This window comes from Microtus oregoni, unplaced genomic scaffold (assembly GCF_018167655.1).
Source record: "Microtus oregoni isolate MIOR12 unplaced genomic scaffold, Mior012 000003F_ref0000135, whole genome shotgun sequence".
NCBI lineage: Eukaryota > Metazoa > Chordata > Mammalia > Rodentia > Cricetidae > Microtus > Microtus oregoni.
The window spans coordinates 38,409,076-38,481,164 of record NW_024543062.1 but is presented as its reverse complement, the minus strand read 5'-3'; positions in this window follow the sequence as shown (position 1 = coordinate 38,481,164).

Sequence of the window (72,089 nt, the reverse complement as noted above, 5' to 3'; positions counted from 1 at the left end):
GCACTGGGCAGTCAAATGGTGTTCTTTTTGATAAGGAAGGTTGTCTCTCTATTCCTAAGTTTCCTCAGCTACTTAAAGATTTTTTTTATAGAGTTGAGGACACATATAATTTTCCCCATCCAGTTTGTCTTGTCAGCAGATGTCTGTCATTCATGTGAAGCTCTGTTGATGTGGAATTAAATGCTGAGAACTGTTGATCTACAGCACTCCCAGTGAGTATGGACTTGGCTCTTGTTCCTGAAAAGAAATTGGAGTACTGTTACTTAACTCTCTTCAGTCTTTACCAGTCCGTTTGTATAGATTGTGGGAGCAATTCCTCCATAATTAGTGACTTGTTCCTTTCATGAAAAATACAACGTAAATAAACAGTATCACTTCCAGCAACTAATATCTATCACCTAACGCATTCTGGTGGAAATTTTAACTTTTCTTCAATTATAGCCATGAATCCGGTTAGATTTTGCTAGTCTCAGTTTATTTTTATAAGGAGATATGACATAGAATTTCATACTTGATGTTCTGAGTATCTGGATGTTTTCCATGTTTCGAAGCTACATACGCATTAATAAAGAAATCAACACCCAAATTGTGACTGTAAGTGCATTACTTTAGGAAAGTTTTATTCATTCCAGTCCCCAATGTTTATATGTGTACCTGTACTTTTCTTCTGAAGATCAGAGTTCATTATTCTTGATAGTGTGGTAACCCCCTTTCCTTTTGTCCCTTGACAATAAGTTCCTGAAAAGCTCAGGCATTTATAGTTTTTATTTCAATAGAAGTTATACCATATTCCCTAGTGGACACATTTTCCTTTGCAAATGAGCATCTTTGCTGAAAGAGCACAGAATTGAAGCAAGAAAAAAAATCAAAACCACAAAATCCCTACGCACATTATTGGAAAGGATAATTCAGAGGCTTCTCCAGCTTCATTCCTTGAACAGACCCTTGTGGTTTATGTTTCACAAATGTGACAGAATATAAAGATATATCATTTAATGTACATAATGTAGCATTGAAGATGATACTTTCTTTACCCAAAGAAATGCTTCTACACCACAGCTAGTACACTGACAATTCAAATGTTATGAGTGTGACAATTTTGTTAATTTAACTTTGCAATATTGGTTTAGTTTTTTCCTGCCACTTCCTTAGTTGGGTCAGCTGATTCACATTTACTTATTGTGATTATCATGTTTAGTTAGATTCTAAGTATGGTTTACCTGGTTTCATTGCCAAATATGGAATTTATTCACATCCTCTTTAGAGTACTTGAACATATTCATCACTGCTATTTTAAGTCAATTTATTAGGCTTCAGCTACATTGAATTTCTCAGTGCCTACAGTAGAAGGGGTTTCTCAGCTCTGTTGGAGGATTATTGTCTTGGCTATTAATGTTTGTGGATTGTACTGGCATCTGGAATTAGGATGATTGGGGTGACTAGAAGGGTTGGCATCTGCTCTTGTCTTTGTTGGGTGGGTGTTCTGTTCCTTGGATTTGGTTCCCCAATCTGGATCTTTGGAATGTACAGTAGATGTAGTGGCGTGATATAATACTTCTTTAGATTGATGGGTAGTGAAGAACAAAAAAAGGAGGGTTAGGGGAAATACTGAGAGAGGCTTCCAGAAAGAGCTAAACGATCCTTTTCATATCAACAGATAGGTTCCCCTAGGGATTTGAAGGTATGGTGAGAAGAGGGACTCCTACACGTTGCTTGCAGTAAGAAAACCAAAATCTGTAGAAAAAGAGATGAAAGGGCTAAGAAATTCTCAGTCTGTACCAGAAGTTGGGATCTCCAGCAAATGAAGTTGGGGTGTGTGTGGGGGGGGATGCATCTAAGCTTGTTGTTAGAGGGCTAAAGGTAATGGAGAAGAGGAAGAACAGTGTGATTTACCTTTCTGAGTTCCTGTCAGCTGTAGACACTGGGATCCTAGGTAGAATGTGTTCTTAGATATTTGGGGATAATGCAAAGCATAGGGATCACACAGAAGGGAGAACTGAAAGGATCCACACCAAGGTTCGGCAGGAAGGAAGAAAAGTGGGTTTACATCAAGACTCTGCAGTCTCCTGGTAGTGGACATAGTGTGTACCTGGAGACATTGGAGTCTGAGGTAATTCTGTGTGTTATTTTTGAATAACTCAAATGAAAAGTTCAAAGACTCAAGTACATGAAAAACGCAAAAGACTAGTATACTAAGTATTTTTTAAAAATACGTTGTTTAAGTTAACATTTATAACAATATGGAAATGGAATTGTGACATTTCATGTGGTTTTACCTTTTTGAAGTACAATGATAATTTAATCTAAAAAGAAATTAAATTTAAATTAAAGTAATTATGATTTAACAAAAGTTTTGTTAATATTTTCATATCATACATGTGTCCATTGTATATATGAAAGTTCTCCATACATTTTACATACACTAAACTCACTTGGCTAAGCATAAAAAATTATTATTTGAAAATATAAAAATGAGAAAATCATACTAAGTATTTGTTATTAATACCTTTTACATTTTAAAGGCTAAATTTTCATAAAATCTTAGAAAAATCACTATGTATTTGTTCTGTATGTTGTAATGTGAAATTATGACTTGAAAAAATAATTCTAACTTAAAACAATATAATGAAGATTCCTGTTTTGGAAAGAATATAGAAGACATTTCATTGCTAATTCAGAATATCAATCACAATTTGTATCTTATTTGAAATACAGATGGATTTTCTACATGTGAAAATTATTTTTTAAACTTGAATAAAACACATTTATTTATTGAAATCAGTTACCTTCACCATGAAAATAAAAAGTGATGCTTCTATATGTTTGTCCTCAAAAACAGTCCATAAAATTTCTGTAGTATTTTTTAAGTACTTCTATTTTTATGTCACTAAACTTATTTTATTTTGCTAAACATGGAAAGTAAATATATTGATAACTCATAAGAGGAAATGGGGGGGCAACTAATGCTTCCTGTTGAAAATTCATATGGAAACTTACTACTGTAGAAGCATCTTACATATGCAAAATAAATTTAAATAAAGTTTTCACATAATGGGGTGCATAGTTACCCAATGAGGCAACAAATTCTACCAATTAATTTCTCCAGTATCAGGAATGGTTACATATTTTTTATTTTTATTTTTTTTCAGATGAAAAAAGGGCATTTTATTTATTCTTTGAGAATTTCATACGATATATTTTGATCATCTTCACCCTCCTCCCTAACTCCTCCTATATCTACCCTCTCACCATCCCTACACCTTTTCTTCTTCTTATCCCTTTATCATGTCCAGTTTGTGTTGTCCAACTAGTCTTTGAGGGTGGGGGCTGCTCTGGCATATGGTCCAACTCACATCAATTGATTCTGCCTCTCCCCAAAGCTACCAAATGCAGTAGCTCCTCAGCCAGTGGTGGAGTGTATGTTCACCTTTCTACCTCTGTGCTGGGGGTTTTTGCCTGCCTGGAACTTACATAGGGCTTGTTCATTCAATGCATTTTTTTATAGTAAAATGCTGAAGAAACTAGTGCTAATGGGAACATACCTCGACACAGTGAAGGCTGTGTCCATTACCCAGAGATGATTGTGGCGTCACAATGCTACACAAGAAAATACAAACTGAAGACCAGCTGGATATGGAAAATCTAAGCATATTTTTTACTTGTGAACAAAGTATATCCTTTAGATCTTTCAAACAATAGAGCCTATTGGCAGTGCTATTGACTATCCTCCACAGCTTGACACTAAGACTCTATTGTTGGTGATACCACATATTAATGCAATAGCACATGATGAAATCTATCTAGTACTCAGCTAGATACTTCATACCTCATATATATTGTTCATCATCCTGGATTATATGATATTATCCAAGAGACAAGTAATTATCTTACCTTACTACAAATCCTAGGAGCTACAACAATTCCCTACATTCAAAAATTTCTGTTGATCTAAGATAGCTGGAAATAGAAGGGAGTAACAAACAACTTTGTAACTGGATATAAATTCTTCTCCATGATATGGAACATGTACCTAACACTGCCAATGAGGGCCAGAAGCAAAGACTCAGTAGGTCATTGGCCCTAGAACAAAATTGATTACTGTTTCTCTGTTAAATGAACATGGCATAAATGCTCCTGATTACATCCTACTACACACATAGATTACTGCATCACTCTACCCTCCTCAGGGAAATTTCTTTTTCCAGTATATTATGATTAACATGAGGTTCATAACTAGACACAAACTTCAGAGTGTGGTATTAAATGAGATATCTATATTATATACTTCTCAAGGTTTAAGGGTCTAGCCAGAAGAGTGACCAGAAAGATTATACTGTACATAGATGGTGGGGAATCACAATTAAACAGTTTTTCCTGGATACAAATCAGATACACATAGAAACTCATATCAATTGTTTCAGTATGCTCAAACTCAAGCCATGTAAAATTCCAGCATAGAGGAAGCTATATGGGCACAAGTTCTGTATCTAGTCAAGTGGCTATTGAGGCCTGCTGTGAAAGGGAAAGTCAGTTTTCTTAAATGGATTATCACTGGGTATAACAATCCTCAAGGGGAGTTCTCATGTTAATGACACAAATTGGACTCCTTTTCTGCTAGTTTACCTATTATTTACTTATTTGTTTATTATTTGCTTATTTTTTTATGAAGAAATAAATGTTGTGTGATAGGGAGATAAAGAAGAATCTTGGAGGATTTAGGGAAGGAGAAATAGTATAAACAAAATATACTGTATGAAATTTTGAAAGAATAAATAAAAACAAAACAGTAATTATATAATGGAGAAACGTTAAGATCAAAGCAATATTGAGTAAAAAATGAGTTGTCATATAATTTCTGTCCCTCTTACTCTACCTAAATAGTATCAAATACTATAAGCATATGTTGACCCACCACAGCCAACAAGATTAATTTTCTGTGAATCAAAGGAAATGCCAAAGATCTGAATAAAGGAAATAGAAGACTCAAGGTTTTTGATCTTAAGAACAGTTCAAAAATCACTTCTAGGCCGGGCGGTGGTGGCGCACGCCTTTAATCCCAGCACTCGGGAGGCAGAGGCAGGCGGATCTCTGTGAGTTCAAGACCAGCCTGGTCTACAAGAGCTAGTTCCAGGACAGGCTCCAAAACCACAGAGAAACCCTGTCTCGAAAAACCAAAAAAAAAAAAAAAAGAAAGAAAGAAAAGACTCCTAGCAAAGCAATAGTGAATTGGATGTCTAAAGGGCCTTCTTCCTCAATCAGATTAACGACTACGCTGTCATCATAAACCTACATCCAATAACTGATAAAAGCAGATGCAGTGACCCACAACCGAGCACTCAGTTGAGCTCCTGCAGTTCACTTAAAGTGAGTGAGGAGGAATCATGTGTACAAGGGGGGTCAAGAACCCTATTGGGAAAAAAAAAAAACACAGAAACAGCTGACCTAAGGTAATAAGAGTTCAGACCATGGACTGATAGCCGGAAAATTTTTTGGGTTTGTACTAGATCCTATGAATGTGGGTGACGGGTATGTGGCTTCATCTGTTGGGACCTAGTAGTGACACCAAGACCGTAAGTTGGTATGCCTGATTTGTTCATTCCCTAAAGAATAAACCCCCGGGGCTGGAGAGATGGCTCAGACGTTAAGAGCACTGACTGCTCTTCCAGAGGTCCTGAGTTCACTTCCCAGCAACCACATGATGGCTCACAACCATCTGTAAGGAGATCTGGTGCCCTCTTCTGACCTGCAAGTATACATGCAAGCAGAACACTGTATGTGTAATAAATAAATAGATAAATAAATATTTATTTATTTATTAAAAAAGAATAAACCCTAAGAGGAGTGGGTGAGGGGTAGAGAGGAGGAAGACAGGGGGCAAGGAATAGGAAGGGAGGACCAACTAGGGTTGGTATATAAAATGAAAAGCAATTTTTCTAATAAAAAAGAATATAGATTGTTTTTAATCACACAAGAAATTAAAGGTCTTTGAGGAAAAAATTCTCTGAGGATTTCACATTTAGTTCAAAAAATTAATATGTTGAGAAAACTCAAAAGGAATGAAATTAAGCTGAGATTATGTAAGAGTCTAATATTTTCACCAGGGCCTAGCAATTAGTAAATAACTAAAGATGCGGGAAACTGACCACTAAAAATGCTAAAAAGACTGATGGCTCCTGAGACACATGTGCCTTGCATGCATCCATGTGTGTTTTCTTTCATCATTGAGTTGTTATTTTTTTATTCTAGAACTCAATGTAATTCTAAAGATTTTGAGCAAGTGTGTGATCTTATCAATTTAATACTTCTTTATAAGATATTTAAACTAATACATTTCATCAAATTTGAAATATGTAGGCAATGCACATTTTCCACTCTTTTTCTTTGAAAAATCCATCTTTTATTATAAAAGAAACAAGACAGAATTTTGATAAGATACATTCCATTCTGGGCATCAAATTCATGTAGGAAGCAAATGTCAGTTCATGTTTCTGCATTACAATACTGAAATATTTGAAATAAACTGATATATTTTGTGTTAGAAAATGTCACTGTCACCCAAGGTATGCATTTATGATGCATTTATAACTTTAAATTCATCACACATAAAGAATTGTTTGGGTTATCTCTGGGATTTTAATTCCATCTACTTTAAATATTCACTAATATCCTTACTCATTTAACATACACATATCACTTTTCATTTTTTTTTTCATTTTTTTATTGAGAAAAGGAAAATAAGCAAGTTTCCACCTCCTCCGAGCCTCCCATTTCCCTCCCCCTCCTCCCACCCTTCTCCCCCTCCTCCCACCATTCTCCCCCTCCCCCCACTCCTCTCTCCCTCCCTCTCCAGTCCAAAGAGCAGTCAGGGCTCCCTGCCCTGTGGTAAGTCCAATATCTAGGAAGGTGAACATCCAAACTGGCTAGGCTCCCACAAAGCCAGCGCATTACGTAGGATCAAAACCCCGTGCCATTGTCCTTGGTTTCCCATCAGCCCTCATTGTTCGCCATGTTCAGAGAGTCCGCTTTTATCCCATGCTTTTTCAGTCACAGTCCAGCTGGCCTTGGTGAGCTCCCAATAGACCAGCTCTACTGTCTCAGTGGGTGAGTACACCCCTTGTGGTCCCGACTTCTTTGCTCATGTTCTCCCTCCTTCTGCTCCTCATTGGGACCTTGGGAGCTCAGTCCAGTGCTCCAGTGTGGCTCTCTGTCTCTATCTCCATCCATCACCAGATGAAGGTTCTATGGTGATATGCAAGATATTCCTCAGTATTGCTATAGGATAGGGTCATTTCAGGTTCCCTCTTCTCAGCTGCCCAAGGAATTAACTGGGGACATCACCTTGGGCTCCTGGGAGCCACTCTAGGTTCAAGTCTCTTGCCAACCAACTAAGTGGTATTTTCTTTAGATTATTGTGAAATGTCCTTTGTGAATTATAGTATATATATATATATATATATATATATATATGTATACATATATACAGTAACAATATAAAATTCAAAATATTTTCTCAGCAGACTGTTTTACCACAATTTCTTAAACTATATATTTACTTAATTCTGAATTGCAATTGCTGATTGAATTTGCAATTTTAAAAGACTGTAGTATATATGTTTTACCTCTTGTTTGATATAAAAATAAATACATAAATTGTACTTAATAGTGAAAAATATAATAAACACCTAGGGAATAAAATCAAGTCAGAGCTATCTTTCTGAACAATACAAGATTTTTGAAATCCAGTATGTTTAAGTTGTTCTACTCAACTGCTTTTCAGAGGAGAGCCAACCCTTATGTAGTAATTTCCTTATACAAATGATGTGGATTAAACATTTTGTCCACTGTGAAGATTTTTCACTTTGATTTTTTAATAAAAAGCTGATTGTCCAGTAGCAAGGCAGAAAGTATAGGCAGAGTAATCAAACTAAAAACATTGGGGAAAAGAACTGGGAGTCAGAGGTGATACCATCAGAATCCTAGAAAGCAGGAGGTGTAGAAAATGAGGTGACAAGCCATGAGCTGTGTGGGAAAGGGCAGATAAGAAATATAGATTAATTTAAAATGTAAGAGTAAGCTAACAACAAGCCTGAACTATCAGCTGAGCCTTTACAATCAATGAACATGAAAAACTCTGCCTATGAATGGGTTTTCAATGTGGGGCTACAATTTCCATATAGACCTTGACAAAGTTTGAAGGATGGTTCTAAAAATGTGGAGGAATGGAAAAGAGTACAGTCTCTAGTCTATTCTCTGATGCTGGACACAGAGATGTCCACAGCTGACTGAGGGCTGGAGCTACCAGCATGACCCATGCAATCAGGCCCCGAGCTAAGTAGTATGGTGGGTTCCCATAGTCTCTCACATGGCAAAATGATTTGAGACACAGTTAATTCTGGAATCTCATGAACATGAAGATCCATGGATAGGAGAGATAATTTCCAGATGTTTGAGGAAAAACCAAAATGAAAACTGTTATAATTGTAATAAATAAGGACACTTAAAAAATTGTAGGAAGGAATCTCCTAGAAGAAATGTATATATATATATATATATATATATATATATATATATATATATATGAATAATCCATTCAAAATATCTATCAGTTCTGGATTTTGTGGAAAGTATGTCAAAGGCAGGCACTGGATGAATGAATGTAGGTCAACAACGAATATTCATGGTATTACTTTTCTGTCAGGAAGCTCCACAAGGAGACTCTCACAGAGACAATTTCAGTCCCTTTGATATGCCTGAGTCAGTTGTTCTCTGCCATCCTAGAGGAAACTTTTTACCAGAACCATTAAATAATTTAATGCCAATTGTAAGAAACCATACTTCTCTGGATAGTAGAACAACAATAGAAAGTGCAACAAAAATCATAAGAAATAATAAAGCAAGCTTTTGGCAAACTTCCATAAAAGCACTAAGACTGAAATTAAAATTACAAGTAAATGACATCATTAAAGGCCTGATAGACACACGTGTGGATGTAACAATAATTTCATCAGAATCCTGGCATCCATTTTGGCCTTTTCACTAAATACATGTTCAGGTTTTAGGGATTGGAACTTTCACTCAGATAAAAGAGAACACAAGATGGGTTGAATGTATAGGGACAAAAGTACAAAGAGAAATATCAAAACCATATTTTATTAACATAGCAATTAATTTATTGGGATATAATATGTTACAACAATGGAATACTCAGATTAACCTTGTCCCAATCTTAGTTACAAATCTTAGACTAATGTATGTTTCTGGAAAAAATATATTAGAAAGTAACAGTCACCCACCATTCAGATTGTACATGAACAGGGTACAACAGGTGCTAATATTTCAAAGGCAACAAGAGCCCTACTTATAAAATGGTTGACAGACAAACTTGTATGGATTAAGCAATGACCTTTAACAATAGAGAAACTGCAGGCTGCAGAACATCTGGTATAGAAGCAAATAGATGGTCTTCATATTGAAGAATCAAATATCCCTTGGAATTTTTCTTTATTTGTTTAAAAAGGGAATCTGTAAAATAAAGAATGGTAGCAAATCTAAGAGTTGTTAATAAGGTTAACCAGCCAATGGACTCTCTAAAGTTTGGCATTCCTTTGCCTTCTCTATTGCCTAAAGCATGACCTCTTGTAATTATTGATTTAAAAGATTATTTCTTCACTATACTTTACAAGAAAAAGAGAGAAAAAATGCCTTTACAGTGCCTACATATTATAATTCTCAACCCACTAAAAGATATCACTAGAAGGTTATCACACAAGGAATGAGAAATAGCTATGTCCTGTACCAATATTTTACAATCAGTCATTGGATATAATACACAAGTAATTTTCTGTATTTATGATGGAAGAGTTAATTTCATTGGTTAATAAAGAAACTGCCTTTGCCCATTTGATAGGCCAGACCTTAGGTGGGTGGAGTACACAGAACATAATGCTGGGAGGAATTGAAGCAGACACCATGCCTCTCCTCTCTGGGTCAGACACGAAGAAGCTCCAGCCCAAGATGGACATACACTAGAATCTTCCTGGTAAGACACTACCTTGTGGTGCTACACAGATTATTAGATATGGTTTAAAGCAAGATACAAGAGTTAGCCAGTAAGAGACTAGAGCTAATGGGCCAAGCAGTGTTTAAATTAATACAATTTGTGTGTTGTTATTTCGGGGCATAACTAGCCAGGTGGCCAAGAGCCAGGCAGCAGGCATGCAGCCTGCTGCTCCATCTACAAATTTATAGATTATCATCATATGTATGACAGTATGATATCAGATTCAAATGTAGAACTTTGGAAAGAATTTGAAGAAGTAAAGAAAATATTGCCTTGTTGGGGATTACAAATTGCTCCTGAAAAAATAAAAAAAAAAAAAACATAAGGTAAGATGACTTTATTGGATTGTAAGACATGCTTTTATGGCTTTGGGGTTGAGTCCCAATTTCTGTCTCTGGGTTTTTTATTATTCATGCTACAAAAATAGTCTAGAAAATGATGCCCACATTCTCATAAATGGGTTACAGATGTTTACTGTCATTTAATGAGGGGTTGATTATATGTTGTTATTGGTAATGTTAAAAAAAATTAATCAAAGTTGTTAAATTCAAAGATCTCTTTCTGAAAGAAAAAAAGAAGCTATAATACAGAAATGACGATGTAAAGGAATATTGTTGAATCTACTTTAATCCAAGAAACAACTATTGTCAAAATATTTTACATTGATATGGATTTCAGGTTGTTGATGCCAATTTAGTTTTATTTTGGTTATACTATGTGTATGTTTCTATTCCTGTTTGATGTACTGTATTTATATAGCTCATTTAAAAATAAAAAGTAAAATTCAGAAATAAAAGTAAATAGTAATATATAATGGTCAAATTCATAGTCATGTTAGGTTTGTTTTTAAGTCATATACAGATATACAGATATACTGAGATAGATGGTTTTCAAACACTTCCAATACCTAAAACAGAATTTAAAACATTATAATAACCTTTTCATGTCAGTGATACACATCTGCTCCTGACAACATCTATATACATTAGATAAGATGAAGGACATTGAAGAAACTCTGTATTATGTTTGCTTTCTTTATGCCAAAAGCTATTCAGTTATGTAATATATATGCCATCATCTCAATTACTGGCAATATACTGTCCAAACAGGGTGCATAAAAAAGCTATTGCCAAACATTACTAAGGCAAGGTAGAACAGTCATTCAAAATTCCCTGCTTCTCAGAAAAGTCTGTCATACTAGTTCTGTAGACCAAAGATAGATTCCCCAACATTACAGAAGAATTTTCAGTGACAGCCCAGGCAATCAACTGTCCCTATTATTAGATAACATTATACCTTTCTGAGGTCTTTTTCAAAGTTAAAGACTAAATAATTAGATTTAAAAGTTTTCCTTACTTATGATAAAAAGTAAATTAGAGAAAAAAACTTTAGACTCAGAAAGATAAGATAAATAATAGAATATTTACGTGAATTTTGTGAAATATAAATTGGATGGGTATTGTAGCTGTAATTTTGAATGACTATTTTGTTGTATGTAATCTTATTATGCTTAGTAGGACTAAAAGGGAGAAATACTGAGGAATAATCCTTTTGTACATGTGAGTATTTTTTACTGTGATTGGATTAACAAAATAGTTATTGACCAGTAGCCAATCAGGAAGTATAGGTGGGACAATCAAACTAAGAACACTGAGAAAAAGGAGAAGGTTTTGCAGGGAGCAGGCCTGTTTGTTTGTCCCATCTTGTGATTTATTATTTATAAACAATTACATTGTATAGATTCTTGTATATTGATACAATGTGAAATTATATTGAATATTGTGTTTATGCATGCTTCTACCTCTGCTTAAAATATTTTATATATTGATATATATTTACCATATTGTAATATATATTTCTACTTCTGATCAAGATACTTATACATTGTTTACATTTTGAGGTCATTGTCCTCATTTATTGCACAATTGTTTATTGTATAATATTTTAATATGAAGTCTTAGTCTTTAAATTATATCGGTATTAAGGATTATAGATCAATAGTCATCTATGTTTGTCATTCTTTTAGTTAGACTAATCAGGTTCTTTAGATACATAGATATTATATTCTGCATAGATAATCTCCAATGACTTCAAAGAAATGTAGAATATGGAATTTAAATAACTTAGTTCTGTTTAAGTGAGACACAATTACTCCTGGCAACACTGTTCTATTCCTGAGAGAATGTTGAGCACTGAAGACATACTACTTGGAGCTTGTTTTCTTCTTGGCAAAACTTGCCTTTTGGAAAGAAATACCCATGCCTCAACCATTGGCAAGATACATAATATTCAGAAATTGATAAGCAGGACTGTCAAAGCTTTCCAAGACAGGGTATGACAGTTTTTAAAAATTCCCTGCCTTCAAAAATGGTCTGTCAGTTACTCTAGGCCTTAGACAATGTTGATTGCTTCAACATTGCAAAGAAGTCTTTGGGTGATTGCTCAGGTAGCCAGTTGTCTCTGTCCTTTGTTGCACATTTTCAAAGTTGCTTGATTGCAATTCCTGCTTACACAAGTAATATTATTTCTCTTCTTGGATTTTCAATGGGGTTAAAGACTAGATAGTTGTAGTTACTTTCCTCTCATGACTTGGCCAAGTTATTTATTATACAAGAATTAAACTAGTTAGGATAGGATAATTATTAAATCTATTTGTTCTTATTGTGTACAATTTTGTATTAGACTTAGAACTTTTTATTTACTCAAAAGGGGGAGGTGCTGTAGTAAGTCTTACAGCTAGTGGTAACCTGCCCACTGAGGCATGGCCTCTTATATTATATATGCTGATGCAAATATTGAGAATGGTCTTGTTTCCAACTTCTCCCTCTGTTCAGGTTCAGATTTTGGTTTTTGATCTCTGTTCCAGCAGAGGATTCTGATTTGTAAGTTTACCCTTAAATAAATAAACATCTATTTCTCAATTCTGAGCTAGTGTGGGATTTCTTTTAAGCGACCATCATCAGAGAAGGAATCAATGGAGACACTAGGAGATACAGGAAGGTAAGATGTGTAGAAAATGAAACACTGCCTACATACAAAGGTGTTTTCATCTGAACTAAAATATATCTGCCCCTCAGGACATATAAGGAGAGAGCTAACAATCTGCTAAATAATTAATCTCTTTCTTTTCTTTTCTTTTTCTTTTTTTTTTGTTTGTTTGTTTTTTGTTTTTTTTTGGGACAGGGTTTCTCTGTGGCTTTGGAGCCTGTCCTGGAACTAGCTCTGTAGACCAGGCTGGTCTCGAACTCACAGAGATCTGCCTGTCTCTGCCTCTCGAGTGCTGGGATTAAAGGCGTGTGCCACCATCGCCCGGCCTAATCTCTTTAAAATAGAATCAAAGTATTAGTTTTCCTCAAAATTGAACTTATTTGCTCAGCAGTAGTGACACATCCTTTAGTTCAGCAATTGGGAGGCAGAGGCAGGTGAATCTCTGTGAGTTCAAAGCCAGCCTGGTTTACAGAGCAAGTTCCCGTACAGGCTCCAGGAAAAATAAATGCTACAGATATGGGAGTGCAAGCTGGGACAGTCCCTTTGGATATCAGTATGGTTATTTCTTAGAAACAGCAACAAAGGCAAATATATATAATACTAATGAGAGTACATTAAATTATAAAATGGTGCTTGAGAGATGGCTCAGTGATTTTGCATACTTATTGTTGTCTCAGAGAATCTGGGTTCAATTTCTAGAACTCACATGGGTTAACAACTGACTATAGCTTCCATTCTACAAGATGTTTAACTCTCTGTTCTGGTCTCCTCGAGAATCAGGCACCGTCCCATTGGGGATGGGGGGAATGTGAGCAGCCCGCCTGAAAGAAGCTTGCCTATTCACTGACTACTAGTGAAGTTGAGGTGAGGGAGGGAGGGGCCTATGGTTTTACCCTGGGGCCTAGGGCCTAGAGACTGGGCTGTCAGGCTGAAGGGTTGTTTACTCATGTCTTGGTCCACTCTGTCAGTGAAAGATTTGGAGTTATACTGACTACTATAAGATGCATTCTAGAAAGCCAGAGAATATTTTCTGGTAAAATAGACAAAAATATTTGACTTCAAGGTCATACCAGGCTGTGACTCTGGTGACTAATAGCCAGCCATGCAAGTGAACATGCAACTATCATTATATGGAATGTGCAGGATATGTTTAGGTGTGTGTGTGTGTGTATGTACAAAAACAATTAATGAAAAGCAGGCCATGAATTTGAAAGAGATATATGGAAATTTTAGAAGGCAGAAAAAGGAAGTAAAAAAAAAGAGTTGAATTGTATTATATTCATAAAACCAACGAAAAGAAGACATTACAATCTACTATTAAATCTACTTTTATGTAGATTTAATATGCTGTATTTAATATGCCATATTTAATATGTTTTCCCAAACTCTGATACACCCAATTTCATTAAAAAATCATTTAAACACACACACTAAAATCAATACATTACTAGTAGGTGATTTCAATATGCCACTTTATCCAATAAATGGGTAATCTGAATGAACAAAAACAAACAAACAAAAAGAACAGTGCTGAAGGGATTACCATTCCATATTCTAAAGGATATTACAGAGCCATAGTAATGTTTGTTGCAAATGGCACAAAATGAGACCCATAGATGGGTACACATAATTTCAGGCATGTAACATTTAACAAAGATGTCAAAAGCATTGTAGTAAGTATGCTTGAAAAAGTTATAAGTAATATCATAACATATTAACAAGCCACAAAGTAAACCTGTAATAGATTTAAGTCTGATGGACAGATTGTAAGAACTAGAGTAAGAGGGAGTTTGTTGTGAGATTGTGTCTCCTGAAAAAGTAAGAAGCTACACTAAATACAGTCTCACCAACGAGATAGTCATAAATGACCTGAATAAGAAGAGCAGCAATACACATACCAAAATGGAAATGAAAAGTGAGATCTCAATCCTTCAATCAAAAACTATGTGAAACTAACAGATGTTTAAAACAGAGATATTTCCTCTTCCAGACATAAGCAAAACATTTGTATATCTAATATCCAAAGGTTCATCCCTAAAACTATACATACAAGGAACATTATACAGACTAAGCAGTTTATATACATATACAATATATGTATGTATTCATATATATACATATTTATGTATATGCATATACATATGTTTGTGTAATAATAATACATTCAAAAAGAGGCCGTAGGTTTGAGAGAAAGGAAGTATCCATGGCACATTTAGATGATGAAAAGACAACAGAAAATATAAATATAAACTCAAAAATAAAATAAATACAAAAGAAAATCACACATTCATGAGATATGAAATGCATTTAGTGTCAATAAATTGCAAGAGTCTTCTTGGAATGATTCATTAAACAGTTTGAAATTTTTTAAAACTTATATCCAACACCTCTAAAACAAAATAGGTTAGATAAAGTTTAGTTATATTAATATGATCAAATATTAAATGTAAAGGATTCATGAGGTCACTGGCTAGTTTAAATGGTATTTTATTATCATATATATATATATATATATATATATATATATATATGTGTGTGTGTGTGTGTGTGTATTATGTAATATTTGGTAATATGCTAATATATAGTTACTATTACACATTAATTACATTAAGTTCATAAAAGTAGTAGAATTGTTTATTTCCTTTATCAATATTAAACATTGCAAGTGTTATGCTTTCTTACAGCAGGAAATGCAGTGGAAATTTTTAATTTTGACTTCTGGGAAATATGCACAATAAATTATTTCTTATGATATCATCTCAGCTACTATCAGATGATGGTTTTCAGCTCTGATAAAATCATAAAGAGCCACAGTTATAAATGGACTTCATCCCTGATGGAACTGTCCTCTTACTATTATTGACAAGAGAATAAATAGAAGCATTCAGTTCTATTCATTGATACATCTGAGTTCATATTTCAGTAAAAATTCTCAGAACAGGAAAGAAACACTGAATTTTTTTTATATTTATTTATTTATTATAGATACAATACTCTGTTTGTATATATGCCTGCTAGAAGAGGACACCAGACCTCATTACAGATGGTTGTGAGCCACCATGTGGTTGCTGGGAATCTAACTTGGGTCCTTTGGAAGAGCATGCAATGCTCTTAACTGCTGAGCCATCTAACTTTTCTTTCTTTTTCTTTTTTGTTTCTTTTGTTTTTTTCATTGTTTGTTTCTTTGTTTTTGTTTTTTTTTTTTTTTTAATTTGAGACATGTTTTCTCTGTAGCTTTGGAGCCTCTCCTGGAACTGGCTCATGTAGACCAGGCTGGCCTTGAACTGACAGAGAATTGCCTGCCTTCACCTTCCAAGTACTGGGATTAAAGGCATGTGACACCTGTGCCCACCTATACTCTAATTTTCTAAACACTGATTTTGTTGGCGACTTCCTGGAAAATCCTCGTGTCACGTGAATTAAAATTTGTGTAAATCTTTCAATGTTCTAAGTTATTACAATGTATTCATATACAGGACAAGAAAAAATTCTCAAAGCCAGTAGGTGATTATGAAGCATAACTTTGTTGATAAATTCTAGATGACCTTTAGTTTTTCCTTCATTTCATTTTATGACTCAACATAGAAACTGTCAGAATCAGTTAATCTTATACATCATCTTCCGCAGAAAGGTGAAAGTTCCTTCTCCTCCATAAAGCTTCTGCATGTTCACAGGTTTGTTCCATTGACTGTGTTTTAAGATGTTTATTAAGATGTTTACTCTTAGTGAGTGTAAATTACCTTTTGCACTTCTAATCATCATATAATATAAATTTATACTTTAATAAGTTGAGATAAATTTCTGTGTATTTAACTAGTTGTTAATAGTCTTGTAAAAGAACTCTAGTCTTCCATTTAAAACAACTCTAATCTTCCATTTTTATTAAAGTATGAAATTATTCTATACATCTTCTTTAAATGGTTGAATATAGAGATTTGTCTGAAATCTTAAAAAAATAATTTTAAAGTGCATTTATTACAAGTACTCATTATGGGAACACATTTCTTCATATTCCCCCTTTCCCTCATTCCCTACATTTAATATTTTACAAATTTCTGTCATTTTTACTCCTCAGGTAAGTCTTAAATAATTTCCTTGAATTGAACTTCATTGTTAATATGTGAGTTTAATATCTTATAAGTTTCACTTTGAGAAATTGCCAGAACATTTATCTCTATCCATTCTTGCTGCTTCAAAATATTGTGACTGTACTGATATTCTTAAACACAATTCCAATCTGTCATTATTCTAAGCATAACATCTTAAAATAGTTAGAAAAAGTAATATTGAAGCCCAAAGGAAGTTCCCTGGGGCATCTTGTTGTTTTGGCACTAAGACAACAGTATATTTGTACTACTAAATGTGTTGCCAAGATTTAAATCTTGATTCTTAGGAAAGTTCACTCTCTACTGAGAATGACCTTTGTCTTCAAAGGCTGTTTTAGCCTTTGAATGGGGACATGGTTTTGTTTATTTTGTATTGAACAGTTAAATTTGTGCTGTGATGGTCTCTTTTCATGTTGTTTACTCTTATAAGTATTTTGGTCTCCAGTACTCTTAGTGATTTAATATGAATAGTATTTTAGAGATTCTGTTACTTGTACAAACTAACAAATATTTACATCATGAAATGTTTCCTTGAGATTTAAGTTTATCTTTGAAAATGATTATAATGTCAGAAACATTTCAAAATTGTTTATAAGATAGATTCATCTAGGTTGATAATATAAGGTATTCCTCAGATTAGAGTTGCTCAGTAAAGAGTGGTAAGCGATAAGCACATCCAAAGAGTTATTAGTGTCAATGGCTATCATATATTAACATTTCTCTGAATGAGATACTGTGTTTCAGTTTAAAGTAATATGAAAATTTAGATTTATTTTAGATTAAATTGGTAAGACATTTGGGGCACTTAATTCTACTTGCATATTCATCTGCTAAATTCAAATATGAAAAGCAAATCTCACCTCTCTATATATAATTCATTGTCCGCAGTTTCTCATTCATGAATGTCCAAGAAGACAAATTGTTCTCTATAAAACATGATTTTGGCAAAGAACTGGCATAAAAATCCAAAAAGCTGCCAAAGTTTGGATTTCACAAAACTTTATTCCTTCTTCAGACTCTATTGCAATTTGTCACTATTTGTCAAGTTGAATGTGTTTCTTTGAGATTGCTAATACTCATTTTGGCAGGTAAAACATAACATTTATTACTGTTATACTTTAAACCTCATCTAAATTAGGGATGAATCCAAGAGACATTAGTGCCTCTAAGGTAAGGAGGTAAGCCTTCTTTGTATCCTTCTGAGTAAGAGCCTTATTCCTGCACATGTTTATCAACCAGTATTTTCCTGGAACCTTATGTGTGCTCTTTATCAATAATTCCTCTAGCTTCAAGTGATGCTTGGGTTTTGAGAATTCGATATGTGATTTATCTGATATACATAATTTTATGTGTTTTTCCTCATTTAATATATAAAATATTATAGAAGTGTTGATTGTCATTATTAAAATTCAAATTTTTATTATAATAGACTCTTATTTTCATTTGACAATCCCAATATACAAAATATTCAACACCAAACATTTTTAATAAGAGTATAATGGTATTGTGCTGAGCTAAATGTAAAATTAATTATGAAAAATAGTAAAGAAAAGTATCAATTAACTATCATCACTTCAGAAGGTATTAATGAATTACATCTCTTAAATATTATTATATTAATATAATATAAAATGAATGTTCCTACAGCTCTTTCACTACTTTCAAAATAAATTAACTCCTTTTGGTGCTAGTTACCAAGGAGAAAATAATACCCTTCAAATGTGGAGATTTTTACTTTAGAACAGACAAATCATTAAAGTAGGGATTCACAGAATAAAATATGTTTGTGTGCATTCACATGGTTATTTCCCTCTAGCAAGTCAGACTTTGGCTACTGAGTCAAAGCTATTAAAAATATGTGTGTGCAATCTAAACACTCCGTCAGAGTTTGGCACCAATAATCAAATTTTAGTTTTTGTCTAATAGGTGCAGGTAAGCTGAAAATTGATCCTTGCATCATTCATATATTTTGTATGGTTTCCTAGTTAAAAAACAGTACCATCAAGGTGTTTGTTTTTTTGATTAACAGAATTGAATTGACTATTTTTGCAACATTTAAACATTTCTATCGACATCTATTAAACTTTCTTGTGCTTTTCTGGGCTAATTTATAAAAGCTTATAAGTGGTGTGGGAGAATTGACTGTATTCTGTTAATCATATTAAAAATAAATGCTGATTGGCCAGGCAAGAAATATAGGTGGGAAAACCAGAAAGGAAATAGAAATGATGTAATGAAAACAGGAGAATTCTGGGAAGGAGGAAGTTGATTCCTCCCACTCCTTCCCAGATCACCGAAACAGCAGGATGTGATCTGCCCCACTGAAAAGAGGTACTGAGCCACATGGTTTACATAGATCAGAAATATGGGTTAATCAAGATGTGAGAGCTAGCCATTGAGAGGCTAGAGCTAATGGGCCAATCAGCTTATAATTTATGGAGATTTATGTGTGATTCTCTTTGGGACTAAACAGTTGTGGGGTAAAGGGCAGGACAGAAACCCAAACAAGCAGGTTCCCACTCATGTTACAATAAAAATAAAGGAATTAATTTGAGATACAATATTTAAGATTTAACATTTTATTTTAAATAAATTATTAGAATTAAATTTTTTCTTTGCAAATCTGTTTCTATTTTCTATGTACTTTAAAGTGCCCTAAACAAACTTATGTTAGCAATTTTAAAGCCACTTCTTGATAAGTTTAGAGTTTGAATCATAAACATGCCAGTCTTTCTGTGCTTTTTATTTACATTTTAGGTGTATAAACTTATATTTTTCATGCTATATTATTTTTTGTTCAAGTTTGGACTTATTTAGCTATATAATAGAGGCTGTATAAGTATGACTAACATAATAATTCATTTTGGTCTGGTTAATCTTCATTGTTGTCTAGTATTTCTCATGTTTGAAAATCAGAGTTTTCATAGATCATGAAAAAAATTTTATTCCGCTTGGGTCTCTTAATTTGGGTTTGTGTTCCATCTTACCTCTGATCTTTGTACCTCCTATATGTTTCTTATCAGAGATACGGCATCATGCTAGTCTTGGAGATGAAACTGAATATTATGATGCTAGCCTCTTTGTTTATATGAATCATTAGTTGGGAAGGAAATGTTCTTTAAAGCTGTGTTCAAGTTTTCTATCTGGGGCTTTTGCTACTATATACTCACTTCCTTCAGTGTTTCACATTCATGGAGTTTTATGTCCTTTATTTGTATTTCTTTCACATTTGGAGATGTTGAAAGTTAAATCAGGCAGCCATGGAAGTAAAACTTATTCTCTAGGATAATGAAGTCCAGGCATTGTTTTTCTTTCTGCAAAATAGTAACCATGTGGAAGATTCTGTTGGCATTATACACTGAATTCTGCAGTCCCTACATAATCTTGCCCAGAGAAAGTGACATATCTTTCCAGGTTCTGCACTCTGGATTTCCATTTATACATATTTTTTTAAGTTCTAAAACACATAAGTGAAAAATCTGAACACCTTCTATTTTAAATTGGTCTTTAGTTAGCCTACAGGAATTTACAAAAGTAAATGTTAAACCACCTCCCATTTCATGATTCTGTGAGAGTCTGGGAGGTCTTATGTTATTTCTTTGAACTTAATTGTTGCCATAATTCATTTTGACAGTTTATTACTTCTGTATTTTTGCTTGTTTTTATTTTTGTTTTTGATATCTTTATGTAAATCTATGATTGTCTACAGAACTTTATATAATAAAGAGGGGAAGAATAATACCTGTGGGATCAAAATGTCAAAGATGAAATAAGAAGTGTAGAGATCCTCTGAGATTTTTATTTACTCGTTTGTTTATATATTTATTTTTGGTGTTTTGAGGCAGGGGTTCTCTTTAAAACAGTCTTGACTGCCCTGGAACTCACTCTGTAGACCCAGTTTGTCTTGAACTCAGAGATCCACCTGTCTATACCTCACAAGTTCTGGGATTAAAAGCACATGTCACCACTGCCCAGGTATTTTTTGTATTTTTCAGATTATAATTACATTTCTCATTTCCTTTTCCTCCCTACAACCCTCGAACACATGTCTCTTCACTCTCCTTCAAATTCAGGGTCTCTATTTCCAATAAATGTCATTGAATAAATATGTGTGGGGGGTTACATGCGTGTGTGTGTGTGTGTGTGCTCATGCACTGTACATGAGAATATAATTAACTTTTATGGAAACATTAATTTAAAAGGGGGGCCATCAACAAAGAAACCTATGACTTGGGTATTTTGAAGTCTGCTTTGTTTCCTTTTTTGACAAGGAATTGCATACTGCATTTATTTTGAAAACATTTCTGAAGATAAAAAGGAAATTATTACTTAGATGTAGAAGACTGTAAGCCTGTATAATGAATAGTGTGTGATCAATAAGCATGTAGATGAGTCTGTCAGGAAACTGAAGTTTAATAGATTTTTTTTTGTCTTTTTTCCTGGGCTAAGGTTAATTTAGAATGAATGTCCTTATATCTATGCACACCAACAATAGCCTTTGACAAGATCATTTATGTACAACAGTGAGTGATTTCTTGTCCTTGTAATATGGTTTCCTGGAAAAGTTTGAGCAATGAGAAATGAAGATCCATTAAAACCATATTTAAACTTTCTCTAACATGAAGATTCAATTGTGCTTCAAATTATTATAAATGTCAGATTTTATGGGTAACTTGGAAGCAAGATTATTTTTTATAGCAAATCTAGTTATCAAGTTGATGATATCTCAATTATTCTGTATGATAGGCCTATGAGAGAATTAGCTTATCATCATATGTAGATAGGAGGGAAGACCTGCCCACTATATATGCCACTCATTCTCTGTGTTGGAGTACTGAGATATATAAAAATAGTAATTGACATCAGCACTAGAAATAATTGTTTGGTGCTGCTTGATTGTGATGTGCTATTTTGAGTTTCTCCATGCTCTGGTTTCCGTTGCTGTCCTGCCATTCTGTACTTACCCCCAAAGACTGAGATAAAAGAACCTACTCCTTTAGTTTCGTTTTGTTTGTATATTTTATAGTCTACAACATGAAGAATAACTAGCTGTGAAGATGAACAAGTCAAAACAAAGTGGAAAATTATGAGTTTACAATTCATATTTGGAGATAAGGCTGGTCAGAAATTTCTTGTGGAATAAAAGATTAAATTATTAGTAGTGATGGAGGAAGGTCATTAGCTAATAAAGGAACTGCCTTGGCCCATTTTATTGGTTAGAAGATAGGTGGGAGGAGTAAACAGAACAGAACGCTGGGAGGAAGAGGAAGTGAGCTCAGACTCGGCAGCTCTCCTCTCGGGAGCAGACACCTCAGAGAGACACCATGCTCCTGGCTCCTGGGCAGACGCACGCTATGAAGCTCTGACCCAGGATGGACATAGGATAGAATCTTCCCGGTAAGCGCACCTAGGGGCGCAACACAGATGATTAGAAATGGGCTAAATTAATATGTGAGAATTAGCCTAGAAGAGGCTAGACAGAAATGGGCCAAGCAGTGATTAAATGAATACAGTTTGTGTGTTGTTATTTCAGGGGCATAAGCTAGCAGAGCAGGCAGCCGGGGTGCTGGGGACGCAGCCCTGCCGCTCTTATTACTACATAGTAGTTTTTAGTATAACTTAAAATTAACTTCAAAACAATGAAAAAGTTAAAATACATTAAGTTTTATAAAACTATATAGATGATTTCTTTGAATATTTCATATTTATTTTACTTTATTTTACATTTATTAGTGATTTGAGTCATTTTCCCATTTAATAACATAGAGGAATCTTTGAATCATTGACTTGCTTTATAAATTCAAAGTTAATTTTAATTAATAAGTGAAAATCCTAATTAGAAATGTGTGAACTTTCCTGGAACTAAAATGAAACAATAATTTTTATGATGGTTTTGTTATTTTTATTTCTTCTAGTTAAATGTTAAGCAGCTGGAGTGAAATAGGAAGTATCATGTCTCTCTAGGTGTGCTTCTGTAGAAGATCCATGAAACTTCTAATAGCTTGGTGACTGAGATCTTACAGGAGCATAATAATTACAGGTACTCACTTTAATACTGTGTAATAGGTAAGAAAATAAAGAAATTTTAATATTATACAATTTACATAAAATTTGCATTCATGTTCTTTTTACCAAACTGAAAATCAGAGACAATAATTATGATAATAAAGATAATGACAATAATTACTGCTAGTTTTAACTAAATCTTCCAATTTGTCAGACAAGTGACAATGTAGCTATAAAGTATCAGATAATCTATCCAAAAAAAAAGCATCTCATAAGGCTTTGGCCCAATTTTTATTTTAGAAGAATATACCTAAAGTATTTATATGTTTCTTGTTCTAAGACTGCTCCAACAATCTTTAGACAGAGCAGAACTCAAGGAACATATGTGAACAGGAATTACTAATGAACTATTGAGCTATTTTCCCACTTCATTTGATCTGAAATTATTTTAGATAATATGACTTTTGATATGTGAATTTTAACATCATAATTGAAATTTATTACCTGATTTAGAGTTATTTTTGAAATAAGCATAAATTTTAATATTTTGTATTGGACAAAAGTGAGTTTAAATTAAAAACTTAGTTTGTTCTGATATCATTGAACTATTTTACTGAGTAAAACAATTTCGGATGATATCTAGCCAATTTCACCATTACCCAATTAAAATTAATGCATTCATCTATTAAAGTAACTAACACACTAATTGATATAAATTAGACCATAAACCAAACTGTTTATGAAAGGTAGCAGTTAATAATAATTCAGCAGGAGACAAATGAGAGTATTTTCATTTTCTGCAGGAATTTTTTTTTTAAATTGCCCTTCGCTTTATCCCTATAACATTAATTTAAAAGGTAAAGAGGAATTTATTTTCTTAAACTTTTTCTTTCTCTTTGTTTTTTATTTTGTTCATGGTGGCTAATAATATTTCTAATTACATGTTTTTTTAAATCATCTGGATATGGCAATAATTCACTTTTTAAAAGATACATGTAGCTCCTTTCTTTTTGTCCCAGAGTTCCATGTAGTCAGGACTAAACTATTTATGCAAAAGAGAGCACCTGTTATACCTTCATCCCTCTGCCTCTACCCCTATAGTTCCAGGATTAAAGAGTACATCACCCACCATAACTTGTCATACACTTCTGGGGATCAGATCCAATGCCTCTAGCATGCTAGGTAAATATTCTACTAATTGTGTTGATCACTCCTAAACTTGGTTTTAATTACAAGTTTTGACCTTTTGGTTTATTTTATTTTATTTTTTCGTTGTTGCAAAACAAAATCCCATTTCCCTCTCCCTCCTCGCACACATCACCCCCTCCCCCTACTCCCTTCCCCCTCTCCCCTCTTCCCCACTCCACTCCCCTCCCTCTCAAGAATGAAGAGCAGTCCAGATTCACTGTCCTGCGTGAAGTCCAAGGTCCTCCCACTTCTTTTTATAGAGTTCTCAGAACTCATAATGTGGGTAATAGATGAGAAACTGGAGAGTGATCAGCTAGCCCCTGTAAATTTAGTGAGAATCACATTAGAAAAATGGGTGGGATTTTAAATGGGTTATTTTTTTGTAGTATGTAGTTATACATACACTCACAACTACTCTCATTTCATATGTATTAACTGTCCTGTTTTGCCTGGAAACCCCTGTTTTTACCGTAGTTATCCACTGTCTCTGGGTCTTATAGTTTTTTATTATTATTTTATTATTATTATTATTAAACATTTTCACCTCCTCCCCGCCTACCATTTCCCTCCCCATTCCCCAACTTCCCCTCCCTTTCCCTCTCCAGTTTAAAGAGCAGTAAGCGTTCCCTGCCTGTGGGAAGTCCAAGGTACTCCCCCCTCCTTTCAGGTGTAGGAAGGTAAGCATCCAAACAGACTAGGCTCCCACAAAGCCAGTACATATAGTAGGATCAAAACCCAGTGCCATTGTTCTTGGCTTCTCAGTCAGCACTCATTGTTCGCCACATTCAGAGAGTCTGGTTTGATCACATGCTCCATCAGTCCCAGTTCAGCTGGCCTTGGTGAGCTCCCATTAGATCAGCCCCAACATCTCAGTGGGTGGGTGCACCTCTCACGGTCCTGACTTTCTTTCTCATGTTCTCCCTCCTTCTGCTCCTCATTTGGACCTTGGGAGCTTAGTCCAGTGTTCTAATGTGGATCTCTGTCTCTATCTCCATCTATCACCAGATGAAGTTTCTATGATGATATGCAAGATATAGAAAGGGTAGATATGGGAGCAGGGAAATATATATATATATATAATATATATATATAATATATATATATAATAAATATATATATAATAAAGATATATATATCTTAATTAAGGGAACCATTTTAGGGTTGGCAAGAGACTTGACTCTAGAGGGGTTTCCAGGTGTCCAAGGAGATGTCCCTAGCTAGTTCCTTGGGCAGCTGACGAGAGGGAGCCTGAAATGGCCCTATCCTATTGCCATACTAATGAATATCTTGGGTCTTACGGTCTTTAGCTCTGTGGTCTGTAATGATCTTTGAGATTTTGTATTATGGGTCTATGTGTTAGTGGTCATCTACTGCTAAAAGAAACTTCTCTGAAAAGAATTATGCTATTTACTTCTCTATGACTATAATGATAACTCTTTGCACTTATGATTTATTATTGTGTGCATTTTGAGAGTATCATGTATTTTCCTAGAGTCCATGACCTACACCTTGCATCTGACACTTACCCCTAGTAATCATGCTAGGCATAGCTATCTCTTGATTTAGTGGGACTTAATCCAATCATGAAGGTGCTGGCTACTCCTATAACACATATTCCACTACTTTAAAAGTAGGCATATTTTACCAGGCTGGTTATTAGTGTAGTTACAGCCAACCAAAATAACATAATAGAGATGGAAATCATTCAATAAGTCTAACCTCGAATAAGGGACTGTAGGAAACTGATGGTTTCTGAGTGGAGGGGCACAGTCTTTTTCAATAATGCAGCTACCTATGCTTCAGTAGATAACATGTTATACATGCACACAATGATATTATTCAGTAGACTACATGGGCCTAAATAAAATAGTAAGAGCATGTGCAATTGAGAAAAAATATTGGCGGTAGGATAGGAGAATAGTTGAAGAGAAAGAAAAAGAGTCATTTTATAAAACTGTATGATATAAATGCATGGAAAATTCAAACAACCCCCCCCAAAAAAATAAGTGACTAGATACCAAGCATCCACATTAGTGAGAATCTGTTGATATAAATAAAACCGTAGATGAAAAACATACAGAGTAGGATCATGTTACTGTCATTTCTGTTAAAGCCATAATCACAGACATCTGCATGCATTTGTCTAGTTACCACCCAGGGCAGCAGGGACTCCCTTCACAAACAAACTTTCATGGTCCCTAATACTATGACTGATAAATGTGGCCTTGCTATCTTCTGATTAAATTTTAAGTATTAATACTTAAAATATAATGTTTTAAAACTACCATAGTCAATTCATTTTCTTTCAAAAAGAAAAGGTCAAAGATAATCTTTTATATTTGTTCTCTATGACTGGGCTTATATGGGGCCATTTTCATGATCGAAGAGGCTAAAGAAGATTCCCCACTGCACCAGAACAGGACACTGCTACATTTAGTGGAGTATAGTTTAAACCCACACATCTTCTAAATTTGAAATATTTCAATGTTAACTCTTATCACCATTATTAGTTAAACTGAAAGGAAGAAATAAAGATAATAAATAGACAGTATCCTGAAAGTAATGTGTTTGGTTATCTTTAAATTTAGCTGAATAATGACTGGATATCAATTATGTAGAACAAAATAAGAAATGGCTAAGGGGATTGAGTTCAAAAATTACATTCTAATAAAGCTAAAGCCCCCCTCTATCTGTGTAGATGAGAGAAATGTAAGATTTATTTTACTTTGAAATGAAGTATTAGAAGGTTCACCTAAGCACACAAAGAAAGTATTGCTGAGAATACAAAGACCTAAGCAAACAAAGAAAGTATTGCTGAGAATACAAAGACCTAAGCAAACAAAGAAAGTATTGCTGAGAATACAAAGACCTAAGCATACAAAGAAAGTATTGCTGAGAATACAAAGACCTAAGCATACAAAGAAAGTATTGCTGAGAATACAGACCTAAGCATACAAAGAAAGAATTGCTGAGAATACAAAGACCTAAGCATACAAAGAAAGTATTCCTGAGAATATTCTATTCAAACTGTATCCATTTAGTTAGCAGCAACATTATAATAATGGAAAATTTAATCAAAATACATTATGGTAGGTATATTTGGTTAACTAGACATAAAATATATTTATATGTGAAACTAGATCATTAATTAAGGAATTGTTCCCCTAAGATTGTCTACATGCAAGAATATGAGAGTTTTTTTCTTGATAAATCCTTGAGATTTGAAGGCATATATGGGTTGTGCCACTACTGGGAAAATGTCTGTGGTGTATTTGTAAAAGAAAAGATGCTTCAAAAGCCAGAACGCAACATTTTTGTATTATTATTTTACAGTAAGCTTAGTTTTTATTTTCTTCTTAATGTGCACAACTATATTGCACATCATATGATTCACTTGGAGTTAACATTTTTGATAGCCTTGAGGTTTGTTAATATATTGTTAGAATCTAATCTTTCAGAACTATAAAACAAAAAGTGAAAAAAAGAAGAGATTTGATTAATAAGAGAACGAGTGATCTTTGTGCTATGTCTTGTCATCGTACTTAGTGTTATTGCATGTCATAGTAAAGCATGATGTTGGCCAGAATGTAAGTTTTGTTTTTCCTAGTTACAGTGAAAATAACGTTGTTCTTCCACATGACAGATATTTATCTATTTTTTATTCATTCTATAGATACATTAAATGACATTTCTTTCATATCTTAAAGTTTATTTTCAAAGAAGAGGGAAGAATTGGCTTAAATAAATTCACAAGTATACAAAACCAAACATAAAAATTTGGTCACTTATGCCATAACAAATTCAAGAAGATATCTTAAATACAAATTTGAGACAACTCCTTCCTTTCATGTAAACGAAACTTTTTTTGGATGAGATAAAATAAACTGTTTTATCATTGACCATATTTTGCTCCTTATTATGTAACTTTTGTACAATCTTTGCAGGCCAAACCCTTAGGTTGTTATCTCATCCTTGACATTCATGTTTATGATTTTTAGCAATGCAATTAGTCAAAAGCTTTTAGTTATTTTATATGAGTGTATAGACCCATGTGTGCATACAGGTAGATACATTTATAAATCTGTGTATGTGTTTGTGTGTAGGGGCCATATAGTTGCATTGAGAGTGTTTTTGTCAATTATTCCCTACCTTATACAACGAGTTACTGTGTCTTGCAGAACATACAGCTCACATAATATTGGTCTATTTATCCAGTTTCTCCTGCTAAGGATTAAGAGTACACTTGGGCAACCACACCTACTTGACATTTAAATGGAAGTTGGGGATTCCAACATTTATCCTTACATTTGTGTAAAAGAATTTTTTAATCATCAAGCTTCCTTCTCTTCCACTAAATATATTTTTATACATCCAGAATCCCAATTTTAACCAAGAATCCCTATTGGGTAAACAACTCATGCTATCAACTCTGACATTCTAAGAGCAACCAGATCTGGTAGCTTCTTCAATGCTTGAGTTTCTTTCTATTTAGACGTCACTCAAGGGTTTACAAATCTATCTCATTATCTGACATGGAGTTTTAATATTGCCAGCTTTATTTATTGTTGTCTTCTGATGTTCCAGTGTTCTGCTTATTAATCTTTATGCTAAAACTGTCTTCTATAGGGCTTGCCAAGCACTTAAGCTATTTAAACAGATTATTTCCACATTAATAAATTACTTGGCTTATAGGGTATGCTTCCATATTAATTAATAAAGAATCTGCCAGTAGAGCTGAACATATTGTGTCAGCTAATTGGTGCATTGTTTTCTTCAATAACACAGGTTATATTGTGATTTGAGACTAATATTTGGAATGGTGATCCAAAATAAAATTTTATTTGATTCATAAATGGTTTATATTAACTATTATTGTAGAAGTTTCTATATCTTCATAAATCACATGGTATTTCATGCTACAATAAAATTAATGGTAAAATCAACAGAGAGAAAGTGTTCTGCAGAATTTTGAGTTGCTTCAGTACTTCAGATTAGCAAGTCAAATATCACCATTTCAATGACAATACTTTTTTCAGACTTCATATTTTTTCAGAAGACTTACTCAAATTATGATACAACTTTTCTTTCCTTCATGTTTCAGTAGATTTTTTTTTTATTTTGACCAGGGAGGTCTTGTGACTGTAAGGATAAACTGTTATGATTAATCCTCATTATGATGCAATCTTATAACAGAAAAACAACACAGAAAAATAATTCGTGTCAAATTTATTTGCAGCATTGGTTCTGAAAACTCTCAAGTGCCCAATTTAGTAATTATCCATCAATGTATATTTTATATCAGTATATTTTATATCTTATCCAATATTGATTCAGTCTGTCAGTTGAATTGTTGTAACCAGACAGATATTAAACAGTATTCTGCCTTCTACTGTAAGGGCTTTGTATGATCAAAACAATAATAGTTGGTTCAATTGAAAGTCTGTTTTCTATGAGATACACCCTGGAAAGAATATATGAGTGTAGAAATCAATAAGGAAATATTGGAGAATTTATGCCTAGAAAGAGCAATCTGAAAAGGGAAAACGAAGTGGTTAATGAGAGGCAAATGTTCAGTATTGATGTAGTTTGAAACAAATTCTTTCATATACTAATGCTGATCAAGAGCTAATTGTAGTAATATGAGTGGAGAGGCTGCGTCCCTGGCACCCCAGCCGCCTGGCTAGCTTATGCCCAAAAATAACAACACATAAACTGTATTCTTTTAGACACTGCTTGGCCCTTTAGCTCTAGCCCTTACTGGCTAATTCTGATATCCTGATCAACCCATCTCGAAGAATCTGTGAGCACTGGCCTTACCGGGAAAGGTTCAGCATGTCTAACCTGGCGGCTTTCTTCATCGCGTGCCTCTGCCTGGGAGAGCGGAGCATGGCATCTCTCTGAGGCGTCTGCTACCGAGAGGAGAGCTGTGGAGTCTGAGCTCACTTCCTCTTCCTCCCAGCATTCTGTTCTGTTTACTCCTCCCACCTATCTTCTAACCAGTGAGGGCCAAGCAGTTTCTTTTTATTTAACCAATGATCTTCCTCCATCATTTCCCCTTTTTCGGTTTAAACAAAAAAAAAAAAGGCTTTAACTTTAACATAGCAAAACTACATATAACAAAACAGTTATCAACTAAAAGTTACAATAATCGTTATCATAACTAATGAAAACTATAACTATAACTAACTATTCTTAACTCCATCAAAGACTCCAAAAAGATACAATACTACCTAAGCAAACAAGAAAAACCAACTTTTAAAACTCTAGAAATGACAGAGACATCTCGCTGCCTGGACAGTCACCCAAAGTTCCTCTGTACCGTTGGGGCATCCATCTTCAGCCTTCAGGCCCATGGTATCCAGCAGACATTTCCATGAAGCAGGAAAATTCAAAGTCAGTTCAGTCACTATCTGTTGTGTCCTGCAGAATGTCTCCTGACATGAATCAGGAACCCCGAAAGATCATCTCACCTTAGGCAAGTTCAGTAGTCCTCTCTCTGTGGGTTCTCTGTGTCCAGTTTATGCAATAGTCCAGGCAAGAGCAGTTTCTTGCCCAAATGGCTATCAAACTCCAAAACGAGCCTCTTCGATGCCCATCTTCCTCTTGAAGTACATTGGTGCTGCCAGGAGCAGAGTGTCTCATTATCATGAAAAGTCCTAAGTTATTAAAACATTTAAAATGCCATATTCTATAATCTTTGAAAAATATGAAGAATGCCTATCTAAAATATATCTACGCACATCTAGAAAATATTAACTAACATGACTACAAGCTTGACTATTATTTATGATTATCCATCAACAACCTATATTTCTTAATTATACAGTACATATTTAAATGAACTACACAATCACAATACCTTAATCAAAATCAGAAACACTTATACATATAACAAAATTGACCTTAAATCTCTATCAATAAAGCAAAATCTATACTAATGCAAATTATTCATATCTATATCATATCCCACTTTAAATGTAAAAGAACATTTATAAACATTTTTTGGGAATATGGGCACAGTTATTTCTCTCCAAACTGCTTCCTGCTGAATGGGGGTGTCATTAATTTGGTCTTTCATGGTAAAACCTGTGTGCTAGTTTCATCTCAGTTGGCAGTTGAGCGAAGCAATTTTCTGAAGATGTTCACAACAACCCTTCTGGAGGGCATGGTCCATCATACCATATCGGGATAAATGCAATCCACAAGGTCTGATCCTCTGTAAAAACAAAAGAAGAATCTCTTTTCCAAAGTATCATATCCTTAGATCCATATTCAAAATATCTATGTTGGATTAGTTCAGTAGCATTTATAAACAAATATCTTTTAGTAGCTTTTGCTCTTTCCTCAGCATTCAAACAATTCAAAGAGAGCATAATAGCATACAGTATCAAAATTCTCTGTTTATTTTCCATCTTTGTACACCTTTGTTTTAACCTCTATTTCATTTATTTTTACTTTTAACTCTTTGCTTTTTGAGACAGGTTCTCTGTATCTTTGACCTGAAGTAACTCTGTAGACCAGGCTGTCTTTGAACTCTCAAAGATCCGCCTGTCTCTGCCTCCCAGGCATTCGGGATTAAAGGTGTATGCTACTACACCTTGAACTCACAGAGATCTGTTTGTCTCTGCCTTCTAGGCACTGGGATTAAAGGCATGTGCAACCACACCTTGAAGTCACAGAGGTCAATCTCCCTCTGCCTCCCAAGTGTTGGAATTAAAGGTGTGTACTACCACACACAACAACTCTCTTCCTATTTTTTTTTACTTTTAGAACTTCAACTTTTAGTCTGCATATATTTTTAACACACTGTAAACCATTTAAAATTTTTCTTTGTCTTTGAATATCTCTTTACTGTATATCTCTCTTTTTCTGACCACATGAGTCTTTAATTTACCAAGCAATATCAGTAGGATTAAAGGCATGGCTTTGCTGGCTAGATGTAGCCCATTCCTTAGCTTTCCAGCCTCATGGCTGAGGTACTGGCTGTAGCCATGTTTATAGCCACAACTCTATGGTGTTTCAAGTTCCCTGCCAGCCAGCGAGCTAAAACAGACAACACTAAAGTCCTCTCTCTGTAGCCGGCCCTCCTGCCTCAAACAGTCAGAGTTTGCCCTGGCAGGATGGCCCAGAAAGCCGGCATTTTTAAAGGCGCAGCTTTTTTCCTACTATGGCTGAAAACCGAAAAGCATGCATTCAGCTTTTCATCAATTCTGTTTAAGTGTTTCGTAGCAGGACCTCTTAATGAGCTGCAGGGTTTTTCAGATAGAGCTGAGTCAGGAAGCCTCTCTTAGATGAGAGTGCTTGCTTGCCTCTAGCAAGCAGAGTAGACCCAAGAAATTGCCACAAGAAACATGCTTTACTCTATTCTTTTCCAAGCTTTCTCAGGCTTTCTGTGGACTCAGTTAGCCACCCGTCTGGGCGTCATTTGTAGTAATATGAGGCGGCAGGGCTGCGTTCCTCGCACCCCAGCTACCTGGCTAGCTTATGCCCAAAAATAACAACACACAAACTGTATTCTTTTAGACACTGCTTGGCCCTTTAGCTCTAGCCCTTACTGGCTAATTCTGATATCTCGATCAACCCATCTCTAAGAATCTGTGAGCACCGGTCTTACCGGGAAAGGTTCAGCATGTCTAACCTGGCGGCTTGCTTCATTGCGTGCATCTGCCCGGGAGAGCGGAGCATGGCATCTCTCTGAGGCGTCTGCTACTGAGAGGAGAGCTGTGGAGTCTGAGCTCACTTCCTCTTCCTCCCAGCGTTCTGTTCTGTTTACTCCTCCCACCTATCTTCTAACCAATGAGGGCCAAGCAGTTTCTTTTTATTTAAAAAATGACCTTCCTCCATCAGCTAATTATTCAAATGAGAGAGTAAAAAATGTCATGGATGAAGTTATTTAGGCAATAACATTTTTTAAAAATTAATCTTATATCATTCATCAGTCATTATCATTCAGTCTTGCCAGGTATGATCCTTTAACAGAAACAATGTGCTATCATTTATTATTAATGTTTCATCTACAATATTAAATTGGAGATTTTATATGAACACATAATAAAACAAATATAAAGCAATGCTTACAATAAATGTGCATATGTGGAAAAATCTAAAATTATCAATTTTCAACTTCTTTAAACAGTAAAATCTCTTGTAAATGATTTAAATTTGCTTCTCCCAAAATCAATGTGTTTATTTTATTCCAGTTTCCCCTCAGGTTCTTACTGGCATACCACTGACCTTCATACAATACATTCAGAGAAGTTTCTCTGAAAGTGTTATATCTTAAACCAAAATGTAAAATTAATACATTGTTGAGTAACAAAAGGGTATTCTGAGAATTTTTTCTGGAATTCTTTTAAGAACTAAATTGAGAAATAATAGTTTGATAACAATTACTAATAGTATAATTTAATAGTAAGCTTCATTTTTCTGAGGAATACAAAAAAAATCCAAAACAATGTGGGTAACAAATGCCAATTTTTGAAAACAAAAATTGTCCTGATCTACTAAGGGAGTTGATGGCCTAAGGATTCGCACAATAAGACAATACTTCTTGTAATTTATTTATATATAATTTGTTCCTATAATTACATATGATATTTGTATTCTCTTGTGATTTCATATAAATGTAGGGAAATAAGGACATAAAATGTATTGATACGTATTCATCTGTTTTATACCAATATCTTAGATTAAGCAATATATATACAAATTATAAAATGTATTGACTAATTATTTTGGAGTTTGAGAAATCCTACACAAAAGGAAGTGTAAGTTCTTAGACCATTCTTTTGTCCACATTGATGAGGCAGAAATCTACAGAGTGAGCTCTCTCCTGAATGCTCTTCCTGTGGAAGCAGAAATCATTTCAAGACAGTGTCCCATTCATACCAGATCAAGTTCCTGAAGACCCATATCCTCACAGGGTTCCTTTTGAGATTATAGTTCTAGCACAAGCATTTACGGGAACAAATTTAGATTTTAATAGTCCCTTCCCAAGGTTCATATTTTTTTGTTCTATGACCAGGCTATTTTAATCAGGACCATCTATCTGAACATTGAATTAGAACTGTTCATTTGACCACCTCAGGTCATCAATGAAGACATGTCTTAGTTTGAGTTGCTATTGTTGTGACAAAACTCTATGGAAAAAAATGATATTGGGAGAAAATGATTTCTTTCATTTTATAGTTAGTAATACACCATCTAGGGAAATGAATGGAGAAATTCAAAAGAAGATCTGTAGGTAGGAACTGATTCAGAGGCCACAAAATCCTGCTTATCCTGGTTGGTACAAATGCTTTTCTTTTCTTTTCTTTTCTTTTCCTTTCTTTCCTTTCCTTTCCCTTCTTTCTCTCTTCCTCTCTTTCTTTCATTGAATCTTATTTATTTTACACTCTGGCCTCAGTTTTTTCTCCTTCCTTTTCTCATAGTCCCTCTTCCCTACACCTCCTCTCTCCCCACCCCACATATGACCCTCTTCCTTTTTTGTTCAGAAAAGGATTTGAACAAAACATGACATATCAAGTTGCAGTAAGACTAAGCACCTCCCCATGTAATAAAAAAGGGCAAGGTGAACTGTTATGAATTGTTGGCTTCCAAAAGCCAACACCTATTTTCATAGTTAGGAGATATGCTGTGAGAAATCTGTACACTGTGAAGATGTATGCTGTAATTAGAATAATAAAAACTTAAAAGTCATTAGTTAGACATGAGAGATAGGCGGGACTTCCAAACAGAGAGAAGGAAGAGGAGATAATCAAGGCATTCAAGGGAACCCAGTGAGACCCTGCAGGAGCAGGATGTGCAGGAGGAGAGGTACCAGCCATAAGCCACGTGACAGTACATAGATTTATAGGAATGGCTTAATTTAAATTATAAGAACTAGTAGGAAAAAAATCTAAGCTATGAGCTTTCATAATTAATTAGAAGATTTCATGTCATTATTTGGGAACAAGCTAGCAGCCCAAAAGAAATCCTGACAAGATGACAAAGCTGTAAAAGTGTAACATATATGCAGAGTATCTAGGTCAGTTCCATGCAGGATCCCTGGTTGTTAGTTCAGTCTCTGTGATCCGAGGTGAGTTGAATCTGTAAATTTTCTTGTGGCATCCTTGACTCCTCAGACTCCTATAATCTATTATCCCCATATTCTGTAGGATTCCCTAAGCTCTGCAAAATGTTTGCTTGTGGGTCTGCATATTTTCATCAGTTTGTGGATGAAGTTTCTCTGAAGACAGATGAGATAGTCACCAATGTCTGAAGATAGCTGAATATGATTAGTCATCATTACATTGACTTTATTCCTCCAGTTGTGTTTGGCTCTATTTTACCTCTCTTTATCATCCAGCCTATAAGACCTCATACACCAGGCAGTGTCAAGGTTGGGTTTACTCTGCTCTGATGGATTTTAGCTAGAAATTTTTTTGTTGTACACTCCTTCAATCTCTAGGGCACGCTCACTCCAGAACATCCCATAGTCAGGACAGATTGCAAGTCAAAGGTTATGTGGCTGGGAATCTACAAGGATAACTCCCACTAAGACTCTTAGTAATGGCAGGTATATGGCCTAAACTGGTTATCTCCTGTTACCAGGAAAGACTTGAAGTAGATTCCTCTGTGTCAGGATTTTTATCTTATCCTGAAATGCCTCCTTTTCAGTAGTATCTTTCAGTTTTCTCACCCACTGTCTCCCTCCAACCTGATTTTTATGTTTCCATCTTCACCTGTCAAAAGTCTATCCATGAAAATTTTTCTTAGACTTCTCCCCAGGGAGATCCGGATTTCCTCTCTTGAACCCTACTTGTTAAATAGTCCCTCTTGATCTGGAAAGTATAGTATACTTATCCTTTATGTTGCAGGAAATATCCATTTATGAGTGAGCACTTACAATTTTTGTCTTACTGAATCTGGGTCACCTCACACAGGATGTTGCTTTTCTATTTCCATCCATTTACCTTCAAATTTCCTAAAGTCATCATTTTTAACAGCTGGAAAATAACCCAATGTGTAAATGTGCCACATTTTCTTTATATGGTCTTGGTTGTAAGCCTAGCCTTTAATGGCTATCATATCATATCATCTGTGATTATTTTGACTTCTTGATTTCTAATTTGTATTACCTTGATTTTCTTTAGTTGTCTTATTGCTCTAGCTAGAGCCTCAGGTACTGTGTTAATATGTATGGAAACAGTGAAAACTTACTCATGTTATTTGTTGTGGTGAAATATGCTCTCAGCATCTCTCCATTTAATTAGAAGATTTTGATTGGCTTGCTATACACTGTTCTTATTATATTTATATGTGTCTTCCATATCCGTGATCTCTGCAAGACATCAACCATGACATGTTTTTATTTTTATTTATTTTTTTTTTATTTTCAAGACAGGCATGACATGGTTTTATATCCTGTCAAAAGTTTTTCAGCATTCAATGAGATGATCATGTGATTTTCCTCTTTGAGCTTGTCTATGTGGTAGATCATATTGAAAGAGTTTTTGTATGTTGAATGTTATCTGCACCTCTGAATGAAGCCTACTTGATCATGGTGGGAGTTGTTTTTTTTTTTTTTTTTTGATGTGTTATTGGGTTTGGTTTACCTTATTTTATTGATTAATTTTCATAAGTTAAATTGGTCTGTTATTCTATCTAGTTCTTTTTTGTGTTTTTTGTAGTTCAGGTATCAGGTTTACTGGGCTTTCATAGAAAGAATTTAATAATGTTCCTTCTGTTTCCACTTTCTGGAATTATTTGAGGAGCACTTACATTAGCTTTTCCTTGAAAGTCTGATAGAACTCTGCATTAAAAACATCTGACCTTGGATATTTTTTAGTTAAGATGCTTTGAATAACTACTTCTACATTTTAGGTCTACTCAAATTGTTTATCTGATCTTCATTTAACTTTGAAAGTGGTTTATAAATTTGCCCCATTTCCAGGCACTGAGCAGGTTCAAGTTGCCAGCAAGCAAGCTGCAGTACGCTGCTTACAAACCCATCCACATATTTGGTATTCTGGTATAGTTAGAGGTTGCACTGGCAGCATAGCCCAAAATGGAGCAGCTCTTTTCCTTCTCTGTCTGAATTATGTAAACATCTCTTAAAGGATTTGCATCATGCCACCAGCAAAACGCTGGCTACCAAGAAGCCAAGCTTAATTCTGTTATTTTGTGTCTAATATTACTTTTTAAGCTTTCTCTGGTTTTACGTGGATTTTAGTTATTGGCGTTGGTGCCAATTTGTTGTATGGAGGCTGCTATTTCATCCCGGCCACCCAGAACTGAAATAACCACAGGAAACTATATAAATTAAAATACTGCTTGCCCTATTCGCTCTAGCTTCTTATTGACTAACTCTTACATATTTATTTAACCCATTTTAATTAATCGGTATTTCATCATGAGGTTGTGGCCTACCAGCATTTTTCGGCATGTTTATCTGTGGTGGAATCCCCATGGCATCCCTCGGACTATGCCTTCTTCCTTGATGCTATAAGCTAAGTCAGTTCCTTATTCATTAAACAATAAAAGCAACACATAGACAGAAGGACCTCCCACACCAGTCATATATGTGGAGAATTGAGACATCATTTTGTTGGATTTTACCTTTGATGAAGATAAAATGTCCTTCTTCATCTCTTTTGATTAAAATTAGTTTTAAGTCTATTTGCTAGATATTAGGATAGCTACACCAGCTTGTTTCTTAGTTCCATTTGATTGAAACATATTTCCAACTCTTCAGTCTGATTTAACTTCTATATTTGATGTTGAACTATCTTATATATATCATAAATATATATTTATACTATATACACACACACACACACACACACACACACACTTTCGGTGTTTTGAGCTTGATTTCTTCTCCTATGACTATTTTTCTTAGGCTTTGTTTTTTCATAGATTTTCTGCTATTTTGTTTTAGTAATTTTTTAGATTCAACATTTTCTTTGACCAATGAATCTATTTTCTCTATAGTATCTTTAAAGCCTGAGATTTTTCTCTCCCTTTTCTTGTATACTCTTTAGCTTCTCATTTCCTACACTAATTTTTCATTTCCTGAATTCTTCAGATTGTGTTTTCTTTATTGCTTATATATACATTTTAAGTTATTTAACTGTTTCCTTCTCCTATTTGTTTTTTCTTGGTGTTCTTGACATCATTTTGTGATTTTTTTTAAATTTCATCCCTTTTTATTTGCCTTTGTCTCAATTTAGTTAGGGCAGTTTTTCATTTGATAATGATGATTATGATGATAATCATGTCCTTAAAGGTTAAAAACCTCTATCATCTTCATAATGCAATATTTAAGTTAATTTTTTTGTGCTGCAATTGTATTAGATTGTTCAGTTCTTGCTGTTACTGGATAACATGGTTCTGGTGATGTCATATTTCCCTTTTGTTATTGATTATGTCCTTACATTATCATTTAGGCATCTGAATTTGCAATGGTTATAGATAAAGTTGTTGATTTCTATTTTTCTCTTGGTTTGATGTGTGTTTTATTCCTTGGTTTCTTTTTTCTCCCTTGTCATCTGACCCAAATTGCCAAGGCTTTTGGTGACAAGCAAGTCTTCAGGTTCAGTTCAGGTATTTCCTTTAGAACTTTTGAGGCCTGGTGTTTTGTAATTTGCCCTGACCTCCAATAAACCAAAGTCTTCTTCTCAAGTTATAGGTCAACACATGTAGTCCAGGGGAGGGTGTACAGTCTGGGGACATTGTGTGAACATAAAGTAGTTTCTTGGGTGGTAGGTGGTATTTATCTTGGGTCAATAGAACAAGCATGGACTCAGGTAAAGCTGTCAGGTCTATGTGTCCTAGTATAGAGGCAGTGAAATTTGGGTTTGTTGGGCAGGTTTTTAGAACTGTTAGTGGAAGGTGGGAGTTGTCTTACTTGGGGTTCCTTGATATTGCCTGGCCTCTCATAAAGCTGAGGACTTTTTCTTAACTTCTAGGCAAGTATATCAACCCCAGGGGTTGGTTTTCAGTCTGTTCAGATTGTTTTCATATCCATTCGATGACTGCTTACCTAGAGGAAGTACCAAGCACAATAGTGTGGAAACGCCCACAGCAATAAAAAAAATGCCTCCAAAGCTTGTCTATTTACTGGTCTTATTGAGGTATTTTCTTAATTCTCTCAGGTGACTCTAGGATATGTCACATTTATTTTTTTTTAAAAAAAGGCAACAACAAAATAATAAAAGCAAAACTAGGAACCACAGTATGTACATAAAGGTAATAGCTCCATATATCATTGAATCTTTCAGCCAATAATTAAACAGAAAGGGTTAGGGTACAGTGAATTCTTCCCTTTTTCCTCCTGAGTATCAGTAGGTTCATTCTTTGAAGATCTATTGCAGGCAACCACAACTACTGTGACTTGCTGATCACAATGTCTATGTCTTACCTAGATGTTAACATTTCCAGTACTCTTCTCTGTTTTCTGACCTTTAAATTCTGTCACTAGCACTTTGTTTCCTGAGTTATAGATAGTAAAGTAGTAGTATTCTTGTTTAAAGCTGATTTTTAATCCCTCATTGTCAACATCAGTGAAAATTCTGATTTTATAAACATTTACTGGAAATGGAAGGCTCTCTAGGACTGACAGCAGTTTTTCCCTATGGATGTAGGCAAAGATATGTAATTATATTATATTTAAATATATTTAATATTATAATTATATATCACTTTAACAAAATGACTTATGCAAATAAAAGTCTTCTGCAAAGGAAACAACAAAGGAAATGACAAGTTGCATATGTGTTTTGAAAAACTGCAAACTATATAAAAATAATGAGATTATGAGATTACATAAATTTATGTAAAGTAGGTAAATGACCTGAAAAGATATTTTTTCCAGAATTTTATATTGAACACCATAATGGTCAGTAGGATTTTGAAAACATGCTTACTACCATTAATCTCAAAGCAACACAATTCGAAACCTCTGTTAAATGTCAAATTATATGCCTATCATTGTTATTATCAGAAATATAAGCATTAATGGATATTGTTAAGAATGTGAGAACATGAATCCTTAATTTTGGTGGCTAGGATATTGATTTATGCAGGCAATTGACAAGACTGTAAAATAGCTTGTAAAAAAAAAAAGATCAAAGTAAAACAGGCCAGTTAATGACAATCTTTCTTCTGATACAGCTTATAAATGTTCTTCAACACCATTGTCATCGCAGAATTATATAAATAATCAAAATGTGGAAAGTATCTATCCATCAAGTAATATATTAAATCAGGCAAACACATACCAAGGAACATAATTTAACTCTAAATAATATTCTTCTCAATGAAAGAGTAGTAACACCAGGAGGACAAAATAACAAATATGCCAGGTGAACAAATCTAGGTAACTCATGTACAACATGAAGACCAAAAATACAAACTATATTTTATTTGAAAAACTTGCAAATCAGTGTATTTTAACTATTGTCAAAATAATACTAAAAAATAGGATTAATTCTGTTAAGTCATGGACTAAACATTTAACTATTCAAATGCATTCTACACTACTTATATCATATATGTTAATGAACAAAAAATAGATTCTAGAAATTCTTTTTCTCACTGAATCTCTTTATATCTCATAGGTATTTTAGCTTGACTTATAAGCAGAGCATTAAGACATGGATCTTTCATGACAAGGCTAATACTGGCTATATTTGAAGTTTTTCTCAGAATATCAATATATAGATGATAAGCATGTAATGAAGATTCATTCAAAATCCTTACTACGTATAACACACTTAAATGTATATCTTTATAATTAGCACATTTGTTTTTATCTAACACAACAATTCAGTACAAATGCATTTCAAACTCTGTGAAAGGTATATTGAAAAGTAAAGTACTAGCTGACGTGTCTCAAATTTATAATGAATATTGATCTTACACTAGTCTGGAAACTTTGAGAATTTTCCCTGCAATATACAGTCTCAGATCTCCAGTTTGTGTGTTAATATCTAAGGAACTTCTCAGTTTTCTCTCACTGGTTATTTTTTCTTCACATTTAAATGTATAATTCAAACAAGTTTAAATAGTTTTAATATTTTAACATTTTTGAAACTTCTTGTATATTTTCCTTTTTGTTCTGTTTTTTACTACCATCCAAATCTTTAAAATATGATTTTACATAATGATCCCTGTTATCATGGAATTAAGATCAAAGCTAGAACTTTCAGATACATATTACTAGAAATCTTTCACCAGACTGCTACACATGTAGCGATCAAGAAAACTTAAGTACAAAAATCATACATATACCAATACATTGACACTCAGCAAAGTAAAAATTATTGAATAAATGGGACCTCCTAACATTGAGAAAATTCTGTAAAGCAAAGGACACTGCCATTAAGACAAATAGGCATCCTACTGAATGGGAAAAGATCTTCACCAACCCCACATAAGACAAAGGTATATAAAGGTAATATATAAAGACTCAAGACTCAATATATAAAGACTCAAGAAACTGGATATGAAAATTCTAGTTAACCCAATTAAAAATGGGGCACTGAACTGAGCAGAGAATTTTCAATGGAAGAAGTTCAAATGACCAAGAGACACTTCAAGGTCATTTTCATCTTCCTTAGCAATCAGGGAAATGCAAATCAAAATAACTTTGAGATACTATCTTACACCTCTCAGAATGGCTAAAATCAAAAACACCATTGCTGGTGGGAATGCAAACTTGTGTAACCACTTTGGAAATCACTGTGGCAGTTCCTCAAGTAATTCAGAATCAACGTACCTTAGGATCCAACAATACCACTCTTTGGAATATACCCAAGAGATGCCCTATTGACTCACCCAGCAGGTCCTAAGTTACTCCAGGGTCTTAATGTAGGAAGATACCTACATTAAGGGATCCATTTTAGGGTTGGCAAGAGAATTGGCTCTAGATGGCATTGCAGGTATCCACGGGGATGTCCCCAGCTAAGTCCTTAGACAGCAGAGGAGAGGGTTCCTGATCTGTCCTGGCCCCACTATCACGCTGATGATTATCTTGAATATCACCATAGAATCTTAGTCCTGCGATGGATGGATATAAAAATAGTGTATTCTGTCAACAGAGTAAGATAATGTCAATAGGCAATAGAGTCTGAAGTGTTTACAAACTTGCAAATGAAGATTGTGCCATTAGTATGAATACATATAATCAAATGGTTCCATCATAATTGCAGCCTTCATAATTTATCATAACATAGCAATTTCTAGTACATTAGTTGCAGGTTATATAATTGTGAAAATAGAACTAATGATCACAACAAATGCCAGTTTTCATGTTACTGATAATGTTCTTTAAAAATCTTTTTCTATCAGGTTCAGTGTGTTCAGATTGATATTGAGGTCTTTGATCCATTTGGACTTGAGTTTTGTGCATGGTGATAAATATGGATCTGTTTTCATTTTCTATAGGTTGACATCCAATTATGCCAGCACCATTTGTTGAAGATGCTTTCTTTCTTCTATTGTAAACTTTTAGCTCCTTTATCGAAAATCAGGTGTTCATAGGGTTGAGGGTTAAAATCCCAGTCTTCTATTTCATTCCATTGATAAACTTCTCTGTTTTTATGCCAATACCAAGCTGTTTTCAATACTATGGCTCTGTAATAGAGTTTGAAGTTAGGGATGGTAATGCCTCCAGAAGTTCCCTTATTGTATAAGATTGTTTTGGCTATCCTGGGTTTTTTTTTGTTGTTGTTGTTGTTGTTGTTTTTCCATATAAAGTTGATTGTTGTCCTCTCAAGATCTGTGAAGAATTTTGATGGGACCTTGATGGGGATTGCATTGAATCTATAAATGCCCTTGGTAGAATTGCCATTTTTACTGTGTTGATCCTCCCAATCCAAGAGCAAGGGAGATCCTTCCATTTCCTGGTATCTTCCGCAATTTCTTTCTTTAAAGACTTAAAGTTCTTGTGAAATAGATCCTTCACTTCCTTGGTTAGAATTCTCCCAAGATATTTTATGCTCTTTGTGGCTATAGTGAAAGGTGATGCTTCTCTGATTTCCCTCTCTGCTTCCTTATTCTTTGTGCATAGGAGGGCAACTGATTTTTTGGAGTTGATCTTGTATCCTGCCATGCTACTACTAAGCCTGTTTGGATGCTCACCTTCCTGGACCTGGATGGACTGGGGAGGGCCTTGGACTTCCCACAGGGCAGGGAATCAGGCTAGAGAGGGAGGGGAAATGAAGTGGGGGAAAAGGAGTAGGGGGAGAGGAGTAGGAGGAGGAGGAGGGAAATGGAGAGATGGGGAGGAGGCAGAAATTGTTTCAACAAAATAAATAAATAAATAAATAAAATAAAAATAAAAATCTTTATTTTATCTTTATTTTTTAACATCAACCAGTTACAGCAATCCCCAGTGTCTATTTTTGAACACTACACTAGTCTTATGTTGTAGAATCATATTTTAGCTTAGAAAGGTTCTTTTCTACACTGTTTTAATTGAATACCATGATGCTCAACACATTTTACAATATAACAAAATAATTTTTGAATTAAAAATCTCTGTCTACATTCCTTAAATATTAAATGCACATTCATAATAGCTAGAATCTAGGATCTGGTTATATGTGATAATATATAGTAATTTTGTTTTTGAGCATAAATTATCTTATTTAAATATTATTTTATATTTTTATCCATATTCTTGTGAACTTGTAATTTTTATTTTCCTTTACAGATGAAAATAAAATCAGAATGTATAGCATAATATAGTCTCAGTATCCAGTCATCTGTTAACTTAACATCTATGTTGATTTTATTCCCTGATATTATAAAAACAGTAGCAATCAATATACATTTGAACTTATCACAATGACAGTCTATAGAGTGGATTGAATATGTGCCAAAGGATTGTATAGGGGGTAACGTGGTGAAAATATTCTGGTTATACAGTGTAATAAGCTGGAAATATACTAAGAAAATGAAATTTAAGTAGAGGCATAACCTGGAGGGCAGCAGATAGCTTGTAGTTTTTGCTTTTCATAAGCATTTTGAAGTCTTTGCAAAAATAAAAGTACCATAGCATATTCTTCAAACTTTGCTAATAAAGATTTCTCACTGAAGATGAATGAAATATAGCATTGATAATTCCATGATATAAAATAATGTTGCTTAAATAATTGAATTCCAGGTTAATTTTCATCATTTCACACTTTCTCCTTCATAACTTGCTTGATGACAATTTATTTGGTCTTCCTTTGAAAAATAGTGAAGAGAAATATGCTCCATGTAAAATTGTATTTCAAATATTAAAATACTCTATATATAGTAAATATACTATAAATAAAATTATATAAATTACACACACCCATATATGTATACACACACACACACACACACACACACACACACACACACACATATATATATATATATATATAGAGAGAGAGAGAGAGAGAGAGAGAGAAAGAGAGAGAGAGAGAGATGATGGGATTATTTTACAATATAACCTGTGCCTGGGAGTTGTGACCTTTTTGTAAAGCTATCGAAATATGACCTGATCTTGAACACTGCTTCACCTTTGTTTAACATTCTAAAATATGCCTGCATTCACATCAGGTTTAACAATTGATAAACATACTACAAGGGAAAAGTACAAACTAATTTACATTGTGACATAAATATTGGATGCTCTTTGATATTAACAATAGATGAAGAACAATATTATACTTGTAAATAATTTTTGAAATACACACATAGATAAATCCCTTGTTATTGTTAATAATTTCTTTTTACTTTTAAAATTAATAACAGTTGCAACCTCTGGATTCCTCATTACTGCAAGAAAATAATTTTTCAGAAGAAAGAAATAAAATTGCTTTCATTATTTTAGTTGTATTTCATTTCTCTTAAAAGAAGACATGCTCACTTTTGAGCCTTTGAGAACTTGTCATGGGAAATGAAATTCCTTGTCAGATTTCAGCAGCATTTCCTCTTATTTCAGCCTGCAAAGAATATGGAGCTTTCTACACCTGTTCAATATAAAACATATGGTACTGAGAATTTAGCTTTCTTTTATGTGTAGGAATATTTTCTTCAGCATGTTAGAAGCTCAGTCAGGAGAATTTCTGCAGTGAGTTTATAAACAGCCTGGGCTACTGTGAGATGCTATATCATTAAACCAATAGAGTGGACCCAGTTTGTCTAATAGAGCTACGGAATTCCTGAGTGTGTCCTTTTATATTTTACCATTTTTTGTTATGCATGTAAAAAAAATCTCACCCTATTTTTTTTATTGTGCTTATTCCTAGTTCTCCCCAACATATACACTTTGTCTTCATAAATAGTGTAGAAAAGTTATGTACAGTTTGCCATTTATGGGCAAAAAGCAGCAAAAAGTCAGTAATAGACGTTTTGTAGTGCTTAATAATGAAGAAAATATTCTGTTGGACACAGGGATGTTTACAGGATGTATGCTTACATTTTTACTTTTTAGCATGTTTTTTATTAGAACACTGCAGCAATGAAAGCATAAATTGCAAACGTTCACCATCTAAGCATTTTAATTATAGAATTCCTCAAATCTAGCACTTTGTGTACTTAGTGATATATAAGTCCCCAAGAAAAATAAAGGGTTATAACTATTCTCTAATTATGGATTACCATGAAAGCTTAGAAGGAAAAACTTTAAAAACCAAACTTAACACATCTTATAGGTAAGAAAATATTGTGTCACCATGCTTTACTTTAATCATCTATGGTGTAAAGAAACCAAGGTTAGGGTGTAGACAAACAGCCTTTCTTTACTAATGAACAATTTCTACCTCTCATATTTATATACTTTCTGCCTTGTTCATCTCAAAGTAAACAGTATTTTAAAAGGTGGTAATAATCTCCCATTGCTTGAACATTCCCAACAAACACACACATGTGTGACTGAGTGTTGTGTGTGTGTTTCTATGTGTATGTTAAATAGAGACTCTATTCTAAAGCTGTTTATATATATACATGTGCAGCTAACACATTCAAATAAAATTTCAAATACTTCATGGTTGCTTTTTTTTATAAATGGTTTGGTGTGGTTGCATAATTCTACTTCTCAGATGTATTCTCGTATACAATTTTAATTCAGTTAATAAAATGTTTGAAAAGTAGATTTAGAGATGAAGCACTACAGAAAAATATATCTTTGATTTGCTTTCTAGCTGTTTGAAATATAATTGTCACCCTTTAAAATTTCTCTAAGAGAAAAAAGTAAGGAAAAACAAAGAAATAAAAATGTGTTTAATGTTTCCAAATAACAAAATTAAGTATTTTTGAGTATATTTTCTGCTATACAGATTCAATATTTGAGTTTAAATGCTGAAAATAAATAAAAATTACATTTAAAATGTCATTTATTAAACATGTATTTTTCCTGAATAAAATGTTCATTGTCTCCCTGATATTTGGCAAAGCTGAACTTGTTCTTAATCTTTATATTCAAGATAAAACTTGTTTATAATTTTAGTGAACTTTGTTATCCACAATTAAACTACTAGTTTTAATGATCTTCTTAAATACATCAATAAACACTCACAACCTTATGCATATATATTGTGAATATTTACAAATATCCATCTTGATTACATCTTTGGCATATAAAATTTATTTGTGTATTTGCAGATTTTCATTCTAATATCGCTTAAACGTATAACAAATTTTACCTTCCGATTTAACTTTATATTCATATTTAACTATGCTAAAAGCAAATTTCAAAAATGTCATAATTCTATAACCATCACTACTATCAAACATCAGAATGCTATTCTCTGTACTTGTCATATATAATTTATATGTATACAATGAAATAATTTTTGTATGTTTACAATTTTGTTTGTGAGCAATTTATGATTTTTTGAAGTTAGTTTGTGCCATTATATGCATCATAATTTCCTCCTTCATAATGATCACAAGTATAGTCTATGTATACCTATTTATAATTCACATATTTATTTATCCACTGCAGATATACCACTGCTTTTAAGAATAAGTTTTCTGGAGACACTGGTGTATAAAGACTGAGCCACTGTTCTGACTCAGAGTCAGCAATCTCCACTGGAACCAAAGTTGGACAGAACCAATTACCTAGAAGAGAGAGCAAACAAGCTCCACTGGGAGCAGAAGCCAGGAGTAAGTCCAGTCCTGGGAGCTAACCCAGTCCTAGGGCACTAGTATCAGGACTGAGTCAGCAACCAGACTGAGTCAGCTATCTCTACCTGAGCAAGTACAGAGGAATAACCACGGAGTGAGTGAGCCAAAGCCAGAGACCGCTGAGGGTCCAGATGTGAATCTGGGACCTTCAAGGAAGTAGACATAAGCCAGGACCCCAGTGGGTCTGGTAGTGAGTCTATGACCTCCCAGGAACTAGGCCTGAGCCAGGACCTCTGCCAGTCTGGAGTGAGGGAACCTGGGACCTCCAAGGAAATAGGCAGGAACCAGAGATCTCAGTAGGGCACAAATTGAGTCTGGGTCCTCAGAGGGAGTAGGCCTGAGCCAGGACTTCTGTGGGTCCAGGCACTGGTCTGGGAGATCAAAGAGAATAGGCAGGAACCTGGAAACTCTGTGGGTCTGAATATGAATCTGGGACTTCTGAGGGAGTAAGCAGATCCTCTGGAAGTCCATGCACACCCAAGTCTTGGAACTCAGAGTCAGTAGATCAGAGCCAGAACCTTCCCAAGTACAAATTCAACACAGAGACTTCTACGCGCGGCAGGAGGGGGGGGGGTCCAAACCAGGAATTACAGAAACAGGGCAAAGTTAGCAACCTAGGCCAAAGTAGGCATGAGACAGTAAACTCAGAGCAAAGCACAGGAGTGCTGGCCTATATCCAGGAACACAGAGTAACCAACGGGGTAACTAGAACTGTGACACTAATGGTACCAAGGGGAACAACCATCTGAGCTTTGGATTCACTGGAAGCTAGAAGATTATTCAACAGAATCTCAGACAACCCCAACCACAACTATTAGAAGAAAAATGAGTAGAAAAGGTAAGAACATATGCAACATCGCAAAGAACAACACAACACCAGGAAAACAAAAGACACTATAACAGCAATACCTGAAAAAGAAAATATGGATGAAGCAGAAGAAAATGACCTAAAAAGTATCTTCAAATAAATGTTTGAAACTCTAAAAGAGGAAAGGCGTGATTTCTTTAAATAAATGTGGGAAAAGACAAACAAAAAAAATGGAAAACATCAGCAAATCACTTAAAGCAAACCAAGAAAAAGAAATCAAATATACGAAAACAAAAACTATTCAGGACTTGCAAACTGAAATAGAGGCAATAAAGAAGACAGAAACAAAGGGAATTATAGAAATAGAAAGCATGAGAAAATGATCAGAAACCACAAACACAAGCATGAACAGCAAAATACAAGAAATAGAAGAGAGATTTCAAGAGTTGAAGACACAATAGAAGAGACAGACTCATCAGTTAAAGAAAACATTAAATCTAACAAGATCCTAATCCAAAATATCCAAGATATATGGAACACCATGAAAAGGCCAAATCTAAGAAAAATAGGTATAAAATAAGGAGAAGAAGTTCAACTCAAAAGCACAGAAAATATATTTAACAAAATCATGGAAAACTTTCCCAACCTATGGAAAGATATGCTTATGAAGATACAAGAAGCTTACAGAACACCAAATAGACTGGATCCAAATAAAAAGTTCTCTTGCCACATAATAATAAAAACACTACACATACAGAGTAAAGAAAAAATATTAAGAGCTGAAAAGGAAAAAGGCCAAGTAACATATAAAGGCAGACATATCAGAATTACACCTGACTTTTCATTGGGAACAATAAAAGCCAGAAGGTCATGGTCAAGTGTTATGCAGATGTTAAGAGACCACAGAAGCCAGCCCAGACTACTATTTTATACTCAGTAAAACTTTTAATCACCGTAGAAGACAAAACAAAATATTCCATGACAAAACCAGATTTAACCAATACCTAGCCACAAACCCACACAAAATACTAGAAGGAAAACTCCAACACAAGGAAGTGGACTACACCAAGAAAAACACAGAAAACAGATGATCTCATAGCAGCCAATCCCAAAGAAGAAAAAAAATGCATAAATTAATATCACCAACAATGAAAACTAAATTAACAGGAGATAGCAATCACTGGTATTAACATCCCTTAATGTAAATTGACTCAACTCACCTATAAAAAGCACAGGCTAACAGTTTGGATATGAAAACATAATCCATCCTTCTGCATAAAAGAAACACACCTCAACCTCAAGGACAGACATCGTCTCAGAATAAAGGGTTGGAAGAAAATATACCAATCAAATGGACTTAAGCAACATGCAGGTGTACCTATCCTAATATCTAACAAAATAGACTTTAAGCTTGAATAAGTCAAAAGAGACAAAGAAGATGATTTCATATTAGTCACAGGAAAAAATTATCAAGAGGAAATTTCAATAATGAACATATATACTCCAAATACAAGGGCACCCTCATATGTGAAAGAAACACTTCTAAAGCTTAAATCATATATTAAACCTGACAGAATAATATTGGGAAACTTCAACTTGTCCAACACTACTGGACAAGTCAATCAGACAGAAAATGAGCAGAGAAATAAGATAACTAACAGATGTTATGACTCAAATAGACTTAACAGATATAAATAGTATATTCCAGAAAAAAAGAGAATACACCTTAGTCTCAGTGCCTCATGGAACCATCTCAAAAATTGATCTCATACTCGGTAACATAACAAAGCTCAACAAATATAAAACAATTGGAATAACCCAATGTACCTTATCAGATCACCATGGGAAAAAACTAGAAGTCAACAGTAATACTAATACATTTCATTGTATTGGCTGCTAAGCTAAACCAGCATGTATATTATAAAGTTATCTTGACTTCAGAATTTGGGAAAGAAGTTATTTTTTTTCTTTTCATAGAAGATGATAACCTGTGGATTGCTTTCAGACTAATATGGTTTCATGGACCAAGCCCCCTTGAAAGGTCAGTCATTGTGAAGACCCTCAAAAAATTACATCGCCCAATTGCTGTCTGAGATGAACATAGCACACAAGACACACCATGAAACACTTGATTAACAATGCCCCTCAAACAGTAAGAAGCAGTATGAACAGAATGACACCCATATTCTCAAATATTGTTTGTAATTTTTTTCTTTAAATTTATTGAAGGATATAATACAGCTATGAATAATTTGCATAGATATTGGTTTATTGATACACATTTAAGGTTAATCTTGTATATATATATATATATATATATATATATATATATATATATATATCTGCCCTTGATTAAGGTGTTGCGTTTGTGCAGTTCATTTTAAAATGTATAATTAACAAATATAGGTTAATAGATACTCATCTATAATAGTCTTGTAGTCATGTTAGTTCAGTTTTCCAGATATATAGAGATATATTGCAGTTAGATAGATATTCTTCAAATCTTTTAGAGTCCTTCAGAATATGTCATTTAAAAGTTTTAAGAACTTAGTACTTTTAATGACAGTGAGACACATCTGCTCCTAACAGTACCAGCTACGCCAATAGGAAGATGGGCATCAAAGAGGCTCCTTATGAAGTTTTCTAGCCATTTGGGCAAGAAACTGCTCTTGCCTGAACATGCAGGACTCCCAGAGAGAGGACTCCTAAACTTGCCTAAAGGTGAGATGATACTTCATAGTTCTTGCTTCATGAAAGAGTCTACAAGACAATTTGCAGGATACAGAAGAAAGTTACTGGCAAACTACCAATATAGGCAGAACTGTCTTTGAAAGGTCCTGATTCATGGAAGAGTCTGCTGGATACTATGGCCCTGTAGGCTAAATATGGGTGCCCCAACAATACAAAAGAACTTTGGTTTACTGTCTGGGCAGCAAGATGTCTCTGTCAATTCTAGAGTTTTAGAAGTTGCTTATAGTGTACTTCCTATTTACTTAGGTAATATTATATACTTCTATAGTCTTTAATAGAGTTCAAGAATAAATAGATAGTTATTTAATTACCATTTTCCTTAGCTATGATAAAAGATAAAGTAGATACAAATATTTTAAATATAATTCTTGCTTGATAACTGTTTTGTTATATGTAATTTTTACTATGTTCAAGTTAAAACCTTCTTTTTATTTAAATGGAAATGGGGAGGTGATGTGGGAGTCCCCTCTTTTATGCTGTGGTTACCATTAATGAATAAAGAAACTGCCTTAACCTGTTGATAGGGCAGAACTTAGGCTGGGAAGATGGAACTGAATTCTTGGAGAAAAAGTTAGAGTCAGGGAATGCTATGGAGCCATTGCCAGAGTCAGACATGCCATCACTTTGCTGTTAGGCCACAACCTCATGGTGATATACAAATTGATATAAATGGGTTAAATTAGTGTAAAAGAGTTAGCCAATAAGAAGCTAGAATTAATGGACCAAGCAGTGATTTAATTAATACAGTTTCTGTGTGATTATTCTGGTTGTGGGTGGAGAGGACAAACAAATATTTCCATGCAACAGAGAGACATGAACACCCTGGGAAGTGGAAACAGGCAAGGTCTCCCGAAAAACATTGAGGGTATGGAGTGGAGAAGGGATGGTAGACGTAGAGAGACAGGAGAAAAGGGGAGGAAGTAGAAGAATTTCAGAAGAGATGATGATCAAGATAGGGGGAAGGACAGAGAAGGAGAGAAAGAAAAGTTATATCTTGATTGAGAAGCCATCAAAGGGTTAGCAAGAAAAATGACACGAAGGAAATTCTCAGGAATTTACAAGGATGACCCAACTAAGACTCTAAACAACAGTGGAGAGGATGCCTAAACTGGCCTTCCCATGTAATCCACTTGATTTCTACCTTAATTGTCATCATAGAATCTTCATACAGCAACTAATGGAAATCTACAGTGAACCACTGGGCTGAGCTACTGGAGACTAGTCCAAAAGAGAGATGAGTGATAATATGAGCAAAGGGGATGAGACCATGATTTTTATACCTACAGAATCAGCTGACCTAAGCTACTGAGAGCTCATTGACTCTGCACTGATAGCAGGAGAACTTGCATAGGACCAACTTAGGTCCACCGATTGTGGGAGACTAATGTGAGGCTTGAGCAGTCTGTGTGGTTACTGGCAATGGGACCAGGATTTATCCCTAATGCTTGAACTGGCATCATGGAACACATTCTGTTTGGAGGGACGTCTTTTTCTGCCTAGATATATTGTGGATGGCCTTGTTCTTGTCTTGCAGTGAAGTGTCAGAATTTGTTGACTACCCATGGAAGCCTTACCTATTCTGAGGAGTGGATGAGGGTAGTTGGGAAGGAATCAAATGGGAGGAGAAGGAGGGGGTGGTAATGTGTCTAGCTATGTAAAATGAGAAAAGATTATAGTTAAATAATTAAAAAAATTGTTAATAAAAACATTCTCTTTAGTCCAAAGGCAAAATCTTTTAATTTTTAACTTATTTTATTTGCAGTATATAGTATATGTGTGAGGAGGAAGAGAGGACTACCTATGGGTATCGGTTCTTGCCCTTCCATTGGTTCTGGGCATAGAACTTATATCATCAGTATTTTGTGTAAAATACAGTTTGCACTTGCTGAGTAATCTTCAGGGGCTGGAAAATTGTCTTAAACTAGGGCATAGTCTGAACTTCCTTCCCTTAAAATAAAACACATAAGTTAGGATACACTGTAGAGGAGAAAAATCTAGCCCAACTTTTCTTATTATACTTTGAAAATATTGATACTATATAATCAGAAATCATAACATGTGTATATGCACTTATATATAATATATACACACACAATTTTTAATGATATAAGTCATTTAGTAATCAATTGGAAACATTAATGATAAGAAGTATTATCCAGGAACAAACTTCTTGGTTCTGGAATCAGAATGATTATTTCACCATTTTAACATTTTAAACTTTCAGATTTTCACAGGCATGCATCTTTAACATTAAGAGAAATATTTTTAATAGAAGCAATATTCTTCTCTGAGATGTTCTTCAGAGCCTACACAATGTCAAACTTTTCAACTTTTTTTCCTTCACTCCATTAGCTCCATGACTCAGATATTTCATGAAAGTGTTTTGCTTGAATCAATGATTAGAAAGAACCTTGGTATCACTGTAACTACAGTAAGCAGAGTGAAAATAATGTGTGTAATGATTTATAAAAATCATTAGATGACACTAAAAAAACTGTCACATCGAAGGAACCACACATTACTTTCCCAAAGTTCCTTCAAGGTCAGTCACTAGGATATTAGCAGTTTGAGATCATATGTATAAAGTTTGGACCAAAGCCACAGGGATCCATCATTAAAGCTACAGAAAGGGTGTCCACATGATTTTATTGACCAATATGATTTTTTCTTTATTATTATTTGCTATAATCAAGTCAATTATAAATTAACATTTTTATTTTTAAAGGTTTAATTTTATTAATTTTATTTATGTATATGTGTGTCTGCTTCTTTATTTAGCTATGTGCATAGGAGTAGAGTAACTCTTTCAAGTCAGAGGTCTCAGATAATCTGATATGGATCATGAAAGCCAAACTTGGGTTCTCTGGAAGAGCCATCTTGCTAGCCCCAATTTTAGGTTATTATTTTGATAAAAATCTTTATTAGGGAAGCCCAAAACATCAGCTCAAAACATTGAAATGACACCCTGTAATATTCAGAAATTTGTTTTGTGCTAGAAAATAACTGTTATAATAAACAGAATATCAATTATAATTTGTTGACAGAGGTTTCTTATTAATTCCTTTAACTTATATTAGCCCATAATTCTTATCTATGTTGGTCATGTGGCTGTGCTGTGGGACAATGATTTTACTGTAAACATTTGTTTCTTGTACTTGTTTAATAAATTGCTGATTGGCTAGTAGCCAGGCAGGAAGTATAGGTGGGGAAATGAGAACAGGAGAATTCTGGGAAGAGGATTCTGCAGTCTACAATCATAACCCAGCCACAGTGGAAGCAAAATGTGACTACCTCACTGAAAATCATACCATGCTACATGGCCAACATAGACAAGAATTATGGTCCAATATAAGTTATAAGATTAGTTAATAAGAGGAGCCTGTGATATTGGGTAAATCAGTTTATAAATAGTGGAAACCTCTGTGTGATTCTTTAGGAATGAATGACTGCAGCACTGGGCAAGAGGGGAACCTCAGGAAAAAAATCATTAGGAGTATGAAAAAAAAGTTAGGAGTATGAAATTTTACAAACATTATTTTAATATATTTGCAGACATATTACTAGCTTCATTTATTTATAGATTATGTCAGTCTTTCCGAATTTTCTACACTTTTATATATTGGCTCAGTACTTCCCTATATGGAATGCTCAGGAAAATTAACTTGAATTTTTCCAGGTTTTTAAGATTTTATACCTCATTGTTAGCATCATTCCATTGCACATAAGTGTTTGTCCTACTTCCCCATACATTGTCATCTTTCCTGTGGGATGCTATTATTCTGTCACAACTGCTCAGAAAGAAAGTTTGTCTCTCAGGAACAGAATCTTCACCTTCCACAGTACACTAACATCTCATAAGCTAATTGAGGCTTCTTGAATGACTTCATAGTGAATCAGTTCCACAACACTATCCTTACTCTGGCAGAAGGCAATTGAACTAAACTGAATGCTTTTTAAGGCTGATTCTAAAAGCTAACCAAATATGAAAGTGACTGTGTCTTCTTTCCATTGTTTTCTATGTAGACCACGTTTTCTGTAAACATGCTATCTTCTTCTGTCCCTCATCTTGATAACTGAGATCATATAGAAGAGTCTCTAAATAGCACAATAGTATGACAATAAACTTTACATAAAATACAAGGAGAAAATTTAATTATTTTCAATTTACTAATAATAATTCTTAATTGCATCAATATAGGTTACTTCTAAATATCTGTTATATAATTGATTGATATGTATGCCTGCTTAATCTGTTCTTGGTGTAATATATTCTCAAGAACATAAGCTTACATTTTCTCAAAAAAATTTTATAGTCTATAAACAATTTTTTAAGCAATTTCTAAATATTCAAAAAGTATTTTAATTGTCTCAACAACTTTGGTTTCTCTCTCTCATAAATACTTGAATTTGTACGATAAATTCTATAGGAATTGATTTCTAATCTATATTTTTTGCTTTAAAATCAAGTTTTTTTCATGTCTTCTCTGTCTGCTATTTCTCACCCCCAAAACCTGTCTCACAGCTCTACAAACAATATCTTATCATTTATAATGTTTTGACATTATTCTTGTAGTACACTGGCGTTTACTATTGCATGGCACACCATTTGTTTTCACTTTTGTTTCACACGGTATTTGGTATGCTACTTCTAAACACTCTGAGTCAACAGTTAGTTCATGTCACCTCTTGAACAAGAGATGTACACTCCAACAATTAGATGCTGTAACAGTAGACAAGAATTAACTTTATATTTTACTATATCACTATTCATTGTGATCTGTGAAGAAATGTAATTAAAATACCAGACACAGAAGTCCCCAAGACACCAACAGCAAAAAATGCTAAAATGTAATCTGAATAAACTCAACCTTATTATATAAAGCAGTATCATTAAAAGTGTAGTATTTTCTAAAAAGTCTCTTCATTCTAGATCTCATTTTAGGTAAATCATTCAAGAATGTGATTAAGGTTTGATATTTCCTGTAAATGTGCTTAAAAGTTTTCAAATTGTAAATCTTTGTAAATTACTATTGTCGCATTAGCCTTTCTTATAAATTTAACTACATCATATTTTGTATATAAAATAGAGATATTTTAGTCTTGAGCTTATATGAGTTTATTTAATGGTTTGCTCAACAAATTTAAAGCATGCCAGAATGAATAAAAATTAAGTAGGAAAAAAAAAGGAGTCACTAAGTTGTCATCAATTTGGACCATTGTTTGGATATAAAGAAGCTGATAACATCAACATGAATGAACTTGTCATTGATTTTAAAATTCATATTCTTTTGCAACAAGGCTTTGCAATACAGTGAACTTTGTTTTGACTTTACATTTTATTTCTTCCCCCTCTTCCAAAAGGATTACAAGTGAGGGTCACTAAGTTTGAGAGTTTGATGTGATTAATAATAATGTTTTTTCTAACAAATTAATTTAGAATGTAAACACAGATCTGTGAATAAGATAATGATTAAACTAGCTTCTAAGCATAGGTGATAAATAAGCATACAACAAGTACATGCACATTTAATATAAAAATGGGCATTTTCTAAGTTTATTATTTTTCCATATATTATAAATTCCACAATTCATCCCAAACACTGAGGTTCTCTTATACATTGAATCTTAAGTTTTTATGTCACAAAGGAACATCTAAAATATGTTCTGTTATAGTACTGGAACATATGCTAGTGATTTAAACCTAATAACCTCACAATTAGCTACTTTGTAACTGTGTGCACAAAATAAAATCTTACAAAATAGAACATTGAGGGCTAGAGAGAGCTCAGTCCTTAAGATGGCTCTGTTATCCAAAAGACTGGAGCTGAATTCCTAGCACACAACCTAGGAAACTCAAACACCGGTAACTTGAGGTTCGGAGTATTCAGCATTTTCCTCTGACCTCTAGAGTACCCACACAGGTGTTCATAAACACAGAGACACACATTACACATAAATAATGAACAGCAAAAGGCAGTAATACAGTGTTAATAACCATAAATTTAAGAATAATTAAAGTCTACCAGCTTGTCATTAAAGGCAAAGACTTATAAAACTTTTTCCTAAATTTTCTTATTTTTTTATTCATTAACCTACTTTAGGGGGAAAAACTCTATCTGATGAACTAGTTAAATTGTTTTCTTTTTTTGTATTTTATTTATTTTTTTTTAATTTATTTATTTATTAAAGATTTCTGTCTCTTCCCTGCCACCGCCTCCCATTTCCCTCCTCCTCCCCCAAATGAGCCCCCCCCCCTCAGCCCGAAAAGCAATCAGGGTTCCCTGTCCTGTGGGAAGTCCAAGGAACTCCCACCTCCATCCAGGTCTAGTAAGTTGAGCATCCAAACTGCCTAGGCTCCCACAAAGCCAGTGCATACAGTAGGATCAGACACCCATTGCCATTGTTCTTGAGTTCTCAGTAGTCCTCATTGTCCGCTATGTTCAGAGAGTCTGGTTTTATCCAAGGCTTTTCCAGACCCAGCTTTTCCAGGCCAGCTGGTCTTGGTGAGTTCCCAGTAGAACATCCCCATTGACTCAGTGTGTGGGTGCTCTCTCTCCTTCTGCTCCTGATTTGGACCTTGAGATTTCAGTCCTGTGCTCCAATGTGGGTCTCTGTCTCCTTTCATCGCTTGCTGAAGGTTAATATTCAGGAGGACGCCTATATGTTTTTCTTTGGGTTCTCCTTATTTAGCTTCTCTAGGATCACTAATTATAGGCTCAATGTCCTTGGTTTATGGCTAGAAACCAAATATGAGTGAGTACATCCCATGTTCCTCTTTTTGGGTCTGGCTTACCTCACTCAGGATAGTGTTTTCTATTTCCATCCATTTGCATGCAAAATTCAAGAAGTCCTTGTTTTTTATTGCTGAGTAGTACTCTAATATGTATATATTCCATACTTTCTTCATCCATTCTTCCATTGAAGGGCATCTAGGTTGTTTCCAGGTTCTGGCTATCACAAACAAAGATGCTATGAACATCGTAGAGCATATACTTTTGTTGTATGATAAGGCCTCTCTGGCGTATATTCCCAAGAGTGGTATTGCTGGGTCCAGGGGTAAGTTGATCCCGAATTTCCTGAGAAACCGCCATACTGCTTTCCAAAGTGGTTGCACAAATTTGCATTCCCACCAGCAATGGATGAGTGTACCCCTTTCTCCACAACCTCTCCAACAAAGGCTATCATTGGTGTTTTTTATTTTAGCCATTCTGACAGGTGTAAGATGGTATCTTAAAGTTGTCTTGATTTGCATTTCCCTGATCGGTAAGGAAGTTGAGCATGACCTTAAGTGTCTTTTGGCCATTTGAAGTTCTTCTGTTGAGAATTCTCTGTTCAGATCAATGCCCCATTTTATAATTGGGTTGGTTAGCCTTTTACGGTCTAGTTTCTTGAGATCTTTATATATTTTGGAGATCAGACCTCTGTCAATTGCGGGGTTGGTGAAGATCTTCTCCCAGTTAGTGGGTTGCCTTTGTGTCACCGGGCGGCGGAAGGCGGCCAGAGGACACCCAGCACAGCCAGCGGGGACAGACTGGGACAAGCTGGAACCGGCTGGGACTGGAGCGGCAGCAGAGGACACAGGCTGCTGGCAGCGGGAACCGTCCCAGCAGCAGAAGCAGGCTGCAGGGACCACGCTTAAATTGTTTTCATCAAACCTATGTAACAATTTATGAGATATAAAAGCTGTTTATTCATTGTGGCATATTAAGCAGAAATGGTATTCCTTCCAGCAGTCTAGTAATCAGGACATAACAGAGCTATAACTTGAAAATTTGTTTTATTTATCCCTCTTATAGACATTTCACATTTAAATTAAAGATTTTTTTTTTTTTTGCTTCACAAGGTGTTGTGAAATTAGCATCCCATCAGTTTTTGTGTGCTGGCAGTAGCTCTAGGTTACTTAACATTGACTAAGAATTTCCATTTTGACCTTTTCCAGGTTTGCTATTTATTAGCTGTTGTTTGCAATTTCACAGAGATGACTGCAAAGAATTGGATATTTTTTACTCCTTTTCAAATTTCATCTCTTAAATTATTTTTACATTGACCTTTAAAGTCAGACTATGGTTAAGATTTGAAGTCCCTCATAAAATGTACCCTACTGAGATATAAGGCAGTCTTTTGAATTTACAAGAGACCAGAATCCAGTAGTTGAATGCTGCAGAGAGCTGGGGGTAGAGAGACAAGATGAGATACAGGGAAAAGATGTTGCAGGAGAACCTGTGTAAGCAGTCATGATGGCTATTTGATATGGAAACTTTCAGTAACTCAAGGAACAAGAATTCTAAATAAATGTTATTTTGTGTCAAGAGCTTTGTAAGCATATGTATGTATGTGCAGAGTGGGTTTTTGTGTTTTGGCATGATCACCTATGGTTGTATTTGTATATACTCAAGTGTGTGTGTGTGTGTGTGTGTGTGTGTGTGTGTGTGTGTGTGTGTGTGTACATGTAAGTCACTAGGTCGATTTGTCACCTCATCTGCAACTCACAAATCTACCTAACCTGGCTAGCCAGTGATCCTCATGGATATGTCCATTCTTTTCCACCAGTGCCAAAATTACAAACGAACACCTCTACACCTAGTTTTTTACATGTGTTATGAGGAGAAAATTTTTGTGCTTGTACTGGTACTTCTGTGCCAAGTATTTAGTTACCAGAGCCATCTCCCTAACTTTAAAAACAGGCTTTTTTTTCTGTTTACTTTTATACCTAGAATGCCTAATTATATTCCAGTTTAATCTCATACATTTGACTTCCTTCACTTAAATCTGAAAGACCATCATGTTTGTAACTGTGGCCACAGACTAGTTTATATTTCCTACTTGATTTGTTACCAGAATTCATATGATCATTGACACAGCTATTTGACATGAAGTAAAAGCCTTAATTTTTTAGTGATATGTAAAACAAAGTCACACATGGGATTAATTGATGCATTTAGATGAATTCTAAAGTAGAATTGCTACCTGAAAACTCCCATTTTGCTATACCTCAGGTAACTAGAAGAAAACTGTGTGTTACTTGTGTTTTCTAATAGTTATTAGCGTACTCTTTGTCTTCATTAAACTGATAAAATTCTTGGAAATAGCAGGGATGAAAGGGTCATACCTAAACATAATAAAAGCAATATAAAACAGGCCAACAGCCAACATCAAGTTAAATGGAGAGAAACTCAAAGTGATACCACTAAAATCAGGAACAAGGCACGGTTGTGCACTCTTTCCATATCTGTTCAATATAGTACTTGAAGTTTTAGTTAGAGCAATAAGATAACTCTGCTCTAGAGCCAAAATAAGGAAAACACATGGGTATTGGCATAAAACAGACAGGGGCACCGATGGAACAGAATCAAAGACCCAGATATCAATCCACATACCTATGAACACCTTCAACTTATGAAAATAAATTAAAGAAAAACTTAGAGCAAGGTGTGGTGGTACATGCCTGTAACTGCAGTACCGTAATAACATGTGCCAGCAGATCTCTGAGTTTGAAACCAGTCTGGTCTACAGAGAAGTTTCAGGACATCCAAGGTTAGGCCTGAGAGACAGACAATTGAAGAAGGGGGGACATGCTCAATTCCCAGCAGGCAGCAACATTTGACAGCTTTAGCCATGTTCTAGCTTTAGAATCAAGGAAAGAAAAAAATGGGTTATGGAATTTGCCTCAGTTCCCAACAATACTCTCTGAGGCCAGGCATGTATCAAGGGTGTCACTGAACGTCAGGCCATTGCTTGAAGTTGTGAGGTTGAAGCCTGGATTACTTTGCAGACTCCATGACATTAGAGATCTGAGTGTTGTGTGATAACTGCTGAAGAGAGCAGTTCACAGGGAGTAGAAGCAGTCCCAGAGAAAGAAGGGTATGGCAGTCAACAAAGCTGAACAGAGTTGGGAGTGTGAAGAGTGTTTTACCACCAGCCATAGAGACGTAGAATGTGGAGCTTACCCAGCTGGTTTTCAGGCTTGCTTTAGCCCAGAACTTCCTTACTAGGCTACCTTCTCTATATTTTAGAATGGAGATGTACATTGTATGCCATTAGATGTTAAACACATGTGTTCTACATTTTGAATTTGATTTTATAAGGGGAGTACAGTTAAGAGTGTCCTGAGCTCAGAAAAGATTTTGGATTTCAAACCTTTTTGAGACTTTTAGAGACTATGGGGACTTTTGAAGTTGGACTGAATTCAGTTTTGCCCTATGATATGGCTACAAGTCTTTGAAGGGGGTACAGAATATAATTTGTTGGTTTGAAAGAAAATAGCTCCTAAAGAAGTGTCACTGTTATGTGCGATGGCTTTGTTAGAGTAGTATATTGCATTTTGTTACTCTATTTAAATCCACTTTTTAGTAACATATACGGAAAATGAATTCACTGCCTACCTTTGAGCATGATAAATTTCTTATAAGTTTTGCCTAGAATTCCCAAGAAACCTCACATATAAATTAAATACACTCTTTTACTATTTTATAATTTTCTAAAATGACCTAATTCTGTCTCTATGCTTCTCATTTCTTTTCCTCCCCAGTTTCCTCCATTTATTCACAAAACAACAGCAACAATAAAACACTAATTTTACTATTTCTGAAATTACATAATTTCTCATTTACTCTTGGATAAAATTTAATTCCTATAGAATAAATAATCACATTATATGATATTAAAATATTTTTTCCCTTTTGGATAATTAAAATTTTATATAATCTTAAACATAATTATGCTATACTTATTATTAGAACTTCTTAAAAAACACCACAGCTTTAGATTCTTTTTAAAACAGATATAATATCATGCAATCTGACTGCATACAGATAGTAATATAAATATAGTTTTATATCTTCCATATGTATACAGAAGATGCATACATACAAAAATATATTAATTTCTTCCTTGGAAGAACATTTTAAATCTTCCATATTGTGGTTCATTAAATTATATATAATGATAAACTATGTATGCCAGTTTAAAGCCATGTTACAAAAGACAATTATGATAATACTAAAATGTTGATATGCTTATTAGCCATATGTCAGTTGTTCAAAAATTACTCATAGATTAGTATTAAAGCAATTCCAGTGTTTTAAGGTCAAGATTGTCACAATTCTGCAGAGTTTAAAATCAAGCTACTACCTAGAAAAGTTAAAAAGGAACAACCTTTGAAATACATAAATACAAATTAAGATGAAATAAATTATCTTTCTGTTGATAAATAAAAAACAAAGATCACTTTTCCTGCCACAAATAAGAAGAAAAATATTGGTAAGAGTTAATCTGTACAATTAATTATAGCCAAAATGTTTTCTCATTTGCATGAAACAAATAAGATAGGAAGTACATGATTTGAGTCTGAGATAAAGTAACACTAAAGAGATTTATCAGTCTGTAGAAGTGTCAAGACATAACGCTTTATGAAGAAAGAGAATGTTAATATAAGAATTTGAAGAAAAATGCAATGTTGTGATGAAATTGTCACTAAATTATGGATTATGCATAAGTTTGTGTGACAGCTGCATCATTGATGGAACCCCATTATAATCACCATAGAGTAAGAAAGTCACACTTCTACTGCCTCTGTGCATCTTAAACCACTTAAATTCCGATGTGCGTCTACCTTCTGCTTTCCGTGGAGGGTTGATGTGCATCACACCAAGTGAATACAACACTCAGTAATTACAGTAATTGACAGAGAAATGTATTCACTTGAGGCAGCCTTTCTACCCCAACAATCAACCTTTTGCATTTCAGTGAAATACAAACATGACCTGGCCCTGACAAATTAGGCATGAACAAATGTTTCACATAAATTGAGTTAAAGGACTTTGCTGAATATTACAAGAGCTACTTGGGAAAATAATGGACGACATTTTGGAAGTAATAGGTCTAACAACAAGCAGCTTGTTAGAGATTACTATATAGTTTCAGTATGTGGATTACAAACTGAAAATGGCCCATGACCCAGCTATTTGCCAACCATAGGAATGCCAAAGTAACAGAGACTTCTCAGAGGTCAAACCAAAGCTAAGAAATGCAAGCTGCAGTGTCTGAAACAGTGAGAAAACAAGGTGCTGCTTCTGAATAACCTCAAGCAAGAAACCAATAAACAAGAGACCAAGTCCAATTTTTACCTGGTGATCAAAAGCTCTCCATTTTCAGTCAATATTTGATTAAATTAACAAGTATACATTACAGGTGGTATGTTCAGGTTTGTTCATACAAGCAAAAATATTTACACACTAAGACAGGAATATAGACAAGTGTTAATGCATCTTCATGAAACATATCAATTGAACATGCTTTTTCCCAGCCTCTTAATCCACTGTGAGTTGGGTTACAGATTCTTTAAACACTAGCAGCAGGGGAGTATTGTTATTTCTTCTGCTTTGGAGATAGTGTCTGTCATAGGAAATGTTGCCTCCACTTTTTAGTATTTTCTAATTGTTGTTTTCTGAAATAGTATTGTATGGAAAATTAAAATTGAAGTATCATGAAGAGAAAAAAATAACCCATGGAATATAGAAGGATGAATACGTGGTTAGTAGAAGGGTTATCATAAAATGAATTCAGTAGGGCTTGAGTCAGGTACCAACCTTTATGTATAAGGCACCCTATATCACCTATGTTTGGCAGGTATCCACTACAGAATTCTGTTTATGGGAGTAAATGGTCCACAGATTGAATATTATTCTATGTTTGATTTTAAAAGAAGATTTCTTGATGATTTGGGTTTCATATTAACATGTTAGAAAATGTTCTCTTGACTATTGGATGGGAAAAACAGTGGAGAAAATGAAGAATATATAGAGAGAGTGTCATTATCTCACTAATTTGATTGTGTATAAATTCTTGTAGTATATATCTATACTATAGACCTTTTGTTTCTGTTTTCATGTTGCAACTAAAATTATCTGTCTGTAAAATGTTAAAATATTGACTATTCATACTTAATCTATTGTAAATACTGATTAATAATGAATTCAGACATAGTTGAGTTACATATGTATTGGAGGCTCAACAAAGTAACCCATAGTTAAATGTTCATCTGTATTAGTCACTAGGAGCTGTGTTAAATTAACAATCTGAACAAGAAATAATTCTTATATACCCAGAAACATTCTGATGGTATATTAATAGTAAAGTTACTACAAATTCTAGGCTTCATGTCAAGACAAAGATTCATCTTTGCAAATCCTAGTGTTTTGACTTAAATTCTTAGCATATTTCACTAGAGTAATACCTGGTAGCATACTAAATTTTTTATTGTAAATACTTCAGACTAGTCACTATGTGAATTTTAATTATACACAAATGTGATTTTCTTTGGAGTTTATATTAAATATTAAGAATTAAATTTCAACAATAGAAGAAACTTCATCAGTCACCATCTTTGTTCTTACCTGTTACTACTTCTCATCTTTTGAAATACATCTTTAATACTTAGTAAGATATATGTGGATATAATCTATATTGTAAGTAGAAAAAGACAGTATCTGCTGAGTAAATGGGGTATATGGGGAACATGGGAGAGGATAGAAGGGGAGAGGAACCAATAAAAATTAAATCAATTAAAAATAAAGATAAAAGCTTCTATTCCAAAGATTTGTCTCAGAGTAAGTGATGTTAAGGTGAAGATGACAGTAATAGTGCTAACAGTTTTATTATTTAACTCATGTTAATAAAGCTTTTCGCTGTATTGCTTTTCTTTTTTCTTTTGTTATTTTCTAGGATCTTTATGACCTATTTCCTCTGAAACAAATGGAATAGAATTCTAATATCAAACTTGTAATTCTATATTTATATAGAATTGTTTTTGCATTTGAGTATTTATTAATTCAGTAAAATTTACATTGCATTTTGTGGGTACTCTATATAATATGGTTGAGGCTTCAACGAGATAATAATTTATTTTTTTCACAATTGAAATTATTTATAATTAATTTTGACAATGAGAATAGATTTTTTTCTAAAATGTTTCATCCCTTTCCTATGAAATTAAAAAGGAGATTTTGAGAGCATCTCAATTCAACACAACACCTAGCAATTTATTAATGTTTTGAACTAACATAATAAAGTGAGAGTGATTATTTGTGATGTCTTAAGTGCATGAACTATCAATTCATATTATATATGAAATTATATTTAAATAAGGAAAACATGTTTGATTTCCTCTATAATACATATGAAAACCTTCATACTAGGATACTAAGTAGCTAATATTAGTTCTTATAATAATGAAAAAATATTTAACTGATAAACAAGAAATTTCTAGACTTTTCTAAATTCTTCTATCTGCTTGAACTTCCATTCAACTTCTAACATGATTTATTTTCACAATATATGAAGCAAAATCAGTTCTCTAATAGATTACCTTCTTGCATATCTGACTTTACCTGGCATCTAGTGAATACCTGACAACATTAGGTAGAAAATCTTTCCTTGTACTTTATGTCTTATAATTTTAGAAACACACTCAATACCTCTTTATTGACAGATTCATCACACATAGTAAAGTTTTTTCTGAACTGATACCTGATGCATCATTACCTTCTATAGTAATTTGAATTGGTTTAACAAGCAATATTTATATAATGATGGACATTTCAATTATTGTGATCTTTTTATTTTGTTTTGCTGAAACCCTTATCATTTTTGATTAATCTAATTTGTTAATTTAAAACTGACATCTTAGTTATGCTATTTTAGTGGTTTTTGAATGAAATTTATGATCTGGCAATGCTAAAGCATGCACAAATAGCCCGTTTAAGGTGGTTCTGTTCAACGTGCCCATATTGGGTCCCATGGTATAAGTTGATGAGGATGACTGAACAGGTATACCTATAATATTTCATTGAGGTGGAAAGTTTAATTTCTTATTGTGTGGATTTTCTATGCTTTGTTTTCTAAATTTGTTCTTTGTTATTAATATCTTGACTTTCTAAAGATTTCTTTCCCCACTAAGAGAGAAGGTGGTATTTGAAACTCTTCCTCATGGGTGTTTTTCATCTGAGCCCAAAATATAAAATCAAAATTTTGAGAGACTGTTGTGAGCGCACTTCACCATGTTACTTACACAACTGAAATAATCTCAGAAGGTACTTGGTATAATGAACAGAGGAAGTTGGTAGTAAGTGTGTGGTGCCTCAGAGATGCAGTTAGCTGGGAGTGAAATTATACTAGGATACTAAGTAGCTAATATTAGTTCTTATAATAATGAAAAAATATTTAAATGATAAACAAGAAATTTCTAGACTTTTCTAAATTCTTCTATCTGCTTGAACTTCCATTCAACTTCTAACATGATTTATTTTCACAATATATGAAGCAAAATCAGTATCAAGGCGGATACATTAAAAGAGAAGAAAACTAGAACAAAGAACATTTTTTTTTTCAGAATCTGCATTGAGAATTTGGGTGTAATTCTAATAGGTCTGTCTTTATATATTATTACTTGACCTTTTCTCTTGCAGCTTTTAAAATTGTTTCTTTGTTGTGCATATTTATCATTTTGATTATTGTATGATATTGATACTTTCATTTCTGACCCAATCTGTTTGGTATTTTGTAAGCTTCTTGTGCCTTTTTAGTCATTTCTTTCTTTAGGTTAGGGAAAAGTTTTGTGATTTTGTTAAATATATTTTCAGGGTATTTTTTTTTTTGTGCTGAGATTTCTATTCCTAATGTTCTTAGGTTTGATTTTTTTGTGGTGTCCCAGATTTCCTGGATATCTTAGATGAGTAATTTTGTTAGTGTTTTTATTTTATAGATTTAACATTTTATTTGACACATAAATCTGTTTCTTCTACTCTATCTTCAACATCTGAAATTCTTTCCCTCTTCCGTGTCTTATATTCTGTTACTCGCGGTTTTATCTGTAGTTATCCAGTGAAGGCGTAAGTCATAAACAATGCCACACCAGTTTGGAATTATGATTAATAGGCTGGTATTTATTTAAAGGGGAAAAAACTTACAGATCACTGTCCCAGGCAACAGCCCTCGAAACAACCAGGAAGGGAGTCTAGTCGCTGGTGGAGCAGGAAGTGAAGAGAGAGAGGAGAGGGAAGTGGCCGCTTTTTTAAAGGGAGAGAGACCACGCCCCAGTGGGCTGGTGTCTCAGCAGCGATAGGCTGGAGGAGTTGGAGGACCTCCCGTAACACCTCCCCCTTTTGTTTAAATAAGAGAGTTCTAAACCTACTATGAAATTATATACAATAAGTACAAATATCCTATTCTAACTAGCTTAGGTCTTGTATAATAAATAACTTGGCCAAGTCATGAGAGAAAGTAACTACATTTATATAGTCTTCAACCCCATCGAAGATCTGAGAAGGGAAATAATGTTACCTGGGTAATTAGGAAGTCGAGTAAAACAACTTCCAAAACATGCAACAAATCACAGAGACAACTAGCTACCTAGGCAATCACCCAAAGTCACATTAGCAGCGTTGAAGCAACCAACATTGGCTAAGGCCTAATATAACTGACATACCATTTTTCAAAGGCAAGCAACTTTTCAAAACTATCTTACCCTGTCTTGGCAGGATATGACAGCCCTGTTTTATCCATTGATGCATGCTCTGTATCTTTGTCAGTCGTTGAGGTATGGGCATTTCTTTGCCCCAAGGCCAGTTCTGCCAAAAAGAAGGCTCCAGGTGGAGTGTCTTTGGTGCTCAACATTCTCTCAGGAATAGAGTGGTGTTGCCAGGAGCAATTGTGTCTCACTACCGCAAAACTCTGAGTTAGATTAAAGGCCATTTTCTACAGCTCTTTGAAGAAGTAGAAGATTATCTATCTATACTGAGTATCATCTCTATATACCTAAAGGACCTGATTAGTCTAATTATAAATGACAAACTTAGATGACTATTAGTCTATATAATTCTCAATATCTATCTAACTTAAAGACTAAGACAATAAACGACTGTGAAACAAATGAGGACAATGGCCTCCAAATATAAACAATGTACAAATATACATTGCAGTAGGTAAATATATATAAATACACAAACATTATATAAGTATCTTAATCAGAGGTAGAAATGTACACTGCAATATGGTAAATATAATATATATATATATATACAATATATGTCAATACATAAAAAATGTTTTAAACAGAGGTAGAAACATGCATGCATACAATAGTCAATATAATTTAACTTTGTGTCAATATACAAGAATCTATACCAATATATTTGTCTAAAAACAGTAACTCACAATAACAAATCTATTATCCCATCATCCCTCCTTTTTATTTTTAAATGATCCCTGAGCTTATAAAATTCCTCCCCCAACCCTCAATCGTATACTAATTATAATCAACCCCTAAATGATGTCCCTAAACCCAAGGGCAAACTTTACTGGGAGAGGGGACTTAGTCCTCTAGAATTACTTCCAGCTGTCATGGGGGCGACGTTTTTTCTGGGGGATCCTGTGAAAGTAAAATAATGGTTAAATTTCAAGATCAATGTCTTTTAAAATTGCCAATAGTCTCTGTCTCTGAGTATTTTGTGCAGGTCTGGCCAAAATGTTGTATAAGATGTGCTCCATTTCAGCTAACCAAGTTGGGATTGTCTTGTGCAGCTGGTATCCAAAGCAGGTCTTGTAGTAACGCTATCAGTATCATGATGTCATATCAACCAGGTGGAGTTGTTGTTATGGGACCCCATCTTCTTCCTGGAAACTTCAAATGTCACTTCAGGAAAAACTCATTGTTCATTATGAAAAACTTAAACATTAATCATATAGACATATATATATATATGTATATATATATATATTCAATGAAAGACATGATAGATACATTCAATGAAAAGTATGATAGATATGAAGAAAAGCAAAGATGTTTTCTAAACTCATATTTCTTTCTGTCCCACATCATGGCTCTTGACATGAGACAGAAACTCCAGAAACTCTGGGTTTTTCTCTTACTAACAAGCTTGGAATTGGAGAGGGACTGAGCCAGAGTCCAACTTCAAAACCAGCATTATAAATTTAGAAATATGGTTTAATTTTACTTACACAACCCATTCAATTTTCTTGATATTTCCTATTGGGCAGGTATTTTTCCATCTGTCAGTATCCAAATATCCAGGGTCCCTTGAATTTTTCAAAGATGAGTGTTTTCCTGTGGAGATAAGAGCAGAACCCTGCCCCCATTTTATGTGTTTTTCTTACCACCTGTATGAATATCATCATTGTGGATGAGTTGTCATTTCTCCTTTCCAAGAGGTTTCTCCTCTTCAAATTGAAACTTTATTAATTTTGATGGTATCCACAATTTTTCTTCTCCTGTGGAAACAAGAGCAAAACCCCTTCAGCAACGTAGCACATCTCCTGGCTTCCATTGAGAGGTCAGCACATCTTTGAAATAAATTGGTTGATTTAGTTCAGCAGACTTTTCCATTATCCAATGTCTCTCTGCTGCTGTCGTTCCTTTCTCATTAGCGTTAAGAAAATTCAAGGTTAATAAAGCATTATGTAATCTATTTCTGGGGGTATTTTCAGTCCCTTTCTGTTTGTTCAGCATATCCTTTATAGTACGATTTGATCTTTCTATAACTGCCTGACCTGTAGGATTATTTGGTATACCTGTAATGTGTTTTATATTATAATAATCAAAAAAGCGTTTCATTTTCTTAGATACATATGCTGGACCATTATCTGTCTTTATTTGCGCAGGTATACCCATGATGGCCATAACTTCCAATAAATGTGTGATTACTGAATGAGCCTTTTCTGAGCTCAGGGCAGTAGCCCATTGAAAACCTGAATACGTGTCTATGGTGTGGTGAACATATTTTAATTTACCAAATTCCATAAAGTGGAACACATCCATCTGTCAGTTTTCATTTCTCTTAGTACCCTTTGGGTTACTCCCTGTAGGCAACGGTGTTTGATTATAGAAAGAAAAAGTAGGACAACTCTTTATAATGTCCTTAGCTTGTGGCCAAGTAATGGAAAATTCTTTCTTTAGGCCTTTACTATTGACATGATGCTTCTTATGAAATTCTGAGGCCTGCAACACATTCCAATCAATAATTGATCAATCTCAGCGTTGCCTTGGGCTAGAGGACCAGGCAGACCTGTATGGGACCGGATGTGTGTTATGTACATCGGACAAAGCCTGTTCCTGATTATGTCTTGTACCTGGATAAACAATGAAGTCAACTCTGTGTCATCTGGTATAAATTCAGCGGTTTCAATATGCAAGATAACTCTTTCTGCATATTGTGAATCTGTAACTATATTAAGGAGTTCTTTAAAATCCCTTAGCACCATAAGAATGTCATATAATTCTGCCTTCTGGACAGAATTATAAGGGCTTTGTTCCACCTTACTCAATTCATCTGACTTGTAACCTGCTTTCCCTGATTTATTTGCAACAGTATAGAATGTACAGGCTCCAGTTATTGGAGCATCACGTACAATTCTAGGAAGAATCCAAGAAGTTCTTTTTATGAGGTTAAGTCTACCACTTTTGGGATAGTTGCTATTAATTTCTCCCAAAAAATTAGTGCAAGCTCTTTGCCACGGTTCATTGTCTTCCCATAACTTTTTTATTTCTTCAGTAGTAAAAGGCACTATAATTTCTGCTGGGTCTATACCTGCTAGTTGACGAAGTCTCAGCTTACCTTTTATAATTAATTCAGAGACTTTTTCCACATAAGTTTTTAATTTTTTACTTGGTTTATTAGGTATAAATATCCACTCTAAAATAATATCTTCCCTCTGCATTAGAATCCCTGTAGGAGAAATTCTGGAAGGCAATATGACTAGGATGCAGCTAAGATTTGGGTTCACCCTATCCACATGTGCCTCCTGTAATTTTTCCTCAATCATTGTCAGTTCCTTTTCTGCTTCAGCTGTCAGTTTTCTTGGACTATTCAAATCTTTATCACCATCTAAGGTTTTGTTTAAATGAACTATTAGATCAGGTGTTATCCCAACAGCTGGTCGTAGACTGGAAATGTCTCCTAACAATCTTTTGAAGTCATTAAGAGTCTTTAACCGGTCTCTCCTAATTTGTACCTTTTGCGTTTTAATTTTCTCTAACCCTATTCTGTAACCTAGGTAATTAATAGAATTTCCTCTTTGAATCTTTTCAGGGGCAATTTGTAATCCCCACCTAGGCAAGACTTTCTTTACTTCTTCAAACATCCTTTCTATAGTATCTTTATTTGATTCAGATAACAAGATGTCATCCATGTAATGATAAATGATGGACTTGGGGAATTGTTTACAAATTATTTCCAATGGCTTACTTACAAAATATTGGCACAGTGTAGGACTATTGAGCATACCCTGTGGGAGAACAGTCAATTTATATCTCCTATTAGGCTGAGAATTATTATAAGTAGGCACTGTGAAGGCAAATTTTTCTCTATCCTTTTCTTGTAACGGTATAGTGAAAAAACAATCTTTCAAATCAATAACTATAAGAGGCCATCCTTTTGGTAACAGAGAAGGCAAAGGAATTCCAGATTGTAGTGGGCCCATAGGTTGAATTACTTTGTTGACAGCTCTTAGATCTGTCACCATTCTCCATTTACCAGATTTCTTTTTTACAACAAACACAGGAGAATTCCAAGGGCTGGTTGATTCTTCAATATGGTGAGCATCTAGTTGCTCTTGCACCAGCTTTTCCAATGCCTGTAGTTTATCTTCAGCGAGAGGCCACTGTTTGATCCATATTGGCTTCTCAGTTAGCCATTTTAAAGGTAGGGCTGTTGGTACCTCTAAAGGTTTGGTATTTGCTGTATGTTCTTGTACAGCCTGAATGGCTTGTGACCTTTTTCCATAATACCTCATCATATCCTTCCCAGAATTATGAGTTCCTGGAACTACAGGAATGTTAATCTGGGTATTCCATTGCTGTAACAGGTCACGGTCCCATAAAATTATGGCAATATTGGCTATATATGGCCTTAGTCTTCCTATTTGCCCTTCGGGCCCTATGCATTCAACCCATCTTGTGCTTTGTTTTACACAAGATAGGGTTCCAATTCCCAGGAACTGAACATCTACCTTTTGA